Source organism: Antedon mediterranea, chromosome 3 (assembly GCF_964355755.1).
Source record: "Antedon mediterranea chromosome 3, ecAntMedi1.1, whole genome shotgun sequence".
Classification (NCBI taxonomy): domain Eukaryota; kingdom Metazoa; phylum Echinodermata; class Crinoidea; order Comatulida; family Antedonidae; genus Antedon; species Antedon mediterranea.
Genome location: NC_092672.1, coordinates 26871972 through 26944060, shown reverse-complemented (window position 1 = coordinate 26944060; position 72089 = coordinate 26871972). Strand labels below are relative to the sequence as shown.

Sequence of the window (72089 nt, the reverse complement as noted above, 5' to 3'; positions counted from 1 at the left end):
ATCGGATTCCAAACTCACATGAGCTTTTTTCTGTCCATCAGGTCTGATGAGTGTATTGACCTTTGACAGTTTAATTTCGTAGAGTTTCTTTACAGCAGCCTTGATCTGGAACTTGTTAGCTTTGAGGGCAACAATAAAGACAAGTGTGTTGTTATCTTCAAATTTCTTCAAAGCACTCTCTGTGGTCAAAGGAAACTTAAAGATGATGTAGTCATCCAACTTGTTCCTTCTGGCAATGGTCCTTCTGGGATATTATGGATTACGTTTCAGCGACAGTGTCTTTGGTCTTCTAAATGTCACCATGGTATTACCGGGTATGAATCTTCTTTTTCTGAAATGAAATAGACTGTCAGATTGCAGCCTATCACAAGGTGACTTGCCCTTTCCCTTCAGTGGGACTGTAGAAACATGGATTACAAACAAGAAGACAAAAATTTGCAACATGGTCTTGTCGATTCTGGTTTATATTATACCAATCTTGTTTGAAACGTCTAAAGCATCGTAACCGGATTCAACCTACATAAGATTTTTCCAATCTATCAGGTCTGTTGAGTGTGTTGACCCTTTGACACTTTATGTTGTAGAGTTTCTTTACAACAGCCTTGATCTGGAACTTGTTAGCTTTGAGGACAACAATAAAGACAAATGTGTTGTTTTCTTCAATTTTCTTCCAAGCACTCTCTGTGGTTAAAGGAAACTTGATGATGCTGTAGTCATCTTAAACTTGTTCCTTCTGGCAATAGTCCTCCTGGGATATTTTTTATTACATGTCAGCGAGAGTATCTTTGATCTTCTAAATGTTACCTTGGTATGATTCTTCTGTTGTCTCTTTCGTCACTGCTCATCACATTTAATACAGCGCGTCTCGCTTAAGACAAAAAATAAATTAAATTGCATTTTGTTTGCAATGTCTAAAGCATTGTAATCGGATTCCAACCTTACATAAGCTTTTTTGTACCTATCAGGTCTGTTGAGTGTGTTGACCCTTTGACACTTTATGTTGTAGAGTTTCTTTACAACAGCCTTGATCTGGAACTTGTTAGCTTTGAGGACAACAATAAAGACAAGTGTGTTGTTTTCTTCAATTTTCTTCAAAGCACTCTCTGTGGTTAAAGGAAACTTGATGATGCTGTAGTCATCTTAAACTTGTTCCTTCTGGCAATAGTCCTCCTGGGATATTTTTTATTACATGTCAGCGAGAGCATCTTTGATCTTTAAAATGTTACCTTGGTATGATTCTTCTGTTGTCTCTTTCGTCACTGCTCATTACATTTAATACAGCGCGTCTCGCTTAAGACAAAAAATAAATTAAATTGCATTTTGTTTGCAATGTCTAAAGCATTGTAATCGGATTCCAAACTCACATGAGCTTTTTTCTGTCCATCAGGTCTGATGAGTGTATTGATCTTTGACAGTTTAATTTCGTAGAGTTTCTTTACAGCAGCCTTGATCTGGAACTTGTTAGCTTTGAGGGAAACAATAAAGACAAGTGTGTTGTTATCTTCAAATTTCTTCAAAGCACTCTCTGTGGTCAAAGGAAACTTAAAGATGATGTAGTCATCCAACTTGTTCCTTCTGGCAATGAATAAATGAATAATTTAAATGTGATCAACAATAACAAAAGAGACAAAATTCCTATATTTTTTATTTGAGTAGCCATATGATGATGTAAAAAACATCGGAGAGATAACAATTTTACATGAATTCATATCTACACCTTATCTGCTTGCAATAGAAGATTTAAAAAATTGGAGGTCACCATCGATCCCGAGGAGCTATAATATATTCAAAATTTGCATGATTTTGACAATAATTTGTAATTTAGATAAATTTTCCAAATAATCATTTTTTTTGTAAATTATCATTATTTCTTGTGAATATACTGTAGTATAATTAAAACAAATATTTCTTCTTAACTGACATTGTAAAGTAAGGGTAAGTTAAAAAAAATATTGCCTAAATCATTAAAATTTAAGAAAATACCTTTACTTAGGATAAAAAATAACAATATAGCAATTTTTATAATGGCAATTTGTAAGAACATTACATTTTAGAATTTAATTCAAAATGTATCTTTAATTATCGTACATAGTTTATACATATTATAATATGCTAAGAAACAATTTTAAATTAGTTTATAGCTTTTAAATGCAATAATTAAAGAAATGGTTATTCAATTATAAAGTTTAATAATAAATTTCCATTTCAGCAATATTAAGATATTATTTGTTTCCTTTTTATTTGAAGTTACTAACCTTTTTCTTTTATCATTACATTCTGAATGGAATGTAATGTTCATTTGTTGTGCTAATTATTTCACTGTTCTTCTCCAGTTTTTGTAGAACATCTAAGAGGGCGCTTTCTGTGACGTTACTAAACCTTTTGTTTTGTTGAAGGTTCTTTAACAATTGAAGATAGTGACATCCTCTCAAATCTAAAATACAATTGAATTAAAGAACCACCATGCTATAAAAGAGAACTGAAATTTTACTTCCACCAGTAACGCCAATATCATGCTGTAAACTTACGTCAACTTTCTTTAAAAACTCTCAGTTACAAACAAGCATATTCAATATCTGGGGTTATAGTCAGAGTTGCAAAATTGCACAAATAACAAAAATTATAAATTATCAGAAGAAAAAAAAATGGAAAATTCAGACCAGACACCTGGTCAGTCTCATGTCTAACTACAGTAGTTAAAGATATTTAAAGTAGGAAGATTGATTAAAAGTTGAAGAAGAGTTGCCAAGTTTGCTAAAAATCACATTCCTTGATCCAAAAATCATTTTAATACTTATAATTGTTAACTTGTAAATTATAGCAATAACAATCACCTGCATAATATCCACTAATAATTAGCCCTCAATGCATTCAGCTGAAACCTACTTTTTTTTAAAGCTTTATGGTACAGAATATTTACTAATTTAGTTGCGTTAGATATTACTATTTCTTGACAAATTTTCGTTGAACCAGTTGTCAAAAATATGAGCGTTTTGTGAATGTGGTATGCACTGTCTGCAGAATACCCACACACAATAATACAAGGATATTTTTCGTAATTAGGCACACAGAAGTGTACCTTGTATGATTTCATTTGTGCAGTTTCAAAGCCTTCAGTTAACCAAGTACATGAGAACCGTAAATTATGAGTTATAAGATAACTCTTTATAACTTACTCTTTGTTTTTGAACACAAATCTTTCAACAGTTTTATAACTTTTGCGTCTACGGACTTGCGGTCATGTACAACCTGAAATACAAAATCAGTCAAATTCAACTTTAGAAAGACATTGCATTTAAATAAAAGTGTAATCAAATTTTTGTTATAAGTAGAGAAGACATGCCAAACGTTACTTTTCATACCACGAAAGCGCAAATCACCAGGAAATATAATCAAAGCACACTGACTGACATATTTCAATATTTCATTGTTTTACCACACTGACGCAGGTATAAACCCATACTCGGGTATAAGCCCACTCCCGACTTTCACATAATTCGAAGATTTACAGTAGGTGCAGTAAAACAATATTTTGTATTTAGTAAGGGCGAGTATTAATTTTGTGATCCATCTGGGACTTCCATACACCGCATCCACCTACCTTTTATCATAACCAAGCTAGGCTAATTATAAGCTAGGCCATATTAGGCCTAGCAGTCCTGTTTTGTTTACACTCCATCGCTGGCGAAGATCGCTGCACACACTACGCTCGAATCACAAGTCGCCAAAACGGAGAACCCCTATTTGGTATCGGCTGCCATAAAACAAGCTTATTAAATTTCTTTGGTACATTTCTATCTAACGAACATTGTATAAATTCTTGTTCAATTGACGTTTAAAATATTAGATTCTACGATAAATGACACAAACTAAAAGTTTAATTTTCCGACACTCTACACCTCGTGTATAGGCAACATACACGTTGCAACACATCGTGAGGGCGCTCATGTGGTGGTTTCAAAGGAGGGATGTCCATGATAAAATACACAGTACATGTGCTGTTTTTGACGATCTGCATTTTTGGATCCTCGGGTATAAGCCCACTCCCCAAACTTGACGTGATTTCATGTTCAAGGAGGGTGGGCTTATACCAGCGTCAGTACGGTATTTAAGAAAATACTTACATAGAAAAGATCTTTCTCAGATTCTGCCTTGTAAACAAGACCTCTGTGCTCTAGGTGATGCACTGCTTCCTTTAACAGTTTATGAATGGCATGAGTGGATGATGTGACAGAACTCTGGTCTTTTTCACCAGATGGCTTTTGATTTGAAAAAATGTGGGGAACTGATTGGGAAGTCTTAGAAGAACAATCATTAGGATTGGTTGTGATGACAGATTGATTACGAGTAGTAGATCTAGTTGTACATCTTTGGTTGGAGGATAAAGTAGAAGCGTCCATAATAGGATTACCTGTGGGGTTCTTAAAGATAGAAATCATGTTTGGTTGGAAGTTGCAAAGTTGCATTCAATCAGCTTTAATATCTGTTTACATTAGTATATCAATTTATAATATAAACTACAACACATCATTCTTGAAAGGTGAAACTATGCCAATTAAATTGCGCAGAATTATGAATTGGTGGAGACTTGCCAGCAAAGAACCACTTCAAAGAGAAGCTTTAAAGACAATTTTGATGATCTAGAAAAATACATTGATTATAAAGTTACCTTGCATAAACTCGTCGCAATATCCACTAACTGCCCCACTGTTCCTAACTCCTCAATATAGAAACTATTGGTGGAGCTATTCTGAAGAAAATCGACCACAGCATCAATAAGACTGTCTGGTACTGAAGCCTAAATAAGAAGTCATTGGTAAATGGATTAAATAATGAATAAAATGTAAATTAAAGCCTACCGTCAAAAAATGTCAAGCCTTGTTTATTTACAAATGTATAACTAAATCCTTCTAATTATATTCCTTATAATATTAGGCGACAGTACCTGTAATTTCATTTTTTCCGCTTCCCTCCAATTGAATTGTTTGTCATAAACATCACGGTAGAGCTTTGGAAGTTCCAACATTCTTGCAATTTCTCTTTCACATCGAGGATCATCTACCTTTTCTGTATTAATTCAAATTAATTGTTGGACAACAATAAAGTTTTGTCCTCCTGTTGTTATTTAGTAGCCTGTCTTAACTAGGCAATTCATGCATGTCGATTTAAAGCTCAGGTACAGGCATGAATTTTAAATATAATATTTGGTTAATTGTACATAAATCAAATATTTGTAACAGAAATCAAGACGAAAAAACATGAATTTCCCTTAATATGGTCAAATACAAAGGTTGGCAAAATTCTTCCATAAAAACCAGAAAGACTTTTTTTCAGTAGTTAGGTAGTTTCTAATGTAATAACATGTCTGGTGACTCCCTAGAAGGTGAAAAAAGATGGTGGATATACAGTGGATAATTTTTGCTATATCATGAAAATAAAAATATGAAGTTGAATAAAAATACCAGAAATGTAATATTCAAGTTATATTACCTATATTTAGTCATCTGATAACATTTTTTACCACACTGTTTATTTTTCATAGCTTTTTAAAATGCCTCTCTATTTACAAAATTTGTGTACAAAAGAATAGAGATTTTACTGTGTAATTTGAACTATCCCCCCCACTGATAAGAAAGTGCTTATTTTCAACAAGCTCGTGTAACACAAATAAAATCCCAAAATTATGAAACATAGGGGAAACTATAGATCGATAATTATTGAAATGTATGATCAATAGAAATTTTTTTCCCGCAAAAATGGCCTTTAAAAGCTTTCAAATTTTTTCACAAAAAAAAGGAAAACTAGCAGTTTCTACTTTTTGTTAAGCAAAAAAGTGAGCAACCAATCAGAGGTCAGGCAATGAGTTATAGCATGTTCAGGACTCATACAAATCGAGCAGCTCAGCAGACACGTATAAAACTGAATATTGTCATGTAGAAAACAATAAATTTCTATCAATATATTTTTCTCTGGAGAAACAGGCAATACAAGAGAGGTGTAAACATGATTTGTTAAATTGAAAAAATAACCATACCAAAGAAATCAGCAGACACTTGAATGTCACCCCTGTATCGTTTAACTCTACCTCTGACATGAATAGAATCTCCTAGATCTAATGGTAACATCATTTGTACTAAGCTGTCAGAGATTGTTAAGTTTAGAAATTCCTCAATTGGTAAACTTTCAACATCACCTGAACATAAAGGGTAAAACTGTTTTAATCATAATCATAATAAGATTAAGAACAAAAATACAATTTTGAAACTTATTTAATTAATTTACCCTTTGGGAAGAATGGTTGTGGTTCTGGATTTGGTTTCCAGCAGCAACAGTTGATAACTCCAGTGCCATCATCAACTGCAAAAGAAGCATCAACTATCAACTCCAACATGAATGGTTGAACATGCATACTGTGGAAAACTTATTCTAGTGTAAATCTTTATGATAAATAAATTTGAATTTTAAACTCTTACCCCCATAAATAAAAAACTTGTGTTTTTCTGTCACTTTTACAACTATTCCAAAGATATCTACTTTGCATATTTGATGACCATTGTATTGTAATATTTCTGTTTAGAAAAAAAAAAAATGAAGATTTTAATAATATATTATATAGCATATAAATCATAAATAAGAAGTTTAATTGTTTGTTTGACTTTGATGAGTTCACGTTTTTAAATTAGCTACTGAAAAAAATTGGTAAAAAATTGTTTTCTGGTCGAGTTTGTCACTTATATAGTTAAAGTCTGTGGCTAAACCATACTCTCACTTTTAGTTGCACATAACACAACAAACACTTTCAATTAGTTTATCCCAATTAGTAATTATTACTACACAAATTGCTTCTTGGGAATTTTCTCTTTGTCCTACTATTTGACACTTTCCTTCTTTCTGAGCAAACAGGTCCTTTTCTTTCCCACTGTAAATGTCCAAGTGGGCTATCTCGTCGCCATTATGCTTCTACATCTTCCATCCAAATAGTTGGCATCGTCGAATCCGGAAGGGAGACTTCTATCCCAAGGTATGTGAAGTGTATATTGGCGTATGGCCAGTATTTCTAGTTAAAGTGGAGCATATCACTATGTTAACCAAAGTGTGGTTGAATCTCTTGGTCATCCATCCATCTGAGGACTAAATGAGATAACTCCTTTGATCGATATGGAGTTAAGGAACCCAGAACCACTTAATTGTCTACAAAACATCTCATCCAAAATGTTCACATCGACCCTTTCCATCTGGGTTCCCTATGGGTTCCCTATGGGTTCCATATGGGTCGTTGTTGAAGATGCTTCATTTCTTGACTGTGTCTTCCATTGAGCAAAAAAACTGCCCTACATACTCATGTCAAAATTGTTGATGCCATCCACATCCACTCGTCTTCACTAAATAGAGCTCTTTGAGAGCCATATTTTTAAATTCTTCTGGGAGCACAAGTCGCTCACCATGTTTTATCTCTTTTCCATTGTCAAATTTCCACCAGCGATACAACACACTGTTCCTCACATCCAGGTTCCAATTCTTCCAGTAACTATTGTAGTTACTGTAGCTTACAATCCAGTTCTCTTTGAATGTGTGGGTCTAGGTTCCACTCTCTCTCAATTTCAATTACCCATCAAATGGCCGAGAGCCCGTTGGATATGCTGATTGCCCATACTGTCCCTACATCAATGTGGTGATCCATTTAATTTATCCCACCTTCCCTGCTCTGAATCTCATTCCAAGAATATGTCTTGAATCCATCTGTGGATCTAAAATATGTTACTTTGGCTTAATTAAAGGTCCACCAGATGTTCCAAGAAAAGAATAGCTATTTGAACTCGGGAACTACATGTATCTGCAGACACTGAGAATAACTTTCCAACTTTGGTTCCAGAACAAAATAATTATTTTGTTCTGGATTGTTTTGTATTCACTAGCTTCCTTTCCTTGTCTGACACAGCTAGTTTTCCTTCATGATCTGACTCTAGTAAACTGAAGTGTATTGTTTGGAAAAAACATGACAGTAGGTTAAAATTGTCTCATCAAATCTCATCAGCTGCCATTTGCTTGTTGGCATTCTCAACCATCCTGTTTGAGCTCTGGTACGTCTGCGTTATTTCGGCACCTCATCATAGTAGTTGAGATGACAGGACTATATTCTTTCATCCTGTTCATCATTGGCTCTATCTAGAGACCTTTGTTAGGGTGGTCAGATCTGGTACACTAATTACTTTGTCCCTCCAGGTTGGCTCACTGAGTACTTGTTGTTTGTGAGAAGGAGCGGTTCTTTTTCCTATTTGGTTCTCTGGACCTTTGGCTTCTTTCACCCCCAAGTCAGTTGATCCTCCATTTCTGCTGATTCTTCATTGATCTTTTTTGACCAAGTCTAATGAATGGCCCCTTTGTTGACAGTTGATACACATCCATGTTTCTTATCTGGTTTCCTCTGTGATGCCTGCTGCCCTGCCTGAGGTTTGGGACAGGAAGCGAGCCTCCAGCTGTCTGTGCGTAATGTCATCAATCTTCCAAACTAAGTTCGTTTGTGATCGGTCAATGTATTTCTTGGCTATTATTGAATTGCTCCTCCAGCTTGTTGTTAGTGGCGCTCATCAATCAATCAATCAAAGAAACATTTATTTCTCTTCTTGTCATTCACAGAAAATAAAAATTAACAGTAAATACTGATTTAAATAAGTGGGGCACCATTCATAAAAAGCGAAGCTTGTATTAAAGGAAGCTTGTATTTATAATTATAGTAGTTAGCTGCCCTTCAAAATTTCTGATCTCCCCATCACCTCTAGCTACAGTAGTAGTAGTAGTAGGGGATCAACCTGAGTTTTCGGCATGTATTGAATATAGGACTATTCCATTATTATTTATAGGGGTGTTAGTCAATATGTTGGGTTGGATGCCAGGCTTGTTGAGGCTTCTATTGTTCCGTGTCATTGTGCCAATTGTTTTGTATTTCACTGTGTTTGATAAAACAAACAAAAAACTGCTGCTGTAGTTAGCCTATGTGTCTGTAAATTATATCGTATTTTACACTATATAACCAATATACTCCTCCTGCTTACATTGATTTATGGCTAGTTAGTCTACCAGACAGAGCTTGGGCCAGGGTTAGGCCAGCGGGTAGCTGGCCTACAAAGTATGGATGCAACTAGGCCTAAGGGTAGTAGAGGATTCCAAGGACCGCCCAAGGACCAAGGCCCGGGCTAGCTAGCCTAGGCCTAGGCGTATAGGTGGTCTTCTATTTGAAATTAACTTGGCCTACCTGCGCCTTTTAACGCTAATATATCTTTAATATACAGCTTAGCAAAAGCCTTGCTAATAGGATTATTTTTATCCATGACAAACAGTAATATACACAGTAGACTTTTATCAAAATTTAAAGCTGGCGCGATCAAAATAAAAATCGTCTATAAAAATAAAATGTAAACTAAAACACCTATGGAACGTCATGTGAGCCTTTGATAATTATTGAAGATGGTAATGCGTAAATTTCATCATAAATTGTCTTAAAATTATATATTAATGCAAATAAGACCACCAAAATTTAGTCAGCGACCGTTTATTGCAGCCTTGTTTGTAAATTATAGGTCGTACCCACAGATGGTTCTCGAATTACATAATAATTTCAGCGTTAAAAAACTGGCGATTTCAATGTAGGGCCTACGTACCGCAGGACAATAATCCATGTCGTTTACAGGAACGAATAAATAGACACTGTGATTTATTTACTCAACTAAAATTAGCACCCTGGGAATTACTTCCGAAAGAGAAACTTGTCACAAAATGAGACCAATTGTTTAAGTAAAATTTAAACAAACTTAATTTGTGTTTTGTATGTAACATTAGTGTTGAGGGATGAGGAAGAGGATGGGTACAAAGAGGAACAATTTTTAAATAGGCCTATATTCTTTATCCATTTAGTAACAAAATATTAATTGTTTTTCATGTTTTACAAATAATATACCACTACACACAGTAAAACATTGCGATTTAATACTTTGTTGAAACTATCACCGTCATAGTCGATTGAAATAGTACAGTACATGTAGGCCTAACGATACATCACTGCGACGTGTATATGTTTATATAATATGATGCACTGATGAAAGGCTAGTGTTGCCCGAAAGCTCTGCTAACTTTTCTGGCTGTTTACTTTATCGTTTTGATTTAGCTTTTCGATTTTTATTTTTGTATCTCCATTGAGATCCAGCCACTGATACCCACAGCATTGTCATTTTTCTCAGTAATTTGCCTTTGGATTTGTTTATATAATATAAAACAATTTGTAAAAACCACCTCTATTCGGGGAAAATCATAAATTCGATATAATCGTCAATAAATATTAAATTATCTAACTCAACTTAATTAGTAGGCCTAATGGTTTTCAATTGTTTCTTAGAGCCAATTCATACTTAAGTTGGTTCCTACCCTACCCACCAAAGTTGTTCTGCGTTTAGGGCATGTGATGTACCGTAGGCCCATCCTCTACTGGTTTTACAACGCTACTCATGCCAGTGAGGGAAGGGTGGTGATGTGGGTGGTTTGACTGCAATAATAAAGATGTGTACATAATATACGGCGAGTGAAAACGCTAGCTCATTATCCGTTAAAAAAAATTTTATATCCAACCTCTGCAGCACAGATTGAAATGGTTGGGTTGGTTGAAAAAAAAAATGGATCGAATTTTTGTTATGAGTATACAGTACTTGCCTTTACGACGCCTGAGGGAATAGACACTTGTGGAACAGAGATTGGAATGTTTCATTCATCGCAAATCAATACATTTGTATAAACGTATATTAAATCTATCAAAATAGTATTTTTTAAAGAAAATCGGCCTGTCTTCAATATTATGATGCTGTACTCGAGCTGTTCAACCGGTTTTCAGCCATTAAAAACAATTATCTTAGGAGGAGATAGGAAAATGCGAAGCATCCTCGTATTATTGTCTGTCTCCATTAGACAGTGTATACCATGATCGGAAAACACCCCTATTTGGGGCAAATCGTTGAACCTAAATTCGTTTTAATCGTCAATAAATAATTATCTAACTTAATTTAATTAGTAAACAGGCTTACATCAGGTGGTTAAAATCAGTACCGAAAGTACAAACCAACTGTATATACCATCGAGTAAACATTCTAGAAGTAAGGTGCGATTTACCGAATTTTGCCCTTACGTAAATTTATATATAGATAAAAATTAATAAATATCGATATGCACTTTGAGCGTCCCATAATGAAAAAACAATGGAATCGAGAAAGTGAGTCTCTTTGTTTGTTGAGAATAATTTTGTCTTTAACATCAACTAAACTGATGGAAACTTAGTATTGATGGTCATGGTAAGAATATCTGAATCTTTCTGAAATATAATAGGCTAGTTAGACCTTGTATAGGCCTAGCCTAGGCCTAAGCTAGTAGGCTAGTATTTAGTAACGCCACACGATAGCATCATTAGGTCTAGGCCTAGCCTAGGCCTAGCCCTATTCTCCTTGCTTTGCTAGCTAGGACTAGCCTAGCCAGACTTTAGAGGCCTAGGCTACTACGAGCTACTTAGCTAGGCCTAGGCTAGCTAGGCTTGTACGGTTGATAACGGAAAACGATTCGGCCCTGATTTATTGCGACTGCAATAAAACGTGACCGACTTCAAATGTGACCGATGTCATTAATAGGGTGTCTGATCATTTCGGCCGCCAGTCATTTCGGCCGCCAGTCATTTCGGCCGCCGGTTATGGAATTGCCAAATTCATGATTTTTTTTTTTGTATGTCGTGTTTTTCATGTATTTTATATTTGGCAATAAAAGAATAAGAATAAGAATGAATCGCCAAAAAAGACAAAATATGTATTGTTCATTTCGGCCGCCAGAATTGTAATTATTCTTGAATATGTATGACACGCCATGTGTGTTAAAATTTAATTTTTACTAAACACTGTATTATTAAGCCGACTCGGCGGTCTTCAATTCCAGAAACAGCAGCGATATTTATGCCATAATTTATGGCGTGCACTTTGCCATCACTACAGTGAATATTAATGATATTTTTTTAATAAGAAGAAGAAGGTGTTTTTTTTATGTGCCAGTCAAAAACACAGTCGTATGTTTCACATTTATTATATTCATAAATAAACACATTTTTACAAAGCAAGACCTGTAAAATAAAAATATAAATAAACATTTAATAAATATTTATTTTGTCAAAAATATTCAGATGGTAAAATACCGTAATATAACTTTAAATCTACGGCAAAAAAAATGTATTTAGCCCATTACACAACTGATCTCTGGTTTAAATGACCATAGTTCTCTGTGGCGTTCCATACCATAGACTTGGTTATTTTTTTATTTTTTTCACTGTAGTACTGTACAGTTATTTCTGGCTATTTCAATTTGGTGCGCCATACCTGGCGGCCGAAATGATCATGCTATATTTTGTCCTTTTTGGAGTTTCATGAATTTGATCGTTCCATAACCGTGACAAAAATTAGGTCGCGACCGATATTGTAAATCGATTACACTATTTATTTTGTATCTTTCATTTCAGGCTGTTGAAAGAAAAGTCAAAGTTTGTCTGTGCTGACCTGCAGCTGAGGATACATACCATTTTCCGTGAATGTATAAATTTGAAAAGCTATTATTCATTAAATTAAAAGGCTAATCTACACTTTTTTGTTTTACAGATATTATGTCTTTGACAAACTGTATATATCTTTCCAGTGATATCGATAAGGTTTCTTTTCAAATTCCTTATCATTATTAATGAAAAGAGTTGTACAGTTCTATCTTTCTGACCACAAATATAAAATAGAAACGATTACATTTTTAAATAATATTTAATTATTTTGGTCGGGTTTAAATTTTAAAATCGACGATATGGAAGAGACTAGTGTAGAGAATTGTAGTGATATGATGGACAGTTCACCTGCACCGCCACCGCCATTGGAAGACCGTGCCATACCTCCGCTCCCACCTCCACTACCTGGTGCATCAAACGTGGGTAGTGACTGTGGCAGCGAGGACTCTGTCATACCAACTTTAACAGTTAGCATTTCTAAGAATGTTAAACGTCGAAACGTAACATTTCTACAATCGGAGTCTTCTCCAGAACCGGATGTAAAACGCCAGAAACTGAACACTTCAGATAACGAGTCTGCTGCCTCCGATATCAAAATTACGTTGCAGCGCTCTGAGAAAGGAGCAATGCGTAGAACTCATGTGACTCTTGATGGAGAGTCTGAGGACACGCAACTTAAAAATGATACATTAAAAGATAAACTTGAAGAAATGCCTGATGATATGGTCATACTTGAAGACGACGACGACGATGATGATGCTGATAGTTGGGGAAGTGGTATTGATGTTGATGCCATGTTGGAGGAAGACTATAATCAACGTGTGAAGGAGGAGAAGGAATCCATGGAACCATCACTGGATAATCCACAAGGCATCGTGGCTATACGTCACAAAATTGTTCTTAAAGGTAATATTGTAATTTAATTTTGAATAAATTTCAGTTATCGTTATTATTCAGTTAACATTCATACCCACTATACCCCTTTCACATTAAACTCCGGAGAAACACCAGAGTGCTACACTGGTACTATTCACATCGACTAAAAAAAACCCAGAAAGAGTGGCATGGTTGGTGTTGATTGAAATACATATTTGTGAATGGGATCTCTGCAGATTATCTTGTCCGAGATGTTTCTCTGGTGTTTAATGTGAAGGGTATTTAAACCGAAATGCCTTCTATCCACTTTTTATTTTACAATTTTTTTAGAAAAAGGTCATGAACCAATTGAAGGTCTTCCAGACGACTGGGTTCAAATTGCTCATGATTCTGGCATGCATCTTTACCTACATAGATCAACTAGAGTGTGTGTATGGTCCAGGCCATATCTACTAGGCAGTGGCAGTGCGAGGGTAAGTCAACAATTGTCTATGTACATACTACTCTAGAACCATCTTTTATCATCATGTGTAAATAAAACGCAATCTTAAATATTTCTTTGCAGCGACACAAAGTGCCAGTAACTAGTATACCTTGCCTTCATTATAAACGTGAGCTAAAGAGAGAAATGGGAGAGCTGCAGAAAAATGATGCAGATGCTCTGGAACAAAACCAGGATAGGGAAGAAGCACAGGAGTCAAAGCTGGAAACTGGAAACCTTACAAACAGTACTAACGAAGAACTTCCTGATGCCAATGGTTGCCCTTTCAGGAATTCAAATACTAAAGAAAAAACTTGCCATCCTGAGGGAAATTCCAACCCATTGGGAGATTCCAATTCTGATGGAAATTCCCACATTGTTAGAGATACCAGCATAAGTACACAGGTAGATGTTACACGTGATGATGGCCTTCCTGGAAATCCAGATCTTCAAGATGAAAAATCAATTGATGAACACAAAGAAAAATCAACAGACAAAAACCAGGAAGAGTCAGGTTCGATACACTTTTATAGTAGTTATTACAATAGGCATCTCTATTAAGAAGACACTTCTAAAAAGATGACATCCTATTAACCTGGGGGAAACTGTATAAACAGGACATTTTTCCTTTAAATGGTTAACATGTGGAATGTTTAAACGCCAGCTCCTATTCAGAGAACATCCCTATTAAGTTGACAGTAATTTGGCCCTGAAGTAGTTCCTTTAAGTGTCGTTTCTACTTTAGTTAAATTCTTTATTTTAGATATCATTTAATTGCCAAATGGGCACCATTATCCACAGGTGCTTCGTTGGCATAGGTTTGTGGCCAACACGCTCCATGGTAGTAGAACTTGTCTTTTGTCCAGTGTACAAATGGCATGTATGTATTGAAAAAACACCTAGATTTTTACATTAATATTGGCACTGTCGTCTCAGATCTTTTTGTAGTTATTACCTATCTCTCTGGATGCACATCATTCCAAATGAAAATTAATTAATATTAGCACGTTTTTATATACTGTAACTATTTAGAAAAAAACAATAATTTTTTTTGTTTACAGGAGCTACTAAATCAGAATTAAGCAATGGTGTGACAACACAGAATGCTCCTGATAAAATACATGTTTGCAAAGATGAGTCTGTGGGTATGTAATGAATGATGAGAAAAAAGAACCCCTCCTTTGGGACACCCTTATTCAAGGGACACTAATATTAAAGAGACACTTTCCCACAAAACGAGGGGTAATATATGTTTGAACACTATAGCCAACTCAGGAGACATCCCTATTACGGGGTCAGGGACACTTTTGAGTTGCAAAATGGGGTTTATAATGACCAACTATAATTAAACCAATCTCCTTTTCCTGACCAATTGTGAGTAAAAGTTGCCCCTTAATTGTTTTCCTCCTAATAGTTGTACTTGAAATACCTTCTTTTTTCTAATTTTATTACTAATATTTTTGTCCACAGATTCAGTTGAGCTGCATAATTACCTTGTTAACTTATTTGAATTTGAAACATTAACAGTTAAAAAATTCAAGTAAGTTCGCTGTTTTGCTATTTTTCTAGATTAAAATTACTAATGTTATTTTTTTGTACACATATTTTGTATTTTGGTTTGCCATTATTAATACTTTTGATTGCAGAGAAACCTTTGCAGTGTTAATTCTTTTAAGTACCAACTTTGATTAAGTTTCCACTTTTACTGAATTGGAAACTTTTACTGAATTTGAAAATTGGTCAGATGTTTTGCCATATTGTCATAATTTGATTTTATACATTTTTTATTGGCTGTTTTACTTTATAGTTTTGGTTTTGCTTTTTGCTTATTCTTATTATTGAGATTTTTTAGTAACTTGCCTTTGGACACATGTATAAAGTCAAATTATGACAACATGCAAAAGTACATATGAGTACATTAAATGTGCATGAGTACATATGAGTGGGAAACCTACAACCTTAAGAGACACTATACTAGCCTTGCGTTCATACCTCTATACCACAATGTTGCATTGATGGCTTTTAGCCAAACAATACAGGGATCCTCATACTAAATGTCCCAACGTCTCCACAATTATAATGGCGTAACTAGGTTCTTGGTTATCACAAATTGAAAGCTCTAAATTATTTTTTTATTTTGTTTAGAACGTATGCAGATAAAAGAAGACACAACAAGCAGTTAAAAGAAAGCCTTGATCGTCCACAGCTTGTAAGTCAACTTGAATAAAATGGTTAATATTTAGTATTTCTTATATTTATACATTTTCTTAATTTCAAATTTAAAACAAACCTACCCGCATAAAAGCCCTATAATAATAATAATAAGATTTATATAGCGCACATATCCACAAAAATGTTCAAGGCGCTTGTGAAAAACCATGAAAAAAACATAGTCCTTGAAACCTAAATACTACTGATAATTTTGACAAAAATCGAAATAAAACAAAACCAATCGAACCCACATCGCTGCTTCCGTTTACCAGCAATTTAAGGTGCATAGACCAGTCAGTACATACCTCGCAGGTGTTATCAGTGATGTGGGTATCTAGCTAAACAAATTAAATTGAAACCCAACACAAAAAGCTGGCCAATAACAAGGCAGAGCAACCATCACTGAGAAAGGCTAACAAAAGGCAGTGAGAAATGTAAACTAAGGACTTATAAATAAATTTATTTCCATTTTTCAGCCTGGGAAATCAAGTCTAATAACTTGTCAGATTCCTGGGTCAGAGAAATCAGGAAAGGGCAAAAAAGGTAAATAGAAATAAATCTGAAGTTTTCCATGTTGAATATTGATCATTTACTTCTGTTGTTTTACATTATTGTTCATTACAAATGTGTTATCTCTCTTGCCTCAGGAGAGCATAGACACTATGTCATCGTTACATCATCATGTAATGTGAAAACGTTTTGACTAAACTTTAGGACAGTAGGCAATTTGATTTTCATAATGTATATAGCGAATTTGGTCAATCCAATCATCACCTTTTACAAGTCAGTGCCAAAAGCCTATTTTAGAATTGATAATGTTGTTATGAAAGTTATTTTAAACAATATACTGTATTGTAGGAATGTTACAAGGTGAAGATAAGAAACTCTAAATTTAGTTAATTCCCTATAAATACCTCACTAAAACTTTTGTTTTATGATAGATTTTGTAATAAATTCAAAAGACAAAACACCTGTATGTATATTGCATGAATATGCTCAAAGAGTGATGAAAGTGCAGCCAAAGTATATATACAATGAATGTGGTGAGTCAATAAATTTACTTCTACAGAAAATGTTAGATTTGCCTGAATAAAATTGCCTAGAAAGAAACAGGCTTAACAAGTCGCCTTCAGCAACGAGTTTTATTGCATATTGGTTTTATCCAGGGCGCTGCGAATAACACCCATCAAAAGCAGTGTTGACTTAGAATGTTTGTAACCAGCATGTATATGTCATAGTACATCACAATTTCACAGGATACGGCTGAACAGATGCACCTAGACGATAATGTGAATATAACTTCCGATAGTTGTGTTTTTTGTAAAAAGTATTAATTATTTGTTTTGACATATGTGATAGAACCTTTAAAAAGATCCGCCAGCCAAGGTATTAAACTGGGAACATTTGCATTTTCCCCCACAGAAAACATGAGCACACCGTTTGAGGCCATTGCTGAGATTGATGGAACACAGTATGGCAAAGGAGCAGCAATTAGTAAGAAACAAGCCAAGAATGAAGCAGGTGAGTTCAACAACGTATAGGTATTTATGCGACATGCCAGCACATTTCGAAAGATGAATGTCGGCCCTGTGTATATCCCAGATTGTATCCGTTTTCTATATTGTGTACATAATTTGTCTTGTATCAGTAATAACTATTTTCTTTGCATTTCAGCCCGAGCAACTCTAGAAATTTTAATTCCAAATTTGTGTCTGGGAGAGAAAAAAGCTAGCGATACTGATGACTTGGAGGTAATTCTGTCATAAAACAATTATGATAAAATATTTTTGTCTACTTGATTGTATTGTATAACATACAACCAACTGATTTCATTCTTTCAGTATTTTAACAATATTTTAATAGAAGACACAAGAGTATATGAATTGTGTACCAAGGCTGGTCAGCTGACCCCTTGGATGATGTTACAAGAATACAAACAAAGGTTAGAGGTCATAACTTTAAATCAGCTGCCTTTAATATGCCATTTGAAGAAAGTAGTCTTATACCGTAAAACCTAAAAAAGAAATCCATCTCGAATTGAAGCCCCCCACCCCCTCGAAAATCAAGCGCAGTGGGCTTCTTTTCAAGATAGACTATTTGAATATGAAATGATCAAGTTTATATTATCATTTTAAAAGTTTAATTCCATTAAAAATCCATATTATTGCAATTCACAAAATTTACAGCATTCATTTCGAAAAGAAATCCCATTCTTTAGTTTGCAAAACTAATCTCGCAAAGAAACTCATCTAAAAAAGAAGCCTGTTTTCTCCTGTTACAGACATCATGGTCTAGATGATATGGATCTAGACTTTACTGTACAAGTTAGTAAACACCAACGAAGCACATACACTTTGACCTTTGGCCAACACGTTGTCACTGTAAGTAATTTCTAACATTTATACTTTTACTCTAGTCACATGTCTCAATGTTAAAAATAGTTTCCTAGAAGACAAAAGGCCTGTTTACTATCTCTTATAAAACTGGTTAATTATGTTTCTCCAGCATATTCCACTAGATCAGATGTGTGCATGTAGTGAAGCTGTAGATTGGTGGGTCACATTCTTGCCTTCCAATCCCAAGGTTTAATCCTGACTTTGTGTCAGGGTTGTAATTCACGATTCATTCATCCTGTAATTGGCAATCTCTCACTGTTGACTGCATATAAAATAAACAAAATATATTTATATTGTAAATTCAGTACTACTAAAAATGCCTTATTTAAAAGAAATAGGATATTAAAGCACTTTTTAATCTTTAATTTTTTATTTTTTCAGGGTCAATGTAAGAATAAGAAGGTTGGTAAACAACATGGTGCCCAAAAGATTCTGAAATTACTCCACCCACATCTAAAGTACTGGGGTTCACTTATTAAGATATATAAGAAAGGAGCGTCTATTAGGAACAAAGAGAAAAAGGTATGACTTGAATGAGTGATGATTTTTGATTTGGAACACCTCAATTAAGGGACACTTTCCTGTGAAATTAACAAGAGGGAATATAACAGTTAACCAATATTCAGGGAAACCCTATTAAGGGACACTTTCCTGTGAAATTAACAAGAGGGAATATAACAGTTAACCAATATTCAGGGGAAACCCTATTAAGGGACACTTTCCTGTGAAATAAGGAAATATTATATATATATTTTAACACTACCGTCAACCCATATTCAAGGGGAACCCTATTAAAGATGTATTGTCCCCCAATAACATGAAAAAATATGATTAAGATTAATTAAATCAGACTTTTAAAATTAAATGACAAATAATCGTCAAATTTAACCAAAAACCCATTGGCTGACAGCCAATTCAACTATTTTTTGCTTTAAACTACAGTTATTTTCAGGTAAATACATTTTTCCGATTCAATTTTTGTTTTCACTATTTTGTGACATTAAAATGGCATATTCAACAAAAAAATATTTTTTTTTGGGAGACAATACATCTTTAAGGGGACACTTGCCTGTAAAAGAGAAAATATATGTTTTAGCGTTACAGTGGACAAAGAAATCCCCTATAAAGCGGACACTTTCTATGGTCCAGAAAGCGTTCTGTTAAAAGGCGTTTACTGTATGGGAATCTATTAAGATATTTGAGAACATACATTGAATTAGGAAATGTGTGATTTGAGCATTTAAATCGGATTTGAGCTGGGCAAGTAAGTGTTCATTTTAAATTTACAATTGAAAAATAATATTTTAATCCTGTACAAGCGGCTATAAGTATGCTATACTTATCTCAATGGTTACAAAGTGTAACAGGGGTTTCGATCCAAGTCGGCCCTAAACCGTCTCGGCCAAAGTCAAGTCGGCCCCAAGTCAAGTCGGCCTCAAGTCAACTCGGCCGCAAGTCAACTCGGCCTCAAGTCAACTCGGCCTCACGTCAACTCGGCCAAAAAATAATCGGTCAACTCGGCCCATTAAAGTATGGAACGCAAAAAGTGCAAATGAAGGGGATTGATAAAATAATATTTCTTCACAATTTTTTAACTATGAATAATTCTGACTTTTAATGAATATTATTATTTAGACAATAATATATTTAGCAAAAAAAATAGGAATGATTTCACCAACTTTCCTTTATTTACGTTTAATAAAATTTCGTAGCTGAGCCTCCCTGTGCGTTTGCCAGCTTTTTCGATATCTACAACTGCTATGTGTTTTCGCTGACCGGGGGATTCCCCTTTTTTAAAAACGCAAATCATGCACGATCATTTTTTCTATGGCCAAATGGTGGAACGTAGGCCTCCGTCTTCGATTTCCTAAAATACGGTACCTGCACGTGTTTTTTGTAACACGCGGGTACTTCTATTCATTTCGGCAATGAGTTCATTTTTTTATATGATATTATATTTTTTATTTCTTCATTTTTTTTTAAACGTGGATAGTAAGAATTGTAATAATATTAAGCACTTTTTGCGTTCCATACTTTATTGTGGCCGAGTTGACCGATTAGTTTTTGGCCGAGTTGACGTGAGGCCGAGTTGACTTGAGGCCGAGTTGACTTGGGGCCGACTTGACGTGGGGCCGACTTGACTTTGGCCGAGACGGTTTGGGGCCGACTTGACCTGCACCCGTAACAGGGACACACATAAAGTCTTTCGAATTGTACTTTTATAACACTCTGTGGTCACCACTTATTAGGTGACAGTTTCTTAGGTCCTGTAATTGTTGGGTTTTGCTATACTGGGATTCTCTTAATATTAAGATCTATAAAGAAAAGTTTGTATACTACAAACATGATGAAATAACTATGTATGTATATGTATGTAATGAGAATTTTATGTACGCAATTCTCTGACAATGCAAAGACAACGTGTGACGGTAGTAACATGTCAAAAGTCTTTCAACCAAAAATGGTTCTTGTGATTTAAAAAGCCAAGGTTCTCCAGTTTTAACAAATCAGTTGTATGCTGCGTGTTTAAAATGGTTTAGGGCTTGAACTTTCAACCCACTTACAGTCTGTGTTTGAATATAATTTGTATCCACATTTAATGTTCAAAAACCACTTCTGTTTATTTATTAGGAAGCAGAGCAGAGTATAATAGAGTTACAAGCAAAGACGAAGAACAAACCAAATGAAAAGATTCTAAACAAGCTGAAAGTAGAGATGCTAAAAATGTATGGTGATAAATTTAACATGAAAGAAGTTGAAAGTAAGGAAAAGTTGCCAGAAACAAGGAAAAATGTAGAAAAAGGAAAATGTACATCTCATGAACATGAAGAAAATGATAGCGATGATTAAAAACAGTTTATGAAATAATTTCAATTATAATTATATAAAAATAATTATTTTTTGCCAATTCTTATTTATCATTTCTGTCAGGAATTCCCTCAGGAATGAGTTTACCCAAAAAATCTCAATTTATTCCTTTTATAAAGATGAAATTGGTCAAATGTTTTGTCCTACTCTAACGTAATCTGTACTTTATACTAAACTACATTGAGAAAAATTTGCAATCAATTTTTATTATTTTTTATTATCAACTGGAATGATTAATTTTTTAATTAAATTAATTTTTGTATTTAATATTATAAAATAAAAATATGTATTTATTTGTTCATAAAAGTGTGTGTCCAGTTTTTGGAACACAAAATACAAAAGTACTTTGATTAACAAAAAAACAATTGCAATACTAATTATTTAAACCAGTTGACAGTAGGCTTGCCCTGTACTTATTTATACTTGATAACAGCATTTATTTGGCAAAATCAGTATCGGCAAAAGCAAATTAAAGATATAAGCCAAAACAGATAAGTTGCTCTTATTTACATTCAGCATTTTTTACCATTTATTTAACAAATGGAACAAAATAATAACAATTTGACATAATAATGCATGAGGATAGGATTGGCCATATTCTATTGACTTGGATCATAATTCAAAGTTCAAAGAAATTGTCTCAAAATTACCCGGGGATAGATACAATATAATATGAGTAATTTAAAGTTACAAAGTTTTACGTTAATGCAGAAAGAAACACATATTTTGCATATAAACAATAAGAGATAGTAATTATAATTAGATAAAAGATAATGTTTAACATATTTATTTAAAAGTAAAATGTTTTGATATGCACATAAATTAGCCTTAAGCACATTCCATAATTTAGGACCAGCAATACTAAATGAACAATTGAATCTTAGTATTGTAAATGGAAAAAAGAAGTTATATTCAAAATATTATATCAGAATGAATTAAATTCATTTATTCACATTGACTTAGTCACCGTTTATAATTTTACAATTACAATATACAATTGAAGGCAAGGATCTTCTATAAACAAATTTACAATTCTGTTTTTGAAGGACCATTTTACATAAAAACTAAAAATAAAACATAAATAAAATAAACTTTAAAAAGAAACATCATTTCTATATACATTTTAGTGTTGTTCATAAAGCGATAATTAGTGTTTTTTAACGTGTTTATTTACAAATTTATTATTTATTTCCAAAATATTCAGTTTATTACCGCCAGTACATGTGAATTCTTTCCACAACTTTGGTCTATGCATGTGTATAAATTGTTGACTGCAAATCAATTCATACAGATAGAAAAGTTACTACACTACAAGTATTTTTAGTGAATAAGCTAGACGAGATTTGACTGATGTGATAGTCTAAAAGTTTTTTTATGTCATATATTATATTGCGCTTAGTACTGCAAAAAATACATTCACTGGCATTGTCAACAATTTGAAATTTGTATTTATTTTTAAATATATCTAACAATAATTATAAGAAATCATTTATTAATTACTGAAGGATTAAAGCTGAATCTGTTGTCTTCTCCAAGAAATGTTTATAGTTAAAATGCCATTTATTGTATGCTTGAGGCCTATTTTTAATAATGAATTTGATTTTTATGAGGGGGAACTTTTTTTTTCACAAAAGAGCACATTCTTCGCACAAAAGGGCAAAATCAACATTAACTAGGCTAGTTAAACATGTGTATAACCTTTTCTGCTAGGACTTGCACATTAGGGAAAAAAAGTGGTTTTGTTCAAACCTTCTAAGCCCCGAGCTATGTTTGCAATCAATATGTTATGTGAAATGTTATTAATTAAAAATTTAGTTAAAAAATAATACCAACATTGTTTCATAGAACTGGCTATTATTTGAGTTTATTGCCAAATAATTTTTATAGTATTAGTTTTTTATTTTGTATGGTTATTTATATAAATATTTATGTTGTTTACTATTTGAGTTATAAAAGGTGTTCTTGTTATATTATGTTTAATTAATTAACTTGCTGGCATAATGTGAGATATTTAATTCAATTGTTATTGTACTTTCTTGAGTGTGCTGGTTTTTATGTTGTTTAATGTAAGTGGTAACTTAAAAAGGAACTGGTATAAAATACTTTTTACTTAGAATATTTTTCTTTACTATATTTATTTGTAAAGGATCTTTATGTTTGATTTTCCATACGTTAAGTTCAGCTATTTGGTTTGTTGAGTGCATTTGGTAAGAATTTCTGTAAAAACTTGTTTGTGTATTATTTATCTGAATGTAAATGTAAGGTTGGTAGGTCACGTATGATATATTAAATATATCATACGTTTGTACACAATGCTGTAGTTGAACAGGTTGTGGCTTCAAATCCTCCACAACTTGTTGTGTTTCTTAATTTTGTATGAGAGTTGAGGTGTTAAGAGAGTTTGACTCATGTTTCAAAACATGGATTGGTTCTTTAATGAGTGGACTCTGAACTCAACTGATTTGTGAAACAAAGAAAATAACAATTCTTAACTGGGTATTTTCTCATTTATTGTTAATATATGATAGATCATTCTCATTTATATTTGTTGCTACCATAATAAAAATGATTGTAATGTATTAATATCATAGAGGTATTGGTACAGTAATGCAACTAGAGGGTCATCTTTAACACAATCACGGCTCAAAAAGATACCATGTATGCTTTTCTTCATAATATGTTTTAATCAGTATTATACAGAAACAGCAACAGATAAGGTAGTTATTGTGAGGAGTCTCTGTTTGCATCATTTCATTAGCATCTAGTTGTTGACTTTGTAGTTGTAAAAACCTCTATGATTATTTCAAGTTCTACAACTCATTTATATATTGTTACTGTACATAATACCTCAATGAATTAAGTGTGCATGTATAACTGTGTCCTCTCCGTTTATGTCGTTCGTCCTGGTGGGGAATTGACCAGGGGGAGATAGCTCAGCCGTTTATGTCGTTCGTCCTGGTGGGGAATTGACCAGGGGGAGATAGCTCAGAGTAAAAATTAGCATACAGTATCTCTCTCCTATCTAAGAATCTTTACGGTGTGATCCGCTCGCAAAATAGCAATCATTATCAAGTGGAAAGTGAACACTTTTTACCTATCAACAGAGTCGCTGAAAACACTAATTGCTTTGAAACACTCTGAGTAACTTTGATTACGTGTATCTCTGAGCTATAAACTATTTTTTTAGTACAAAATGGAGGATTGTTGTTGTTCATAAACGCCACTCATTTATATGATATTGCCAAAAGAAAACGATCTGTAACAAATGCAATTTTGCTACTGTATTGGTATAGTATTAGTGTATTTTTGGTAGACATTTGCTCATTTACACTGCACAGTGGAACCCCTATTAATATTATATAAGGGCACCCAACAATAGGCCTATGTCTACACTATTAAACTTTAGTTCGTTTTATATTATATGTATTTATACTTTAGCTTATTTTTTTTTTTTCCCCAACTTTTCTTTGTGATATATTTGTTTTTTCTAAAGGGTCCTACGACTACAGACAATTACTAAAATCCCTGTAATGTAAAATTTATGTTGCTAAATAAATGTGAATTGAATTATGTGACAAAAAAAGTGTACCATTATATGGACATATATGGGCACATCACACATTTGTTGTAAAACTGTCTTGATAGTATAGACAGTGAGGTTTTCAGGGTGTCCCATTAATAGGAGTTGGTCGTATGGAGTATTTCCATTCGATCATTAAACAAAAAAGTGTCAAAAATGAAGGGTTCTGTTTAAAAATCAAAGGTTCATGGTTCAGACATTTTTCTCATTTAGGAATGTACTATTTTGTACATAAATTGATCAGTGTAGTCCTCACGTGACAGAGTTGCTCATTTATGCTATTGTACTATTAAAATAGACTTCAGAAGAACAAATACTTATTCTGATTCATTTATGCTGTTTGTAAATCAAAATACAAAATGAATGTTTATGAGTTGAATGTTGAGAATATTTCATGAGTTGATGACTGCTCTATTTAATGAGATGGCGCTAAGTTGAATAGAGCAGTTAATCCTTTATCGAATGAAATACTATCTCCAACCACAGAGGAATAACCAAGATACATAGAGGAAAATATAGTGATAAAAGCTTGTGTGGCAAACATTCTTAACTAATATACAGGAGCCCCCTTTAATAGAATTAAAGAAACATTATTGCAGTAACAAAAATATAAAAAATAACTGTACAATCCATAAACAGTTTTAATGCATCATTCCAAGGTCTGTATCATGTACATATGCATTGTATGTTCACAGGATCAACATCTGTATGTCCCACATGAAGGATGAGGCAATGGCAGTATGTATCAGACCCATGTCATCCACATGTTTATCAAAACACCTTTTATGTACCATTACACTCCATTATCTTTGTTACTACTCACTGTTACATGATCTATGACCTAGCAAATGTATGTATTGGATACTAAAATAAAATAAACACAGAAATATAATTTTGATTTTCATAATTTTAATCATATATATTAAAGTCATGTAAGGTTACTTCAGTAAATCGTGATTAACTTCTTCAGCCTTTTCTGAATAGTTAAAAAATGTACTGCACTGTACTTTATGTACTGATTTTTCCCACCTAATAAAAACCATTACAGTATACACCTTTATTTCTTAGTTTAATTGCATTTTTAAAATTCAGAATCTTACTTATACTCTTACTTACTAAGATAATTTGTTAAAATTCAAAATAGAAAATATATATTAATCTTATATTTTAGTTAAAATAAGTTCAATGGCTATTGAAATATGCATAACATATGGCTTAACCTACACCTTATAAAACTATAAGTAATTCAATTAATGCCCGTCAATATAAAGACTCGGAGGAACCAAATTGTTTCCTTAGATGAACCAGACTGATCTTCCATATGAACCAGACTGATCTCCCAGAAGAACCAGACTGATCTCCCTGATGAACCAAACTGATCTCCCAGATGAACCAGACTGATCTCCCAGATGAACCAGACTGATCTCCCAGATGAACCAGACTGATCTCCCAGAAGAACCAGATTGATCTCCCAGAAGAACCAGACTGATCTCCCAGACGAACCAGACTGATCTCTCAGACGAACCAGACTGATCTCTCAGATGAACCAGACTGATCTCCCAGATGAACCAGACTGATCTCTCAGATGAACAGACTAATCTCTCAGATGAAACAGACTGATCTCTCAGATGAACCAGACTGATCTCCCAGATGAACCAGACTGATCTCCCAGATGAACCAGACTGATCTCCCAGATGAACCAGACTGATCTCCCAGATGAACCAGACTGATCTCCCAGATGGACCAGACTGATCCTCAAAAGGAACAATTACACAACTCAACACACCATAATATACAGAAAATTTAAAAATTTCACACACAAATTCAAATCAACTTTAAAATGTCAGCATTTTAACTTTTCCTACCTTTGAAAGCGTTACTATTTTATTTTATTTCATTAGTTTCCCAAGTTTCCCAACAGTTTTCCTAGATTATTATTATTATTATTAAGGCAAAAGATACATTTTACAAAATATAATACAAATCAACAAATTTAACAAACACGATGCAAGAAGAAAATATAAAATCATAGTCACTAGCTACCAGGAAAGCAGAAAAGCAGCCTAAGCCACTGTCACCAATTAGGTGTGTACCTCCAACCAGTGACTAATTATTACAAACAATATAGATGATGATTTCCTGTTATTTTAAAAATAAAAGACAACTTGTATGTACAGTATGTTGCATTTTCACATGATCTTTACAATCTAGAACTTATTTTGTTTGCGATATCCTGTTTCATCAATGCCACCACATCTTTGGCACACCCCCAAGAAAGAGTTAGTCCAGCCCCGCCATGTCCATAGTTATGTATTACCTGTAGAAAAACAAAGAATTTTATCCCATTTTATAACACACCTAAGTAGATTTATTTGATAGAATTGTGGGTCACGTTACACTAAATAAATGTACTGCAGCCCTCTTAATTACGTCCTCATGAGTGTGGTGTCTTTATATACAATCGGGTACTGCAATTTCGTTTTGGGCAGGCACAGAATAAATTCTAAAATTTCCGGTTCAGAGATCCTGCTTCGTGAATTGACATAGTGAAAGGGAGTATCAATTTGATCTCGGTTGGTAATGTGTACAATAAACTGTGCTCTTCACGCTGAAGGTGTTCTCGCTATCCATTCAAATTTGAACAATACCATCAAAGCCCCAGTGGTCTAATTGTTGGAACGACTGTATATCAAGTAGAAGGTTCTGTGTTCAAATCTCAGGTGGATCTGTCTTTTCTCATTCTCATAGATATTTAAAGATGGTTGAAGTAAATAAATACCCTCATCTTTATCATTCTGATTTTATTTGTTTTTCATTTTGTTTGTATACTATTAATATTTCTGACCAGATATAGCCATATACTATTATCGTTTGTGCAGTTAAGGAGGAGATAGAGGAAAAGGGTTTGGGGTAGTGCTATTTGATGATACAGTGTAAAACAAAAAATACTCACTGAAATTCTTTTCCCATTAAAATGCATTGTTTCTTTCTCAAGTCTTACAGACCTTCTTCCGGGACGTAAACCAACCCAGTCTCGTATATATGTACAATTCTAAATGATAATATTTGATTTAAGATCGACTATTATTTTAATAGACTATAGTTTAATAGTTTCTGAAGGCTTTATGGGTGAAAATCAGTGTTTTTTGTAAGGATTCTACCAAAAATTATTGGTCCATACAAACCAAAAAGGTGCACAAAAACATAAAATATGAAGATTAATAAAATAGACCATTTTGTTGTGTACAAGTTAATCACTTCCATGGAAAGAAAAACCGAAAAAAATAATGTTTTCAATTATAAAATGACAAAATAAATGTTTAAATGCAACCAAAGCCATATTAGCTGGCAGTCAAAATTTGACTATTTTTTGCTTGAAATCATACTTCGATCACACTTTTGGGCTTCAGGCTTGATAAATCATGTGTTTATCCCATTCGGAAAAGTGGTCTCTTATTTATTTATTCACTCATTTTATCAGTTATTATTTAAGTCTTAAATTGGAGGAAGATTTGTATTTAGATCTTATTACTTTCAAATTTGGAATCATCCGACAGGCACCATCCATAATCCGTTTCTTATCTGAAAAATCAACGTCCACGTTATAATTTCCTTTTTGAGCAGTTCCACCGACTGTTACAGTCTCAGATCTGTAAAGATATTCATTATTAACGTTAGCAAGGTTGTTCCTTTTTTACCTAGCTACATAGGACAGGCCAAATTGTCTATAGCCCTATTTTCTAGCACTTTCGCTATTAGCTGAAATTTAGTTTGAAAAGCAGTAACCTTATAAAAGGAATTCCTTGGTAGTCTACAGAATATTAAGTGTTATAAATATGGTATTTTAAAAATATGGTATTTAGCATCAGAAATACACTACAATATATAAAACACCATATGCCAGCCTCAAAATATACTATAAGTGCCTATACATGGCTGTGTTTTTAAAGTCCACAAGCTCAATTTTAGTCCAGCGATACCGAAAGGCATGTTTGTTAAATACTAAGTGGTTTAGTAACGTTATATTTACTTACGTAGGAATTATATACGACATAGTTAAGTCATTCCTCTGGTCAATAAAGAAGTGTTTTATAAAGGGAGCTTTAACCTATTGGTTTAGAATAAAACATATATTACACCAAAAAACAACAAAAAAACAACATACACAACATCATCATCTATTGAGTAACTTTGAGGGAGCATAATTGTACTAAATATCTTTTTATACCAATTTACAAAAAAATGAACAAGTAATTTTTGGATGAAACTCAAACACTGACCTCCAGATAGTAGCCTGCAAGTTTTTGCTGGTGGCTAGGATGAGATTTAAGGTTAAAAAAAACAGCAAGTTTAATGCACCAACATGAAAGTGCTCTACACATAGAGAGTATTTGGTACAATTTCAACAAATAGGTCTATTCTCACAGCAGAAGTAAAATTATGATAAAATTATATGTAAATTTACCTTTATAACTTGACCTCGTACAGGGAACACTTCATTATCTGGCACCAACTCTTTGGCACCCATACCGGTGCAGTTAACAATTACATCATACTTACTAGAAAGCTTCAATAAATAGTACAAAAAATCATAGTGATTTTGAAGAACTGGCAAAATACAATTTTTTTAGTCAAATTGAGTGGGTTTAAAGCAAAAATATTAAAATGTGTAGTTTGATAAAACCAGCAATGATATTTAAAAACAAATATTGTAAAAGTCTCCTTAGATAACATTATTGTGCAAGATTATTTTGTTCAAATCAATTTTTAAGATTTAATTACAGTACAACAAGGACACCCTCATGAACAAACCAAGTGGCCACGTTAATAGGGGGGTCTCCTGAAATACAAGTCGGCCTTGATGTTAAAACTATTTCACATGAAAATGTCCTCTCAAAAAGATATCTCCTTCAATAGCATCATCATCAACAAGATCAATACAATTAACTAATTGTGACATTTCAGACTAACCTCACTAAGTGAATGAATTTTGACTTGTTGTACATTACCGCCATATCTCCTAAACCTGCAAAAGTAATAAATTCAAATAATAAGTAATGAGTTTTCATGAGTTAAAAAATTTTTAACAATGGACTGTAAATCACATAATAGTGCATGGAAATATAGTTTGGTACTTAGCAATAGTGGTACCATACTTTATTAACTAATAGTGGTACCGTACCTTGGTACCTAATAGTGGTACTGTACAGTACATGGTACCTAATTTGTGGTACCATACCTTGGCACCTAATACTAATAGTGGTACGTCTGTACCTCAGTACCTGATAGTGGTACCATACCTTGGTATCTAATAGAGCCACTGTACTTCTGTATCTAGTAGTAGTGCTGTAACTTGGTACCTAATATTGGTACCATACCTCAGTACCTAATAGTGATATTGTACCTCGGTACATAACAGTGATATACCGTACCTTGGTACCTAATAGTGGTACCATACCTTGGTACCTAATAGAGGTATTGCACCTTGGTAGTTTGGTAGTGTAGCACTATTTCTTAGTTTAATATTGTGTTTAAACTAAACAAGCACAATTAACTGCAAGATAATCTATACCGAGTCTCACAACTGAATACTGGTAACTTACCTTTTTTTGAGCCATGCTAGAAATGGTTCTCCTTCCATAACATATGTGGTTGCAAAAGCAGCTTTGCTGTGATTTAATGAAAGAAAAGTGTTATGATCATCATACTGTACACTAGTACTTCCACACAAATTGCTAATTGGGAGGGCTTATACTACCTCAGAATAAGTATAATACCTCTGAGTGACCGTACGTCAAGATGGGCTTTTAAATCACAGTGGGCTTATAAACTCAGAGTGGGGTTATAACCTATGAATGTAATAATACTTCCCGGTGAGCTTACTTGTGGATGAGATATCACTAGGAACTTCACATGATGGCCTTAATGTGATGGTGATCTTATTATAATAGTATACATAAATTCCTTGTTGATTGCTGTTTACGTTATTCTTTACTCGGAGAACCAGATGACTGAAGAGTGATTTTTAACACATTCATTAAAACAGTCTGGAGGTGTGGAAATACAATGTTGAAATTCATCAAAGTCATTAATTTATTCATCTAAATGTAATCTTATATCTTTTTCTCACCTGTTTATTGACGGCATTATAACTTTCATATTTTCTGCACTTATAACATCGAAAGTAAGAAGTATGTCTTTATATTGCAAAGCATTCTATAAATATTAAACAAAATAAATAAAATACTTTAAAAGTAATTCTTTAAAATTGTTATAGCCTATATGATATTAATGGGTAAAGAAAATATATTTTTAAAGACAAAAAATAATATGTAAAAAAATTGAAGAAAAATAGCTATTACCAGGCTAAGTGTCTTTTGAAAATTATAGGTGTGCTACAAATTGCACTCCTCTATACATTCAGGGGTGCTGTAGGTATGCTGTTTGTATTTTGGTGTGTAGAAGTTAACCACATTTAAGCATGTTGTAAATCGCACTCCTCAAGGGCATTTTAGGAGTATGTTAGGTGAGTGATCACACTCGCTTGCCTTAAAAGACAAGTCATGTATTACATGCTGTAAATTTTACAGACTCGACTCTACAAAAAACTTTTGTATGTGGAAACTTCAAAATACTATGAGCTCAAACTGTGATTAGATTTAAAGAATATAAAATTATGTAGAGTTTAATGTGTGCCCCAAAGAAAACCAATCAGTAGTTTTGACGAAACAAATGGAAGAAGGCCATTTGTTTGTGATTTTTGGCTGTTGCGCAGCCACAAAAAATATGTTTGTAATGTTAAAATCTATTGCATTCAAGAGATTTCAGAACTAAGCAGTTTGCTTGACATTGTGACAAAAATGTTTAACTCACATCATCATCATCTACAACATAGAATCCCGATTGTGGAAAAATTCCTGCTTCAGCTGCGTCACCTGTCAATGACAATTGATTGCAGAATGCAATCGTCTCCTTAACCCATTTTCTAAAATAAAAGTAAAATTAATCAGGAATGCAATATATATATATATATATATATATATATATATATATATATCCATATATCCAATCTGCAGACAGTACTGTTTCGATCTTATTAGATCTCGTCAGTGCAGCTCAGGTTTCGAAATGAAATGTACCGCAGAACTGGCACAATATATAGGCTGAGCTAGGTATGCGGGACATGGTACACTAATTATGAACACAAAGAGTGCACAAACACTCACTGTAACCCTGTCATTTTTTCAGTAATTTGCCTTTAGAATAAAAATAAACAAATGTATTTTTCGACAGAAATATCACATTTTCTAACAGATAACTTTGGAAAAGAAACGGAGTACTTACAAAACTGATTCCATCTTAGTTTCATTAATTGCAAATGGAAATATCAAGCCTGCAGCATTGTCTCCGGTTGTATTTGGTGGAAGCACTTCGGCTAAGATTGTAACTTCAGTATTTGGTATTGATTGAAGGATGTTTACCCCGCAACTAAAGCCATTTATCCCCCCACCTACAATTGCAACCTTAGCTGTAGGCCTAGACATACTGAAACACTGTAGAGTAAAAAAAAATGCTAAACTTTATTATGCTATTGCCAGACTTACATACTGTTGTTAATATGATATAAGAACTTTCGGCTACTTTGGTTCTGGTGATAAGAAAAGGTTCTTGAAAATGTCTGTGCTAAAAATAAAGACTGATTGGATTGTAATAAAATGCCTTGTTTTTGTTATATTTTTGTTAAGTGCTGTACCAGTAGGCACATTAGGTGACAGATGGTATTTGGTTGCAATAAAAAAATCTATGAAGTGCTAGTAGATACAGTTTTGACTATATTATTATTCATTTTTTTGTATTTTTGTATTGGGCAGTATTGTAATAAAAATGCCTTGTTAATGTTATATTTATGTTAAGTGCTGTAACAGTAGGCAGATCAGGTGACAGATGGTCGCATTTGTAATCATTTGCACTTTTTATTATATTGGTTGCAATAAAAGAACTATGAAGTGCTGGTAGATACACTTTTGATCTTACTATGTATCTCCATTTGCACTTAGTAATCTATTTTATTGGGAAGTATAAATATTCTTTGAGTGGCAGGTAACTTGACGGCAATAGATATGATCAAATGCAAATGGATAACTAATGGCTCTTCATATAAAAAACCAAGAAGCTTAATGTCATTGTCAATCAAAAATAAAAAACTATTTATAATCAATCAACATAATAAATGAGATCAATTTCAAACACAACCGATAACATTGTAAAGGGCACAGCTGCTATTATACTGCAATTATTTTTAATTGCAGTTGACATGCAGGCAAAAGAATATAATAGAATACAAATACTGTACACAAACAATGTATATAAATGAGCGAAACTCAAGAGCAAGACATTTTTGTTGTGAACAATTTTATAGAAGGGATTTATCTTCTTTTTTTTTACCAAAGAGGGGCCAAAGAGACTATAAAAGGAGATATTAATTATAGAATAAGCCCAGCCTACCTATAGTGATGTAGCCTAGGTATACTACTACCATGGAATGGTGTCTGATCATTTCGGCCGCCAGTCATTTCGGCCGCCAGTCATTTCGGCCGCCAGTCATTTCGGCCGCCGGTTATGAAATTGCCAAATTCATGAAACGCCAAAAAGGACAAAATATGTATTGTTAATTTCGGCCGCCGAAATTTCTTGAATATGTATGACACGCCATGTGTGTTAAAATGTTGATATTTTACTAAATACTGTATTAAGCCGAATCGGCGGTCTTCAATTCCAGAAACAGCAGCGATATTTACAGTATAGCGTGCACATTAAACATTAAACGCAAAAATAAACATTGACCAAAATATTCAGACGGTAAAATACGGTAACTAATATAACTTTAAATAACTTCAAAAACAAAATGTATTTAGCCCATTGCACAACTGATCTCTAGTTTAAATGACCATAGTTCTCTGCGGCGTTCCATAGACTTGATAAAGTTACTTTTTTTTCACTGTAATACTGTACAGTTATTTCTGGATATTTCAATTTGGCGCGCCATACCTGGCGGCCGAAATGATCATGCCATATTTTGTCCTTTTTGGAGTTTCATGAATTTGGTCGTTCCATAACCGGCGGCCGAAATGATTGGCGGCCGAAATGATTGGCGGCCGAAATGCACTGTGACCCATGGAATTGTGTTACAACTGCCTGCTACTACCTATACCTCCTAGGTTAGGCCCAGTAGGCCTGCTTAGGCGCTAATGCAGTTTCGTACCCACCCCTTAAAATTACTCAAAATCTTCATCCAACCTACTCACGAGTTGTCTACAACATTCTGCAATCATAAAAGTGTAAAAAATCGATAATTTTTTATTTAAAACTATTTTTAATCAATTAATACTGAGCACCCTTCGGAAATACATCGCCAGCTTAGCTTCGCGAAAATCATCGCTAGGCCTGCCCATAAAAGTACGGAGGCCTCACAGGACATTAACTCTATAGAGTAAACAGTTGCGTTCTATAGAGGGCGTAGTTACTAACGTTTAAAGCACGCAACAAATAATTATAATTTTCATTATTTCCGACATGCGTTTCGTATTTTTAATAAAGAAAAGAAATACTATACAATTGCTGTATTCATCATTGTGGGTATCATCATAATTATGTTATGTTTTTAATTTGTTCTTTCATTTTACTAGTAGAATTTCACACAGAAAAGAAGATAAATATGGAACTGCTGACTCTTGAAGATATAAGTACTGACCAATTTTCCTCTGTTTTAGTTTATTTTACATTATGGTTTAGGTCAAATAAATAAATGAAATGAATAAAAAGAATTACAGTACTTCATTCCTGAGTTACATTGTTAATGTTATAACACAATAATCAAGCTATTACGAATTAATTGTTTTAGTATTTGTTATCACTAGCTATACTAGAAACGCTAATGGGTTTCCCTGTTTTAAGATTTTATAGAAGTATATTATTATTAATTAACATTTTTTATTCACCTATGAAAGACCTCTTCAAATACATGGAAATAGGAAATGCAACAAAAACAGAAAGATATAATTTATTGAAATGTAATGTACAGTAATACAATAATAATTATAATAAAAATGTTTTCCATCAATTACTAGAATTTATTTTACTTCTGCTGACACTGAATACATCATTTCATGTCTATTCATTAATTTATTTCAACAATATTTTATGAGGGTGGTCCATCCAGCCGAAGCTGATCATTAGGGACCCTTACAAAAAATATAATTTGACAAGACAATAACACACAACATTCAAAATAAATAGAATTCAACATAATTAAACACAAAATATTTCTTTATGAAAAAAACTTAAAATCCGTTTCACGAGGAACATGTAAAAAATATTTTATTATCGCCATAATATGATCATATAACAGCGTCCTCTATAGATCGATGCCCTATGAGGCCTCCGTACTTTCATCGGCAGGCCTAGCGATGATTTTCGCGAAGCTAAGCTGGCGATGGATTTCTGAAGGGTGCTCAATTATTAATTGATTAAAAATAGTTATAAATAAGAAATTATCGATATTTTACCATTTTATGCTTGCTGAATGCTGTAGACAACTCGTGAGTAGGCTAGATGAAGTATTGAAATCATTTTGAGTAATTTTAAGGGGTGGGTACGAAACTGCATTAGCGCCGCCTGCTTATAGGGACCTAATTTGTGGTATAGGCTAGGCAAGCAAGTTCCAAACTAAGTCTAGCCATGGAGTTGCAACTCCCTGTTCTAGCTCTTAGCCTACTAAACTATGCTAGAGGGCTAGGCTAGTTAGTAGTAGGATAGGAGAGAGGTAAAGAAAGGTAGGGCCTACTATCTATTAGGCCTAGGCCTAGGCCTCCTAGAGGCCTATTATAAATGCCTACTTCCATATTATGGCTAAACCGTCCTATTTATTAGAGTAGTAAATCAGTATTTGAACAAAAACGTTACCTGAGTTTTGAGACTTTTTAACTTGATACACTGTGACTACCAGTACACATTTCTTTTTACTGACCTCGAATTTCATTTAGGGGAATCACCGAAATAATGCAGCGTCATATCGATATATCAGATGATTGGCTGAACATGGCGACGCCTACATTTTGATGTGGATCTGGACCTGTGGATCATTATACTCCAATAAAGCAGGAATACTACATCACACTACTGTAGACAATGATTTCATTGTCCATTATCTGCAGAAGTGTTTTTTAAGAGAAATGTTAACAAAGTCCAATATGTTGTGTGGTAATTCATTCCAATGTTTACAAGCCCTAGGGTATACGTAAGTACGTACTATACTATTAACACGTACGTACATATTAAACGTGTTAATATTAACGCACGTGTTGATTAATACGTACGTACGTAATATTTATTTAATATGTACGTACGTGTTCATAGTAATATTAGTTATCTACCTCTCAACGCAGAGGAGTTATTTTATATCTATAATATGTATTAATTATCTTTTAATGTCAAAAGGAGACAAAGATCCAACAGAAATAAATTGGAACGAATAAAAAAGTGTTCTTTGATTGGAAAAGTATTAATAATTGATATTTGTAGTAGATATCAACCGCACAAATACGCCAGCCAATATATATGGGGCGTTTCGAGTTTTTATTCAAAGTGAGGCGTTTATTTTCTAAAAAAGATGACCATCTATCAATAAAGGATCACAATAGTACAGGGAACCAGTATTTTATTCCACAATTTTACAATTGCACAGTTATTCACAGAAATTTTATTATAAGATGTAATTAAAATTAAGGATATTTATTCCATATTGCCTATTTTAAATGTAAAAAGTATTCATAATATTAACTTCATCATTTGGCATAAAAAAGTTTATTACATACATTAAAATAACATGATTTTGTTCCTATACCATTGTATTATATAATTAATTAATTTTTCACAACAATGATCGATTAGTCTACCATAATGCATTATATAATTGGTAAGAAGAAAATGGTAAAAAATGCGATAAATATAGTATTTAAAGTATAACATATTGATAATTATAATATTATGTCCAAGTTATTGGTGAGAAATTGCTATTAATTTAACAATTATAATCATTTGGTTGTAACTATTAGTGTTTAAATACTTAGTTATTTTGAAACAATTACATACAAAGGAATTATATTTGTATGTTATATTTATACATAATTTAATGTGTACACAAATATATTACCATTAGACAGATATAATTATGTTTGTGTAAGAAGAAAGTGAAATATATGCTAAAAACATAATGTTTAGAGTATAACATATTGTCATAATTTATGTATAAGAAAAAGTTATATACACCTGTATAAATATTTGGAAAGTAGAGAAATGAATATGGGTGAAATCTCTACAAAACAAAAAAAAAATTAGTAAAATGATCGGTGTCACATCACATTACCTGTTCGCTTATGAACTAGTCAAACTTGTCCGATAGATCGTAAAATTGGATATGTATGATTCATATAGCATAGATGTATTGTCCCCCTGAAAATAATTTTTACAATTTTTGTTGTTGAATATGCCATTTTAATGTCACATAAAAGTTATTGACTTTGATCAAAAATTGGATCAAAAAAAAAATTTATTTTCCTGAAAAAACTGGAATTTAAAGCAAAAAATGATCAAATTGGCTGCCAGCCAATGGATTTTTGGTTGAATTTAACCATTTATCATGTTATTTTATAAGTAAAAACATTATTTTTTTCCGTTTTTTTTTTCTGCGGAAGTGATTCACTTTATTAAAACTACAAAATAACCTATTCAAAGTTTGATTTAATTAATCTTCATTTTTCATGTTTTTGGGGGACAATACATCTTTAACAAATAGTGTATAAATTAATAATTGCATTATATTAAATTGTCTCTATTTTAAAAAGCGTATAAATATCATTTTTAAATAGTACTGCACTGTCAATCAAGGTTATTTCAAACATTTCTTATAAACAATATACACGTATGTGTGAAATAATGCCAATAGTTCATACCATTTTATAGGGTTATTATTATTTCAATTCAATAATTAAGATTTCTGAGATGTAGACATCATTACATACCCATCCATCTTACTGATTAGTGGTAGGATACTTGCCCTGTAAGCGAGAAGTTGCGGTTTCGAATCCCGCCAGAGACATTTTTTCATACAACTGAAAAATATGGATCTTTCGCCAATGAGCTATGCTCGACACAATTATGAGATCATGTTCCGAATATGAGCACTGTTTCTATAATTTACAGTACGATTTATATATAATTTACACAGTGCTACGCAACACAATTGATTTACACCTAGACAATGCATGTATAATAATCACCCTCATAAATACCCTATTATGAATACACTATTATGAAATGGTATGATCTAAATAAACTATTGCATACATTATTCACTGTAGCATTATTTTGGATTTCCTAGTTGCCTGTGAAATAGGCAAAATAATTATCTCTCACACTCTTAGAACGAAGTTTACTACGTACAACTTAATTACAAAAATTCAATATCACAAAACAAAATTAGTACTTATATTACCCCTTGGGTACCGGTATGTAAAAAGTACTGGGAAGGTAAATCAGACTTGTTTGTGCAGGAGGAGTGGCGTACCCCCCACAAACATTTTAGTGGAGTCTGGCACAAACGCTAAGGAAATGGAGATGGGCACCACGGCCGTTAGCATTAGCTTAGGTTTTGACTTTACCTTACCCCTTCTATTGCTGGTGAAAATATTGGTATTCATAATAGATTCATTCATGATTCATATTTATAACAAGCTACACACAATTATCTCAAAGAGCAGTGGATTATGTCACATAAAACAACTTTCATATCCTATCCTGGGACACTCGTGTTGAGATACCATCGATGATAGGTTCTTTAAAGTGCACATGAGCCAGATGTGTACACTGGACCTAAAGTTTTAAGTCCTTATCCGAGGAGACTTCTAGCACAAAAAAAAAATATGGTTGAAGAGTACGTGTCTTGGATCTCTGCCATTTTATGGCTGTGGTTTGTGGCACCCCTGGCATAAACCACTCGGCCACGCAACATTCTTACATAAATTTTTAACACTTTTTGATAAGGTAAACAAAGCATAGTGTCATAGGAAAATCAGTTGAATTATTATCTGAGCCTAAAATTTTGAAAACATAATATCCCTTTTTGGGTAGATGGAGCAGAAACGTTATTTTCCCCTTCGTTGACTGGCCATACGTAGACGCGGTAAGGTCACTACAATCCAAGGTTTCTGAATAGTGATGAAGTACATGTTTTGCAAAAACAGGTTGACTTACACCAAGATCAATACGAAGTGTATCACCAGATTGTACGATGACAAAAGGATCTGGATGGCTGACAGAAGACAACCCTAGATTACCAAATGCTCTTGTTTCTCCCCAGTGTACATCGGTATCGGGTATTGGTAAAACGTCAGTTTGTTTGCCTGAATTGGCAACTACAAGATAACTACAAAGGTGAATCTTCTGTTGCTGGGGATCATTGGGATATATGATGTAGATGTTCACACCAAAACGAGACGAATGTGGTGGCGTTATCGTGAACAAGACATTACCGTTAAATTTACGATGCATGATGTAAGAGTGTAGCACATTTGATTTCTCCTCTTGGCAAGTTAGTTCATGCTGGAAAAACAGATGCTGAGAGAATTTAAATCCGATAGTTACTGACTGACCATTGGATACAATGACAGCAGTTCTATGAGTGAATGGTTCAAGCCCTGCGTTTCCTACACCAATCGGTCCCCAGTGATCAACAGGTGAGCGGGGTAACGGGTATCGATCAACACTAGGGACTTCGCAGATCACTTGATATCGGCATATTTCCGTCTCCGTTTCTATATTGACTTGACCATCAACGTATTGTTTCTTTGCATAAATAACTAGGTAGTATTTACCAATCTCAGGGAAGCGAATGTAAATACTCATCTGATTTTCTTCAACTTGATGAACAAACACAAACTGGTCAAAGTTCACTCCTTTCGATGTTGTGTTTTTTCCTTTATCTACTGATGTAACCTTGCATGAAAGAATAAATCCTGAAGGATGACCTACATGTAAATCCAAGTCACCAGTTTTTAAGGGAATCACAGCCTGGTGAAAATTTAGCAACCCAAAGTTATATTTGAAAAAATCTGGCTTTAAAACAACACCAGCATTATACTGTTGTAATGTCAAAGGTTGAGGTACTAGCTGCCAAGCAACTTCACTTGGGAAATGAGTAGCAATTATAACCTCTGGGTCAGCCAGAAAGTAATGCTCATCATATTCAAATCTGAAAGGGTCAAAGGTTACGGAGTCAGCGATGTGTGACACACCCCAATTGCAGTCAACAAAGTGCCAGTGACCATCAATTCTGATAGCATTCCAAGTGTGTTGAAAGTCTTGGTCTAAAGAAGAGATATACATGCCTGGTTTGTAACCTTTGAACTTTGCACAACCATTGATTTCAACACACCTCAGCCCAATAAACCTGAAAAAATAAAATTTAAAACAAATTAAAATTGTTAATAAATAATAATCTTCATAAATATATCACTTTAAAGCTGTGGCAGCCATGAACACTCCTACATTACAGCATGTTTGAGCTTATCAATGCAAGCACATTCTACAAACAATCCTTCTATGTAAATTGGCAATTGACATTTTTTTCAAAACTTCAAACTTCATAGTTGAAAGCTACTGCTCCACTGGTTATAGCTGTTGAAATTTGTATAAAGTGTGTGGTGCATACAAAAAAAAAAGGTATAAAATGTATGTACAATCCTTTTATTGTCATAAGTTAATTGAGTCCCTACTCTGTTCACATCTCTGGTACCCAGTTGACTCTTTAGTAGTTTAAATATCTATTATAAAAACCCCCAACAAATACAACAAATGTGTGAGAAGCAAAAAATTACTGTATCATACCTACACATCCTCATGAACAATGTAGAGAAGGTGATCTTGTGGAAGTAGATCCCTTTAAGAACACCAAGAGGAGTATCATCCACAACCTCACTCAAATCCATCTCATCACAATTCTGTGCTGTAATCCATCGGAATGCAAGTCGTGCCTTCTCAAGCTCACTCGTACCAATTCGCATTAGTTCATTAACTAAAGCAGAAAATGTCGGGTACATCACAAGGCTACCAGTTTGAGCAAGCTACATTATAAAAGAAATTATATATTTTATTCGTAAACTAAACTTTTGAAACATTAACAGTATGGATGATGGTGCGCTGATGCTGTATTCAATCTAACATCCCTTTCAAAATTCAACTACTTGCATGTAAATTTATCTAATCTCTAAACATTGGGTAATGTTGTGTGGATGCTATTGATGACTTGGACTCGCTTGTATAAGTATAAGTTTTTTATTGAGACATAATAATTCTTGTTCTACATACTACATTACAATATATATATTGAAGGTGTGGCTGGCTATCATAATTTGGCTAAAAGTGGTTTTGGTCCACTAGAAATATTTTAGTAGCATATATGTCATTAATACATAATTTCTGCACCTGATTCTTGGTACTGTATCTAGATTTCTCCAGTATAATAGGAAATTTGTGTGATACAGCACTCAAGAATCAAGTGGTTTGTGAGCTTAGCCATTGGTCCTAAATTGTCTTGGTACCTTTTAAAGGGTTGTCCCAATCTTACCTTAATTGCATGTGTATCTATATCTCTAAAGATTGAAGGATCGGTATAGAGTTCTTTCTTTTTCCTTACTGGATATTCTTCTGGCAAAGGAACCACAACAAGTGCTTTAGACTGTACAGGAGTTGTCCACAGCTGAGTTTTCGTTGCGAGTACACTCACATCAACTGAACTCTCTAACACAGCAAACTGTCAAGAAACAACAATTATTCATTGTTTTAAGATCTCTATGATTAGGAATGTAATGGAGCCTGGGATGGGAGTTAAGGATGGATGAGAAACAGCAGAGATTAACAGAGGTTTCTTGGCCTTAAAACCTCTAGGCTCAGTTGAAGAGTTTAAAGATGGAGTTTCCCTGCCCATCTTCAAACCAGTACAATTATATGACACTTTACATGATTTGGTTATCACCTAGTGTACTGTAGGTCTCATATTTAGTTAAAAAGGAATTGAGAAAAACAGAATGTTGTTTTACAAGCATATCAATAATCAATCTCTCTCTCATTTTTATGTATAGACATTTTCCTTCAACTGAAGACAACCAAAAGCAAATGCTTGAATAAAGCATTTTTACCAGATCATTTTAGACCTGGCCTACATAATTAATATTATACATTATTGTCTACCTCTTCCATCTGTTCCTCATCATCTTGTAACTCTGACTGGATCACAGACCTCGCTGCTATTCTAGCTGCTAACTTATCTCCCATGCGTTTCTTCTGTTCGTCTAGTTTGGCTTGGAATTCTTCCATGTCTTTCTGATGTTTGGCAAGCAGTGTCTTGTACTCTTCCTCTGAAACTGTTGTTTCCTTTTCATCTAGTTGTTCTTGTGCAGCTATTTCATAATCTTCAATGTCGTCAATTACTTGCTCAATTTCTTCTAAAGTGATGTTATCTCTTTCCTAATGTAAGAAATGAAATGATGTTTAAAGAGTGACCTTTGATTCAAGGACAATTTATTTATGTGAATCTGGTCTTTTCTTTATTTTTTCAAATGGTTTTATCTTCAAGCTAAGTTTGATGGTTTATGTTCTTACACATTTTAATTTGACAATCTTCTTCTTCCACAAATTCTCAATATTTTTGCTTCAGAAACTTTTTCTAATAATATTTGAAGCAAATGCAATGCACACAGCATCGTCCATGTAATATTATCATTTAGGATTTAAGATTTAGTTTAAAAATATACCAGCAGTAAAAGTAATCTTCGTTTTTCTGTTTCTTCAGCAGTAAGCATTGCTTTTTTCCGTCTTCTAGCTTCTAACTTGTCCATCATGTTAAGTTTCTGTCTGTCTAAAGATGAATCCAGCAAACCTTGTAATCTGGGGGTAAAAACAAGACTTTATCATAATAATTTAGATAAAATGGAAACAAGGGAGAATGAGGGAAAGGAGAAAGAGAGTAGAAGCTTCAATTTTCATTTACAAATCCAAAGTAATTCCAGTAATACAAGTCCCATAAGATTCGACTACTGCCTGTCTACTGTATTATCATAATTACCATGCACCAGTATATATTAACATTTATATACATGATCAGTTTTTTTCTGTGTACTTTTTCTTTTTTAAAAGGCAGATGCCTTAATGACCCACTCACAAATAATTCTCTGTGGTAAATCATATTTTTCTCAACCTATGGACCATATAGTATGTTTGATGATAAAAAAATATAATATAAAAATGTTGAATGCTAAAAAAGAAATAAAAATAAAAATCTGACAAATGTACTGTAGTACTAATTACCTCGTCATCTCTTCATCATGTTGTTTTAACAGTTGTTGATATTCTTCTTCAGTCATGTCTGTTTTTCTATGTTTCTCAAAATTAGCACGTTCAGTTTCAATTTGAGTTTTGATATAAGTAGCATTCTAAAAAATGTTGTAATGATAATCAAATTATTTTGATTTTCAATGTCATCTATTAGTAGTGGCATCCAAGACCATTTATCAGGAGTTTGAAATGACGCACTATTTTTGCAAGCATGACATATAGACAAAAACCTTGCTAGTTAGTCAACTCTCCCAATTCTCAACACTTTTGAACTGGGCTAAATATAAAATTCTAGTACTCTAAATGTGTTTTTATAAGTAAAGAGGAAGATTTGGGAGTCCAGTATTGGAAGAGTCAACTTTACAACAACTTACTTGATACTCTGAATGCTTAGTTCTTGTGTAGCGCTTTTGCAGCTTCTCTCTAAAAGAAGCATTCATTTTTTCTCTTTCTCTATCCAGATGATCCTGCAGGAGTCGCTGTTCTGCCACATGATTATCTAGAAGACTCTGGTATTCTGCAGATGTGAGAGCTGATCTTGTCTCTTTGACGTTCTCCTGAAAGACAGTGTTACGCTCATCCAATGCAACCTGTGCCTGTTTGATTTCTTCTTGTGTTAGGCTTTCATCTTCATTGGACTAAAACAAAACAATGAAACATAGATATCAAATCAGAATCAAAGTCTTTTCTTGTGTGTAACTTTGATTTATACAATGATATTATGCTGTATACAACTGTTATGGTCTATTATAACAATAATAAACATTTTTATTTTCCTTTAACTCTTGAAATATGTGGGTTTTTTTGAAAGAGAGAGAAAATTTACAAAAGTGAGCTTTTTGTAAATGTATTATTGAGAGGTTCTAAAGGACAAACAAAACATTTTTGTGTTAGACTATGATGTAAAGGCATAAAGGACATTCTAAAAAGAACACAGCTCCTGGCAAAGCAGGTTTATGATAAAAAAAAAAAATTAAACTATATTACCAAGCCTTTTCTTTGCCTTGCTGTTACTTTTTCCAAAAGCTTCTCCTTCATCTTTTCTCGCTCAACATCCAGCTGTCGTTGGAAGTTGTTCATATCTTCTTTATGTTGATTAATATATTTTTGTATTTCTTCTTTCGATGTGTGATCTTTGATGACCTTTAGTTCAGCTTTAAACGACACATCTTTACCAGCAATTGCTAACTGCATTTCTTTCACCTCGTCAGCAGTCATCGCCATTGCATTCTGGAAATAAAATATACTGTTAAGATCCAAGTTTTAAAAAACATGTAACACATATTTACCTGATAGAGTTATTGCCATGATCGCAAAAAAGATTTTTTTTTTTATCTAAAACCATAATAATAAATATATGTTGTATTCCACCAATGGTGCTATGGTTCTCAGGGGGAAAACCACACATATATTAATAAGACATAAAAAGTAAATCTAAACTTCAAATTAACATGCCAATAAAGTGTTGCCGACTCTCTCATTGTTATGTTCCAAAAGAACATCGTCGTCTTCACTATCCCTTTCACTATCATCTGATGAAGACAGCACAACAGCCTTTCTTTTTTTAGATAATGGCTCGAATTGATACGGCTTAATTTCTAAATCAGGTATTTCTTGATCGCTATCTATCGGCGAGTCCATCGTGTGTTAATACTACACTATTATTGTATTATGTGCGTGGGCTTTGACAGCGTTGTTGAAAAGCGTGTCGCTAGCGTGACGTCACAGGCACAAAGGTTAATGAGATGGAAAGGTCAACTCATTGGCTAGCGATACGGTCGCGATGCAGTATACAATAAAGTCATTTTCTGGCATTTGTGAAGCTAAATAAAAATCACAACTTCAGGGTTTGTTATAATGTTTATAGTATTCGTTTTTTCCTTTATCAAAGCTCATATTTCTATTGTCCTTTAAGAATATCAACATCTTTGATGCATGGTTCTCACTGGGATGCAAAATAAAGGGCTTACACAAAACACAAGTAATTTGAAGAATCATAAAGTAACAGTTCATATGATACACTGCTTATGATTAATAATAATAATAAACAGTATTTATATAGCGCCTAATGGATCAATGACCCCTCTAGGTGCTTTACATTAGACCTTAATTACTTGTGTACATTGTCTTTGTAATACATCCTAGTGAAAAACAAGCTTTCTTCTACCTTGGAATTGCAAATTAATTGCAGACATGTCTGCTTGACACAAAATATTTAATTTAAATCACAAACCTTATCTTTTCTTGCTCTTCTCTCTGCCAACTTATCAAGTAAATGCTGACGTTGCGCATCTCTTTGTCGGCTTAGCCTCTTCTCCAGACGTTCAACTTCCTCTTGGTGTTGCTTCATCAATGCATCATACTCATCTTTTGACATGATTGACTTCTTTTCCTTTTTGTCTTTTTCCCAAACATCTTTGCAATGTTGAAGCTCCACTTCCAGTTCTTGAACATCTTGGCTTGTTGCTGCACCAATAACATTTTCCCACTAATAAATGAAAATAAAATTAGTTTCAAAATATACAGTAATACTTAAATTGAATGAGGCTGATTTGGTGAGTCAGTTCTTAACTTAAGTAATTCAACATATTATTAGACTATTGTACTGTTTAATGTAACCCTGAAATTGCTGTATCACATGTGTTTCAACTAAAGAGATACCAAAATTCAAAATGTCTTTCTAATGTAGATTCCATAATGTTGGTCTCATGGGAGAATGCAAGTTTTATGGGACAATGTTAGTCTCATGTGAAAATGTTGTTCTTATGAGGCCATGCTGGTCTCATAAGACAATGCAGGTCTCAGGGGACAATGTACTGTATGTCTTATGGGACAAAGTTAGTCTCAATGGATAATGCAGGTTTCATTTTTGCCGCGAGACAGGGAGGGAGAGAGGAAAAACTGCTAGTCGTCGCCATCTTCGCGCAAGGGTGCTAAGTAATAAAGTTGACTGTTTATGTTACGCTCTAGCAAACACAGAATTTTCCTCATCCTCCTCTAACCGTCCTGTTTCATAAAGTCCCTATTGTACGTGTAGAGCAACAATATGAATTTTACAGTACAGTAAGTACTACTACTACTACTGTACCTCAATCATAGAATTTGCAGACTTCATTTTATACTTTTTTGCAATTATCCTTCTCTTCAGCAACTCATTCGTCTTTATCTTTTCGATCTCTAGCTGCTTTTGATACGCTTCGTTCTCATTTCTCTGTTTTGTCAATAGTTGATTGAATTCATCATTTGTCAAATTTTTCTTCTGTTTTTTAATGTCATCGTTTGCAGTTTGAGACATGGCATCAATGCATAGTTGTAGCTGTTTTAGGTCTTCCATTGAAAAAATACTGCTTCCTTCGATCTAATAGAGAAAAAACAATATTGCCAGAGTATTGTATTGCGAAGAATGACTAATGACTGACAATATGGTAGATCAAATTATCAAACAGTAAAATAGATCATGATTTCATATGTGTAATTTTCAGTTAAAAACAAAGTACAAGTACAAAATAATTGAAAATGTAATAAATAACTAAATCACTACAGAAAAGTCTGTGCAAAGTCAGCTATAATGATATTTAGAAGTTACGACCTAGACGTACTATTACATTGATAAGGTTCGAACCATGTATGTAACAAGACTCAAAACTCAGCAGACAATAACTATTTAAAGATAGCACACTTTACTGTGTATATACCCTCGTCTCCGCTGCTATTGTCTCTAGTCTAAACGGGCACTTCAGCAAAAAGGGGTTTGGCCAAACCCTGGAACACAGATAATGACAAGGTTAACTATGGTTATCTATATAAAGGTATTAATTACCACATCATTATTCATTCGTAGATTAAGCCTATCCATCAGGTCATTCTGCATGTTGCTTCTTTCTTTTTCCAACTGATGTTGATACTGTTGCATTTCTTGTTTATGTTCCTTGATCATTTGTTCAGCTGCTTCACTTGTCATGGTTGACTTGGTCCGTGTTAACTGCTTTCTAAACTCTACATCTTTGGTATTCAAAGCCAGTTGAAGTTCTTTCACTTCTTCAGACTTTAGAGGTTGCTCATTCTAGTGTCAAAATGAAAACAATTCTATCTTTTTAATTAGTCGATTTTAGATTTTAAATCAATCAGATCAAATAGTAGCAGTATAATCTGACATGAAACGTACAATGTCTTGTAAATAGATATTTAGATTGTTCAAGCAAAGTATACCTGGCTATATAAGCAAAAATATATTTTTTAAAGCATTTAGTCATATTTATTGAAGGATGCAAAAAATTATCTGATGCATGCTAATATTGTTTAGGATTGTGAAATATTTGCACTAATTTTTTTTTTATTTTAAGACAAAATAAAAAGAACTAAAAGTTAACTTTTAAGTGTAAGGAACTAACAATTCTATCTTTCTATCTCTTACACCAGCAGCTTCCAGAATAACAACAAACATACAGAAGATATTTTTTAAACCTGTTAAAAAAAGCAAATCCATAAAAATAAATTGAACACAGCTGCCTTCTTACCTCTTTTTCTGCGGATAACTTTCTCTTTGATCTTCGAGCCAACTTTTCCATTAAATGTATACGTTGGTTATCTCTACCAATCTCCAGTTTTCTTGATTGAGCACTGACCTGTGCCTTATGCTGCAACAGTAGTTTGCGATACTCCTTCTCAGAAATCAGAGGCCGTACATTTTGCATGTGTTCTTCAAACTCTTTATTACGCTGGTTTATTTCTGCTTCTAACTCAATATTTGATTGTGTTAGGACATGTAGCTTTAGATTGTCCATCTCTGACTGCTGAGCATTGTTGGTAGGTGTCTGTGACTGCTCATTCTCTGTAGTTGCGTTCTGACAAAAAAAAATACATTTACTTGGTAATTGGAAATATGTGGTTAGTTGGATTCGATGGTCAATTTTACTGGTGGATGCAAATAAATTTGAAGAATTAAAAATATTTTCAAGTATAAAGTGCAATCCTCACCTCATACAAGAATTGAGAGATTCAGAGGCAAATCCAGCTTCTAGGAAATTCTGTTCTAGAGGTGGACACTCGCAGACTATCTGTTCATCTCCCAATCAACAGACCCAAACAACATTTTTGTTAAGTGTTAAGCTCTGTCTACACTATCAAACTTCATGTGACAAAAAAATGTGATGTACCAATATGAACAAGATGACATCATATCACTACATTATTTTGGCACATCACACTTTTTTTATCGAACTAGTTTGATACTGTAGAGATCCTTAATATCGACATTTTGTTGTCAAAATGTGCCACTTGACTACACTGCTGAGTCAGGAAATCATTCTGTGCGTTCTCAAAAACAATTGAGTATGCATTGTTTGGCGTGTCGTCAACAAAAAAAGACAACATGTTTACTTACCTCTGATAAAAGTTGTTTTTGCATTTTTTCTTTCTGCCTTTCCATTCGTTTCTTCTTTCTATCTGCAACCTTTGAGGCAAGACTGTTCTTCTGTCTGTCAAGCTCTTTCTGTCGAAGCATTTCCATCAACTGCATCTCTTGTTTGTGATTTGCTATCATTTGTTGATACTCTTGTGGAGTTAAGTTGGCTCGCTTCGCTTGTAGTGCTTTCTTAAGTTCAATCTTTCGTTGTTTGGCTAAAGTGCAGAAATTGAAAACAAAGAAATCATAAATTAGTGACCTGCAAGACCTGTGAAGCCTTATGGTCACCATAAATCTTACACAATTTAATTGAACCTTATGATCTCAACAAGTTAGATCAGAACTAAGTTATTAAACAACTCTACTCATTTAATATTAACTGTAATCCAATGTTATACTATTTATACTATAGGCCCTACTATTCAAATTGTTTATAATAATTTGTAATAATAATAGTAATAAAAATTTGTTCTTGCTCATGGTTTGGTGATGTGACGCTGATGGGCTCACACATTGTGCACTGGATACACTATGAGGTATTAAGCAATTTGCAATACACGTGATAGCAGATGACTGCGTTTATTTGGTGATAGAGTTAGTATTGAGATGGTTAATCATTACAGATTTTTCAAGTTGACACTATTGCATGGGGTGGGATGGCAGATATAAAACCTTTCTACAAAAATTCTGACTTCAAACATAAAACAAATTGCTTTGACTTAAAACCTTCATTGATATCTGCTCCATCAATTTCATCAGATGAACTTTGACTCTCATCAATATTATCAATTAAGTCCGCCCAATCTTCATCATCAGAGTAATTATCTAAATTCTGTCCAAAAAAAAAAAATGAATAAAATATTCGTGGCCAAATTGCATGTAAATAAAAAAAACAATATCGCATAAAATATGTGTATATAAAAAGCTACTATACATATCATATAAAAATCTTATAAAAAGTTATCATGATACAAGCATAAAGAAGTCAAGTCAAAAAAAGAGCAGTCGAAAATCAGTAGGGAGATTATTATGAATTTAATCAATTGATTGTCCTGTCTGTACAGTTCACCTGTCTCTGAAATACCTTGACAAATATTTATTGCATTATCATTCATCTTGGGTCACTCGGTACTCATTTATATCAATCATTAACTTTTCAATTCAAACATTAATTACAAAGTCCAAGTTAACTATACTGATCTACAAGTAAGGCTGATAGAGAAAACAGGTAACCAGTTTTGCTTGTTGGTACAGACATGAAATGCCACAAAATGCCTTTAATCCTTTGGAGTGATATGAAAAGCCAATTGATTTAAGAGTTTAATCAATCATGGAGTGCAATTTTATAATATAATTCATATAATCCTCATTTCAGAATTTATGTCACAGATTACTCCATGATTTGCATAGAAAATACACAGGCACATGGAGAAACATCCAACCCATGACAAGAATGAATGGTACAAAATAATAAAATGCACACTAGGTCCTATGAAGCTACATAGTAATGCATGACAAAAAGATAAAATATTTTCAGTTTTCAACCTTTTAGCCAAGATAGCATTTATTTATGCAAAACAATGAATTTACAAAATTCACAAAAATTCCAAACGTTATTAAAACTATTTTATTGTCTAAGTATTAAATACAAAAAAGTTAATTAAAATAAATATATAAAATATTTAATGTACATAAAACAATAACATTACAAAACAAGACAACAATTTTGCAATACATGCAGTCAAGATCGAGCAACAATCTTGGGTCAAAGCGCATTCTCTAAATTTGTTCTTTGTAAATAAAGTACTGTAGCCATCCACTGAACAATTTAAGAAACGTACTGTATCAAGATACACTTATTTTGTATCAACATTTCTTGTTCCTATTCAAATGCTTTATAATAATACAATAAATTTCTGTAAAACACTTGGTATGATCAAGTCCTACTGTACTTTAAAGAGACTTCTAAACAGACAAGGACCTAGAATGATTTTGAGGGGGCAGGGGTGCTTACAAGCAAACCTAGGCTAGGAGTAATTTAGGTCTTTCAATCAGTTTATGGGCTCATAAATATGGTTAAATTTTAAGAAGAGAACAAAAAATATGATGAAAGGTATGAACAGTAGATTAGGTCTATGGGAAATACACTATCTGACGAATGGCTCCAGTACGATATAACTTCATAAATTTAATAAATAATACGTTAGTACAACCCTGTTAATTATGAACTATTGTATAGAAATATGAATACAAGTTTTAGAAATTAGTTTAGTTTAGCTAGTCTAAAAACTACTTCTTCTATATAGTAAAAAAATAAGCATGCATTGGATGTGATATGCACACAATACACTCGAATAACCTAATACAAATAAGCCTAGATTTATTTTTCCATCTCTTTTTTTTTTCTGCCTTGGACCCCGTAACCTTTATCGGCCACTGCTAAATAATAACCAAAACTTATACAAACAATTAGCCAATAACCTTTCGAGAATCTTAATTAATAATTTTGTTACCTCCTGATCTAGATATGGAATAGTCAAACTTTGTATTTCATTTAAATTTGCATATGCACTATAAATGTCACCTTCCTTAAGAGATATTTTTGCAGTGACATAAAATATGAAAACAATAGGATTAATGGGAATAGTTGCATACCCTCTACTAATATCATACAAGTCCTTATCAATAATTCCCCAAGAGAAAGCGTTAATGTGTGAAAAAAAAACAACAACTTTAATTAGTCTTATCATAACATCCTTGTTTTCTTTAACTTTGTGAAGTACTGGTTCAAACTTGGCAAGCATCTCTTTCAGTTTTTCTTCATCATTCATTAAATAGTAATATTTAATGACATTAATTTGGGTACCTATACCCTGATCACTCCATCCATCAGGATACACAACCTCTGATCCTTTCTCATAAAATTCTAGTGGTTTATTGAGGTAGTCATGTAGGTTTATCCCAGTAGGCCTACTTTGTAAATATCTCAATAATCCTGTATATGCATCTCCTAAACTGCAATATAAACTGTGCTTATAGATTTTCTTGTAGATGTTTGGTACTGTTTTTAGGACATGTAGAATAATATCCTCTAGTTTAAGATTAAGAATTTCAAATGGATCAAAATCTGTACATACATCTGTTTGTATAATATTATGAAATATTATAAAATACATATTTGTAAAAATAGCTTGTTGGAACTGATTAACAATTTCTTCCATAATAGGCCTATGGCTCTCAAGTTTATGTCTGAAACTCGTCATCATCAAATACGTTTTTGGATCCTGCAATTCTTTCCTCACAGGCAAGGGCATATGTTTGTTACTGTGATAACCTGACAATCCAATACTTTTTAAATAATTCATGCAAATATCTTTTTTAACTTCATTCAATGCTACTTTCATTTCTTCACAACATTTCCTTGATAAATGTCCAATCAAATTTTGATGGCTAATAAAATAATGAGGGAGGTACATGTCTTCATAGCATTTTATCAGCCAGTCCAATGTTTTCCTTACCAAGTCCACAGTACTATGACCTGTAGGAGGAAAAGTCTCACACATCCAGAAACAAGCTGTCTTAATAAAGTAAGAACAGAATGGAGTTGGTGAATCAGATTCACTTAATAATAATTTCTTTGCTGCTTTTATCGTCTTAAGAATAAACATACATTCAAAGAATGGTTCACTAAGTTCATAACAGAGTTCTTTTTCAGCTACAGAAAAAGATAACCTCCATTCAATTTCTTTTGATTTGCTTGTTGGGTGTCCAACACCAACTACCAGGCAATCCAGCTTATAAATCTTTCTTAAAATCTCTTGTGTTGGCCAGTTATTTAATCTTTCTCTTGTGAAAAAACTTGTTGAATGTAATGGCCATGACCATGACTGGCACTTCAAACAAGATACAGTATCAAGTAACAATTTATTATTAACATTAATAAGTTCCACAGCAGGACCATGTATGCTTTTGATAGCTTCATTTTCGAAAAGGATCTTTCTATTCAATGCCTTAAAAATATCAGGTATTAAATAACCATTCTGAACAGCAACAGAAACACTTTGCAAAGGCTGGTTTACTTTCAGTGTTAAATAAGCTGGGTCATTTGGTTTCTGCTCAGCTATTACATAACCACCTTTATGAAACTTCTTTTCAGGTTCAAACGACCACAATACAATTGGATGATATGATATGTTATTAAACATTACATCTTCATCTGCTATGCAACACACAGATTCGTTACAACTTCCCACCAGATATGTTTTATTCTGCAACTGCAATTTTCTAGTAGCAACATCTTGTAGTTTCTGTTTAACTTTCAAATTAAGTATCGTAGTAGGCCTATTTCTAAGTATATTGGATCTTTTAAGATCGTCATTTACAAATGCATCAATGTCATCTTGGCTTGGTTTTATTATAACTACCATGACTGGGCTAAAGTTCCAAAGCTAAATACTACCAAAAGTAGGAGGAGGCAAAAAGATGTCAACAGCAATAATCCAAAGCAGGCAAAACAGAATGAAATAAAAGCCAATTAACCATTTATGTACAATTGTAGTACAACTGTACTTGTCACTACCCAATAGAAAGAAAGACAAAATTATGTAAATAGGTTAAAAAAATTAAACGGAGTACAAAGTTCGAATGTTTTTATCTAGTACTAGTTTACTTAATACTCTACTGACGTCCAGTCAAATAAGTTATGATTAATTTACAGGATGGTGTGCCTAATCAGCACACTGATGGCCCTGTAAAGTACAGTATAATTTAAATAGAAGGAATAATTAACTAGTAATTATTATTAAATAGTGAGCCAATGATCTTAACTGTACAAAAGCCTACAACCGAGTTACTATGTTGCTTCATGGTCATAATTAAACTGATATAATTATATAAATATTGATATGCAAATTAGCTTAAATATGCAAATTAGGGTGGAATTACAGGGAAATACCAAATCTCCAAAACTACTAGTCAGAGAGAGATAGATATTTCACTTTGAAATATCTGTAAACAAAAATTGTGCTGTGTGAATATTAAAGACACCTTCCCTACATTTTTTAGATCTATTTTAAGATCACAAACTATATTTAATGTAAAAATAATACTAAATGTTCCTATTGCGATAACTTTTTTCGTCTTTAAATGGTTAAAAATGTGAAAAATAAGTTGATTCTAATAATTATAGCGGCCCGCTATAAATCCCAAAATGCATTGCACGCGGATTGATATTTCTGTTTTTCTTTTGTAATTCACCCACTTTTCGTTCGATCGTGAGGCCAAAATAAATGGAAGACTCCTAACTTTTCAGCGAATAAAGCCGGGTTTTCCCCAATTTATATTAACGGAGTCTGGCAAAAATAGAAAGACAATTAATGCAGCAACTATACAACGTCAGGCTAGATAGCTAGCGCACGATGTTCGTACGTTACCGATGTTTACCAGCTAGGACTACAAAACTAAGCCTAGCTAGGCTAGGCCTAAAGACCGTCCACGAGAGGTCAGTCGCCCCGAGCTACTTGGGTAGTGCATTGTTTCTCACTTTTTATCATAATTTACCATAAAACGTACATTTAAGACAAGGAATGACCTGGTTTAATGTTTTTAAAGTAATATATTATTTTTACAAAACGTCACAAATTGTATGGAAGGTGTCTTTAATCTAGGCCGCGCATCAGAAAGTGACTATGTGCATGAGAAGGACATGCACGTTGAACACTGACAATCAGTCGGCAGTTTAAAACATTTCAATGATAAAATTATAGAATTAAGATGTGAAGTATTGGAATAATGAAACTACAGCTGCTTATGGACTTGAAATCAACACAAAAAAAGTGCATACAGTGGTATTCGAAATTAGATGATGCACGCGGACACAACAAAAATATAAAATACAAAACTATATATTTTGGGTGTTATTAGTGGAAAGCTTTGTTTTTAATTATGCTCAGAAATAGTGATGTGTATGCAATAGTCACATTTACCTATAGATAAAATAAAAAATTGGACAGAAATAAAAAAAAAAACACATCGCTGCGGAAACACGACCTAAACACATTGTTAATTGCTTTCTGTAATTGTGGTGTGGTAAGTTGTTTGGTTTTTAATATTTTGCAATTTTTTTGTGGGAGATTTATCTTTTTTGCTACTTTTGTAATTAAATTGTGGTCTACTGTAGTTTTGATTTTTTGCTTTAAGCGGTGATACTTATTTTACACATTCGCGTATTCAAACTCAAATGTACTAAGCATTGATATCAATGGTCACGGCATTTTACTCACTGAGATAGCCGTGATTTTCAAAAATCATTCAATTCAAAGGATAGGTGTAATTAATTAAATCAGTTGATGCGGTTGGCCGGCTGCCAAGACAAACCACTGTATCAATTTGGCAACTCAACATGGTAGTTTTAGATCTGGCCATTGCGGTACACAACAGAGAAGGTTGCGTAGATGAGATGTCAAATTACTGGTATTTTGTTTGACTTTTTTTAGTGTTTATCCTTAAAATTCAGGAAAGTGATATAGCCTATCGTGTGCGGCTCATCAAGAAACATCAGTGTGCCAAATGTGAGCATGTACCATTCAACGGTTTCGGAGGAGATACTAAAATTACGCGACCAATTTAGCAGCATTAATATATAGATAATATAACATATATACTGTAAATGGAAAATATATACTGTAAGTGGAATATTCTAAAAAAAAAAGTACAAAGAAAATATATTGATAAAACTGACCACCGAAAGAGAGTCATGGAAACGATTAGCGTACGCATTGTCTACCCAAGACGAATAGATTTCGTAACGGATGATGATGATGTATTCAGAATAAAACATGCTATCCAATGATACCAAACACTATTGTCCAGTACTTGGTGAAAGTGCACGTTGACTTGTTTTATTGCTCAAAGAACTACAGTATGTAACTAGATCATGAAATTGATCTCAAGACACAAAAAAACAAAATTGCATGTTAATGCATATAACCAAAGAACTTATAACACAAGAATCTCCTGTTCTTCAATTTGCATTCAAAACACAGTATCGGAAGTACAGGGTTAAAAGGTCAAACTGGGCGACGCCATTTCACAGCATGGAGCAGCGCCCCCTCCAAACTAGGAAGTCAATTACTCTACCCCCCCTAGAGTATTAGCGGATCCCCTCTATGATTTTGACTTTCTAATTTGATGCGGGCACCCTACTCCTCAGTCAATTACTCTATCCCCTCTAGAGCATTAGCAGATCCCCTCTATGATTTTGACTTTCTAATTTGATGCGGGCGCCCTACTCCATGGCTCACAATGGCGCCACCCATAGCTCTATTCTATCCCACAATGCCTTTCGAAATTGTTACGCGCTTCGGACGAACAGGAGATTCTTGTGTTATAAGTTCTTTGATATAACCTAATAAACTTACAGCGGGAGTAAGATTGAAGGAGTAACTGGCACTGAGCATCATGGGATTATGCTCATCTTCATCATCATCTGGAACTGTCTCTATGTTTGTGACTTTAAGTTCTGCAGCATTGGTAAGATAAGTATGGAAGTCACCTTCTGTATTGAACGTCTATAGAGAAAATGAAAAAATAAAGACACAATCATAATGCTATACTATAGAAATATTAAGGAAGGAAATGTTAAAAATTATATAAATATTCAATTGCTTGGATATAGTCAATATCAAATAATATTAAGAACAAACTTTTTTATCATATTTTATATTTCAACTTTCATTCAGTCATGCATCTTGATATTTAAATATTGTTTAGAGTATATTAATTTTTGATATTACTAATTTTAGGCCATACTTAAAATTTACAAGACGAATATTTACCAAATAAAAACCACTGTTTGGCCCACATTTTAAAAACTCAGTTCTTGGTAGAGGTTGTAATCTTTGATTTATATTTTGTTTACATTTCATGGTTTTAAGGTAGCTAATGACTTTATAATCTTGTGTCTTCAATTTTCTTTGTAATATTTATTTGATTACTCATAATATGCAAAAGTAAATACATATTTCTTAATTAATATTGTTTTATTAAAATTATTAAAGCAATTAGAAACAAATTATTAATTTATGAAATAATGGATAGACATTGAAATTTACTGTTGGCTTAGGATAGAAAAAGCAAAATTGGAACTACGAAAATAATAGCAGTTTCTGCCTGATGATTTTATTTTCCTTTTATTTTAACCATGTTGATATGTCACTATCTTTTTTTTTTATCCATTTTATGATATTTTACTACTTGTCAATGCTTTACCCTTCTTGAAATGTTAATATCAGGGTTTCAGTTTCTATATTATGTCAAGCTGTGATTATATTTTACCCCTTTTTATGATATAATATATCATATAATAATATCGTGATTGTGTTATTTTATCATTCCGTTTTTGTTATCTGTGACAAGAAAGACACATTCCACAGTCCCTGTGTTTGACAAAATAAAATAAAATTGTAAATGATGTTTTCATTTCTTTGAGTAAACAAAATATGCAACATTTATGGAATGTGTACATAAGATTACAGATTGTATTTTGATTGAAGCAAAGAATATATATCACAAGAATGAGTAATCCGCGATTTTCCCTGTAACAGTGATATTGTCCATGTGGTAGGGCGCCGCCATAAGTGTGGATGTATCTGGGATGTATACAACTTTTTGTGAAGGTTTCACTAATCAAAGGCTGGACTACCGGAGTATTTTCCGATGATAAAAATGTTATCAACTACATGCCAACATCATGTTAAATACTATTTGGATATTTAATTGTTCGTTTTATGCAATTTATTTAGTAAAAACTGCCGTATAAACAGTTTGCTTTATCAACCGGGCGCTACGATAGCGTGACCGGGCGTGTTGGTGTTTACGCGTTTTCACGAAGGATAGTTTAATAATATTCCTATATTTAACTTGTTTCTGGTAAAACAAATAAATGTTAATGACATTTAACATTTCCTCCTATTAATAACATGTGTTTTATACTAATTTATATCATAAAAACAATACTTAATTTACCGGGCGTAGAGTAGTACACGGCAATGGTAAAGAATAGGCCGTCCTGACTAGTAATATTCGTTGATTTTTGGTGTTGCTGTGTTAGGCCTTTTTTGTGAACTAACTTAGCATGTTAGTAAATAATTGTCTGTAAAAGTGAATAAACACTAGTTTGTTAATAAATATGTATTATAAAATAGTTTACAATTGCAAAAACTATCATCATAATTCTATTTAATGGGACATGTATCATGTCTATTAAATCAAAGTCTTATTTAGTATGTATACATCCGCCCTTATGAGGGCGGGCATCACTCACTGGAGCTCTCTGTTACAAATTTCTCATGCAAAAATCGCGGAATACTCATTCTTGTGATATATATTCTTTGATTGAAGGCATGGAAATGATTGGTAAGTATAATAGAGGATGAGCTACCTATTGCATTTGCACTGACAACAATAGCTCAGAACAAATATTGTATACAAACTTGGGAGGTCTGCATATTAAATCTACCTTTGGACCTCCTACATTTAGTCAATAACATTGTTGATAAAAAGGTTCTCTAGATATATTTGAGTTGCACTTAAGTCTGCAACATTTTTGAAATATGCAAACATTATTAATATTATGATCCACTTGAATAAAATATGGCTTTTTTACCCTCAGTCTAACACATTTCTTATCTTATCATTTAAAAATTAATTACCTTTTGTGGTTATGTTTATAGAGATGAGAAACTATGTTATTTAATAATACTTAGTACACAAGTATTTATCTTTTTGAATTGTTGATTTTGTCTCATGTGACATTGGTAATTTTGATTTAATATTTCTCTTAACGGCCTGGTCGATTTAAAACTTTTGACATGATTGTGTCACAACACACCTACACCTACTTTATAAAGAACACAGAAAACTAAGAAGTGCGCCATCTACAACTGTAGTCAAAAGGCAGTACTGTAGGTGTGATAAAACAAATAATGAAGTTTTTGCATATTGTTGATTAGAAAGAATATTTATTTTCTCATTCAACTTATTTAAATGTATACATTTTCTAACACTACTACTATACTATATTTTTGCCGGTAATAAATGTATTTTTACTTTTTAATTGGATGAACCTGGATTGGCCACTATACTGTAGTAATACTGTTTCTACAATATATTTAAAAATCAGTTGTACAGTATAAACCTATGCACTACTGATAATTATCATGTCAAAAGTTTTACATCGAGCTGGCCGCTAAAGAGAAATATTGAATAAAAATTTACCAATGTCACATGAGACAAAATATTAAATAACATATAGTTTCTCCTCTCTATAATCATAACCAATAAAAGGAAAATAATTTTTAAATGATATGATAAGAAATTTTTTAGACTGGGTGAAAATATCATGTGATTGTGTTATTTTATCATTCCGTTTTTGTTATCTGTGACAAGAAAGACACATTCCACAGTCCCTGTGTTTGACAAAATAAAATAAAATTGTAAATGATGTTTTCATTTCTGTGAGTAAACAAAATATGCAACATTTATGGAATGTGTACATAAGATTACAGATTGTATTTTGATTGAAGGCATGAACATGATTGGCTAAGTATAATAGGGGATGCCTGTCAACTCACTCGATTTTGTTGGGTATCCAATCTCTAGTTCACCTGATTTAATACGATTTTTCTGATTTTACCATAATTTTTCCCTAATAAATACTCCGATTTATGAATAAATTTGATTGATTTTGATTGTTATTATTGTATATAACTGTATTCATATTTTGCTACGCAACAAAAATCAAAAAGCCCCTTTAAATGTCGCCGACAAGTATCCAATAAATATTAGTTAGTTTGTCTTTTGTAATTATGTTTAGTATGTTTTCATCATTATTGGTTATTCTTGAAATCTCATGATTTGTTGACAACTTCTAAAAATTCACCATTTTCTTTTACCAACCAATTTTACTGCATGCGATGTAGTGGCATTACAAGATGATCTTGATCACATTAATACATGGGCTGATAACCAAATGATTTTTAATGCCAGCAAAACTAAAGTTATGCATGTCACTCGAAAACGGGTATTTAATGAAAATATGTATTTTATCAATGGTCTTAAATTAGATGCAAGACGTGAGCATAAGTATCTTGGTGTTATTCTTGACAGTAGACTGTCATGGAGTAATCATGTAGATACGTAGTTTCAAAGGCTAACAGACTTGCTAGGTTAATGTTCAGAGTTGCAGGAGGTGCCCAACCTGTTGTTTTTAATTGCCTTTATAAATCTTTAATTTTACCAATCATTGAATATGGGCTGACTGCATGGATGCCCCAAAAACAAAAAAAAATGCTAATAGACTTGAACATATTCAGAGGTCTGCCACTAGACAATGCTCAAGGTTAAAAAGGGCGAAATACCATACACTGATCGACTTAACTGTTAACTTTGAACTCTCAGAGTGATTACATGCTGATTTCTTTTATTGTTAAATGTCTATACAGTATATGGTATAACTGACTGTTCTTGTATCGTCGAAGGTGTCTTGGTCAATGCAAGGCATTCCGACTCACTTTTGTTTAGACACCAATTCGTCCGCACCACAGCCTTCAGTAATTCTCCTGTCAATTTATTTCCAAATGTTTGGGCTGTTTTCCCTGATAATGTGATAATGTAAGAAATTCAGGAGTTGAGGTCTCTTTAACATGCTTTTTTATCTATAAGTCCGACATTAACTCACTGAAAGAGATTCTGTCTCCGATTAATATTAACCTATTATTTTGTATATGTATGTCCCGATCCCTTATACTAATTTTGAGTATAAATACGATTGTTTTACTTGGTGCAATATTTTTTGTATTTGGATGTTTTTTAGGAGCAACTGACTCTTTGAGTTATAGGTTTTTGCTTTAGTTGCCCCTGAGCATTGTGTTTTGTTTCTGTTCTTTATTATTTTAATGTTTATTAGTCTAATAATAAATAAATGAAATTGAAAATAACCAAGGGTTTGGCAGGTCTGAAATAAAAATAATGATACCAACTTGGGAGGTCTGTATTAAATACCCATTTCCCTACAATTGTTGACGTTTTTGTAAAAATAATGCATTACTTTTAAACATTAAACCAGGTCATTCCTTGTCTTAAATGTACGTTTTATGGTAAATTATGATAAAAATAGAAGCAATGCACTACCTACGTAGCTCAAGGTTAATGTATAAATATAAAAAAATATAAATATAAATATAAATGTCCTTTCGTTGGCCGTCTTTAGCTAGGCTTAGTTTTGTAGGCCTAGCTGGCAAACATTGGTAACGTACAAACATTGTGGTCTAGCCTGACGTTGTATAGTTATTGCATTAATTATCTTTCTGTTTTTGCCAGACTCTGTTGATAAAAATTGGGTGAAACCCAGTATTTTCGCTGAAAAGTTAGGAGTCTACTATTTGTTGGCCTTACTTACGATCGGAAAGTACATAAACATATCATTATCAATCTGCGCGCAATGCATGTTGGGATTTATATTATTAGAATAACCTTATTTTTAACATTCTTAACCATTTAAAGATGAAAATCTCAATAGGACCATAGTATTTATTTTTACATCAAATGTAGTTTGTGACCTTAAATTAGATCTAAAAACGTAGGGAATGGGACTTTAAGTTTTTAAACTTAATAAAATACTATATAGTTGTTATGAAAATATTTTCATAGTATTGTATGTCAGTTACAATTGAGTGATTCTAATGAGTTCCAATTAAAAAGATCTTGAATTTGCATCAATGTAAATAAGTCATGGCATCATCTACAGTATACTAACACAGTAAACTAGTAATACTGTTGTTAGTATGAGCCTGAAACTTCTATTAAAATCTACCTAAAAAGTATTCTTTGTTAGTTTTTGTTGCATAAGGTGTTCATAAATATCTTTTTAGGGTATGTACAGTAATCTAAGTGCAAATAGAGTAAAGAAATGCTAGTGTTGAGTAAACAAGTGTTTTTACACTTGAGTAAACAAAGTAAAATGTACTGTATACATTTCAATCTAAATTCAAATATTTTTAATGATTAGTGTCTAAAAGATAGTAAGTGAAAAAAACAGTTTAGTAGTTACAGTAGAATGAAACATAGTATTAAATTTGTCTCCAAATAGAGATGAGAAAAAAGATAAAATAGTGTGTGAATAAATTAATATTCTTGCCTGTAAAAAATAAGATAAGTGTCAAATAATTGAAATTGCACTAGTTGTGGAATCTTTCTGACATGAAGTTATAGTGAGTACACCGCATTTAACTTTTAGTCACAAGAAAGTGGTGTGGTTTTCTCAAGAAAGGGAAGAATCTCTGTGCAGACAACTGGGTTGTCGAAGACCACTGTGAAAAAGTGGTCAGATTGAAACCTTACCAACCGTATGGTGGCTAAGGCTAATTGTTTAGTGAAATAATATTTTTGTTTGGTTAAAATGGCTGTGTTAAAAGCTGCATTTAAATGCGAGGCCCCTAGCTAGGAAGGCTTATGCTGTATCACCAGAGCCAAGCGATTCAGAAGGGCCCCGCGCCACGAGGCAGGGGAGGGAGAGAGAGAGATACTTCCGGTCATCGTCTTCACGCAAGGGTAAGTAACTAATAAAATGACTATATTGACTGTATATGATTTTACGCTCTAGCAGGATATTCGTCCTCCCCTTACCATCGTGTTTCGTAAAGTCCCTATTCTTTGCAGTAGAAGCCACCCACACAATCAATGTGGTTAGAATTAACTGTAGGCCTACTGTGTTTACAAAGACAAGAATTAGTATTGTAAGAATATTTTTTGCTATAACTTTTTTTTTTACTAATTTTGTTGGAAAACCACCTACCACAACATCTTGGTCATGAACCTGAATACTAAACTTGTTTGGCCCAATCTCCTTGACCTTTGCCCCCGAATGATGACTTCCAATGTCATCACCAGTACGTAAGTTGACTTCACCTTTGACCTTGATTGGTTTTGTCTGACCTGGTACTTGAATTTCTGCAACTACCTTTTGCCGTTTTGGTTTTTTGAACGCTTTTGAACCACCTGTTCCCATTTTTAACTAACTCTGCAAAATATAATAAGCAATGTATGCAGTTATTTTATAGTGATTTAAATCCGTTCAACTTTAAATTTGAACAAAATCCCTTCCAAATTTCTTGCATATTGTACAAGATTTCTTGTCCTTCACTATACCAGCACCCACCATATCATGAACAACATGCATGGTAACAGTGCGTTAAAATAGGTGCGTCGTGGTCACCTAATAAAGGTAAGTCACCTTTTTTATGCTGGGGTGCATCATGGTATTCATAAGGTTATGACATGATGCACCTCTACCGGGGTTATAATTATAGTGGGTCATAAAATTGACAAATGCATAATCGATACACATCGCCGAGCCGGGAATCAGGAGTGAACACATATTAATAATAATAAATTGTAACAAATTGTAAAGTGTTGATTTGTCTGCTATGAATCGTAACTCAGCTGGTTAGTAGTCAAAACACACCAAGTGTACAGTATGTATAGCAAGTATTCAACATCACTGGAATAAAGCATCCATGGCCACGTGATGGTGTAGGCTTATAGCCTTAGTTCTTTTTTTTTCTTTACCTAGTCTGGGTTGCAGACGGAGTTTTGACTTAATATTAGTAAAAAGATAAATATTTTGGCACATATGGCGTTTCATATGTATACTACTTTTCAGGCCCGATTTCACGAAAAGCCTCGAAATAACTACAGACTTGAGGCAAGTCTATTCTTTACCCACCATCGCAGATGCAGTAGAAATGGAATATACACTGTCATACATTACACAGTACAGTAGTCTCACTATTTTGGGCCTCTGTGTAATGTACAAATTGAAAATTATCTACTACTAGCCTACTGCTGCCACTCTGTCTTATTAGGCCTACTATCATTCATCATTAAGAAATTACTATAATTAAACTATAGTATAAGACTTGGATTGTGTATTAAATTGGAGCACAATTAATAGAATGAAATTAAATGAGAAGTGTAAAATTATGAGGGTCTAGGAGTAAGAATACTTTTAAACACAATACCGCATATTGCCTCGGATACCATTGATGAAACTTTTGAATTCAAGTATCGTTGAGTCACCCTGTCATCTAAACTTGATTGGGGATCTCGTGTATTTCGAACTAAACATCGAAGACGATAGATTTCATAATCAATTTCATAAACAGTTGGATGTGGAAATCCTAAACTTATTGTTAAAAATTGTCTCGTCTGTCCAGTTCTGGAATACGAAGTTCCTGTATGGTGTGTTTTTAAACCTTCCATGCAATATGTCAAGGAAAATTAATTATTTTATGAAATTTGTCTTCAGTGTCTTGGTATGATGAGCCTTTCAAATAGATTTTTGTTTTAGGAATTAATTTTATCGCTAAGATTTTATACAAGAAAAATGATATTTTAAAAGAGGGGGTACATACTCAATCTGCGACACCTTAATTCTGTAGTATTTTTCCATAGTATTTCAGGAATGAATTCTGCTCATTATAATATTTTTAATTCATTTCCACGTCTGTTCAATAACTTGCCACCAAATGTTAAAGATAGTCTACAGTAGCTTTTTCCCTGTCATCATTTATTATTTAATTAAGAAAAACCTGCTTCAAATACCTGCCTATAAAATAATTCAATGAAATGTTATTTTAAACTGTTGATATATATTTGTGTTACTTTTTCTGTATTTAAGTTTATTTAATTTGTCTGGGGTCTGAGAGTTTTGTTTCACTTTTTGACAATCCCGTCTACCCCTAAAGTGCTTTCTACTGTACCTTGTGACCTGTTGTTTTTATTATTATAAAAAGACGAAATAAATGAAATGAAAAAAATAGTGCTAGGCACCACCTTGCCTTGCTCGAGTGGGAGGCAATATGGTAAGCAACAAAATAAGTAACTTATAGAGAGAAGCAATGCACTAGCTAAGTACAGTAGTTCGCGGTTAATGTCCTCTTGTTGGCCGTCTTTAGGTTTGAAGGTCTAGCTGGTAAACATCGGTAACGTACGAGCATTGTATGCTAGCTATAGGCCTAGCCTGACGTTGTATAGTTACTGCATTAAATTATCTTTCTGTTTTTGCCAGACTCCATTGATACAAATTGGGGGAAACCCTGTATTTTCGCTGAAAATTAGGAGTCTTCTATTTGTTTTGGCCTTACGATCAATCGAAAAGTAGGTGAATTACAGAAGAAAAGCAAAAATATCAATTTGTGCGCAATGCATGTTGGGATTTATAGCGGGCCGCTAAAATTATTAGAATCACCTTCTTTTTCACATTTTAACTATTTAAAGACTAAAAAGTTATCTCAATAGGACCATATTGTTTATTTTTACATTATGTACAGTAGTTTGTGACCTTAAATTAGATCTAAAAAACGTAGGGAATGTGACTTTAACTTTTTAAACTTAATAAAAATACTATAGAGTTGTTAATTAGCAGTAACCTGTGCTCCGCATTGTCTTTTTCTGCTATAATATACTAATTCGCATGGGATGAGTATCATAATAAGCGCACTCTTCCCTCATAAAAATCCATGGATTTAGTTATACAGTACACCAAGTATTCCTTCACTTTTATTAAGTAACTATGAGCTATAAAATGAAAGCAATACTGGATATGGGATTCTACGAAAATGGAAGTCGCTAAAGAAAAATTGTGCTATGTGAATATTAATCTAGGGTGCGCATCAGAAAGTAACAACGTGCATGTACATGAGAGGTAGATGCAGGTTGAACTCTGATAATCAGTTGGCAGTTGAAAACATTTCAATGATAACATATGAATTAGTAATTTATAGAATTGAGATGGCATAATATAACCACAGCCTCTTATGGACTTGAAATCAACACAAAAAAATGCATGATGTTGAAATAAGATGATGCGCGACACTAACGAAAGTATAAGGCCTATAAAATACCAAACTATATTTTAAGTGTATTCGTTGAGATATTTTGTTTGTCAGAATTTTTCGTTAATATATCCATTTGGATTCGTTTTGTGTTTTTTTTTTTTTACTTTTTTTGTTGTTCATTTACATTTTTTTTATTTCATGGTTTATTATATTTTGCTTTGTGTGTGTGGTTTCGTATCCCTTTTGCTAGTTTTGTAATTAAATTAATTAGATTGAGATCTAGTTTTGATTTTTAGCTTTAAGCATGTCGCGAATTCAAACTCGAATGTACTAAAAATTGATATCAATGCAGGTCACTGCGATTTACTCACTGAGCCATACCGACGTGATTTACAAAAATCATTCTGTTCAAGAAATAGGTGTAATTAACTTCAACGACTCGCTCATTCGATACGGTTGACTAAAGACTGGTGTTTTGGTGGCCTGGCAGCGATTTTTTTTTTCGTACATAAGTTGGGGACCCCTTCATGAAACGTCACAAAATAAACATGAATAATTCATCAGTTAAATTTGTTGTTCCGTGTGCACCCAAGCGTATAGCAACAAGAAGTGATTACACAACTGCGATACCGATACGATACTTTCTACAGTAGGCCTAGGATTATAAGTCAATTCACGGGATTGCCTTCGCGCACTCTTCTTCACACAAAATGTGTCGAGTCGAGGCTAATCGACAGCTAGGCAAGTACGGCAAGACATTAAACTAAGTAGTAATTCATTGGACATAGCCCAAAGAAAGCTTAGACCCACAAGAATAAAGAATGTGTATAATTTGTGTACTGTATTTTTTAAATTTTTATTATCAAACAATAATCAATATGCATGTACTCAAAGGAACTTTAAAAATGCGCGTATATGAACACATGAGATGGGAAGATTTGACCCACGAGAATAAACATGTATTTTTGTGTAATGTTTATTGTTTAATTTTGCTGACTTATTACTCGGATTGTGTCATAAAGATAGTGTAACTATCTTTGGTCATACCTAACACACACACGTCACACACACCCACACAGCTAGCTACTACTAGAATAGACATGGGTTTAGAGACTAATAATTAGGCCTAATAGTATTAATAGAAACTATAGTTTTAACACGTAATTCTTTAGTAAAAAATTATATTAAAAACACCATAAACTAAAGGCTGATTATTTCAACAATCCACACAAAACGCCGCTATTCTTCTATGAAATCGCACGCCGCAACAACAGCGGAGATAGGCCTAGAAACTTGTGTAATCACTTCTTGTTGCTATACGCTTGGGTGCACACGGAACAAGAAAATTTAACTGATGAATTATTCATGTTTATTTTGTGACGTTTCATGAGAGGGTCCCCAACTTATGTACGAAAAAAAAAATCGCGGCCTGGCATGGTATTTGTAGATTCGGCCATGGCGGTACACAAAGAGGTGGTTGCATAGTTTATGCCGTGACGTAACACGGTCGCTGAGACGTCAAATTACTGCTATTTTTTGCCTTTTTTAATGTTTATCCTTAAAATTCAGGAAAGACGTGACATAGCCTATCGTGTGCAGCCCATCAATAAACATCAGTGTGCCAAATGTGGGCACGTATCGTTCAGTGGTTTTGGAGGAGATACGCAAAATAAAAAAAATTTAGTAGCATTTTCATAGTATTTCAGTTACACTTCTTTGATTCTCATGACTTCCAATTAACCATACTGTAGGCCTATAGAGATATCTAATATCTCTATGATTAAACAGTGAATTGCATCATATTTATTAAATGTACCTAGGGCCTAGGCCTATATATTATTATATACAATGTAACAATACAAATGTTTTTTTTTTCTTTTTGTTTAATAATAATAATATGGGTCTTGCCTGAAAAGAAATCTCTTCAAGATGGTCAAGATCCTCTCTATTAATTATTATTAATGGAATTTTTGTATTGACTCATTATAAATTACCACTCTTTTTATTGTATTGCTTTACCATTGATAGAAACTAATAAATGTTGAATTGATTGATTGATGTTTAGAATAGCCTACTATATACTTACCAGCACCGTTTTTCCGTAGTAGGCCTAGGCCTAGGCTCGTCTTGTTTTTCCAAGTCTCAAGACTACCACCACTCTGTTGTAGAGAATAGCGTCGGTAGCAACCATGGTGGCCTGGATGGAGGATGATGAGAGAGGATCAGAAAACAACGACGGTACAAAAACATGTTTGCTGCCACCAATACGACGTATGGTGGTGTTGTGTGGTGGCGCGCTAAAGTATTTCTCCATGTTTCGCCTGACACACGATGGCATCGTCCTTTTCTAGGGCCTAGGCCTATTTTGATAGATTAAGTAGATGTATGTTACCAACATGTTAGAACCATCACAATTTCCTACGCAGTTTGACGTAAAGTATGTTTTGTACCATTAGTAGTACGGTCAATGAACTTAGGCCAGGCAAAAATGAAAAATCAAGAGAGGATGATCAGGCCAACCGAGCAAGTTGGCAAGTGCCAAGGACGATCGGGGCCGGCCATCATAGAGTTAGAGACGATCGATCCCATTTTTTTATATGCCGTGGCCTATATTGTTCTTAACGAAAAAGCGTTGTTACCGTTTTCTACATTTTTATACTTTTTTTGTCCTTATAACTTGTTGTTATCTTCCCGGAATACATATATTCGACATAGGCCTAGCCTAGCCTGGAGGCTAGGGCCAGGCCTATAGACCTAGGCCTACTAGGCCTAGGCCTATATGATTTTTCCATAATTTTTTCAGTGAAATGATCATATACAGTTTTGTTAAAGCCGATTAAACATTTTTGCCGGATGTTTCCTCTACATTAACAGCTACCGGTACATGTTTTTGCTGACCGGGGATTCCATTCAAATAAAATATGCATTAATTATACTATAGCGTGTCATCTGTCAAATGAATGGCGTACAATCGTTTTTTCAAAACGGACGTTGTCTTATAATTTACTAAAATAATATAAACTGAAAGGCTGCACTTGTTTGAGCTACATATTGTCGGAGAGAAAGATGGTTTTTAGAATTATTTATTTCGATTTTAGTCACAACCAAGTTAATACATTAATAATATTATAATTAAAATGAAAACGTAAAACACTAAAGAAGTCAGTGTTGTCGTTGTAATTAAATGTTTAAATTATATTGCATGTGTTCCCGTCCCCTCACTTGTTTCGTGGGAAAGCGTCCCCTGAATATATTATAAAAGGTGTCCCAAAAAAGAGATTCTACTGTCAGTCACCAGGATAATCTTTACGTACATAGTTTATTACAATATTTTGTATCACAAACTCGTGGAAAGAACACATTGAAATTATTTTATGGTGAACATAAATGAAATCCAAATCGTTTTCTTGGACTTGATCATCTAATTATATTGGCCCAAATGTCCACACAGGTGAGCCCGAACGTCCACACGCATTGGTACCCGATCGTTTAAAAAAAATCCCATCATCTGACCCTGATCGTCCTTGGCCCTGATCATCTGTCAATCGAAAAGAGTAGCTAGCCTAGCCACCCTGTGTGTTGCTAGGCCTAACAAAGCTGTGGTGAAATGATGACCTCTCCCGGGGGTCGTATAGTGGGACATACCATTGGCAAGTGTATTAGAGCGCTGTTTGGCTGCTTCATGGAAATATTTATGAAGGTCCATTGAATGACTTACTTGAGAAATTGAGAAAAAAATTCTAAGCTCCTTTATTTTTAAGCAAGATGAAGCTTTCAACAAACGGTGAAGTATCAAGATGATGATGTTTTAATCGATGTTGTATTCTCTTCTGCACGTGGCATGAAACTAATCGTGTCGCAGCCACAGACTAACCCTTTGATCTCCAGAGCTCAGCATACATTGCCTTGCATATGCTCTGCGTAATGAACATGAATGGATTTTGAGTTAATGACAATTATTGGTGTTTTTTTAGGAAACTGGTTGGGAGTGATGATAATATTTGTGTGATTGGTGTTGTTGGCAAAGGAAGTCACGGCTCAAGATCCAAGTCTCTTGTTATCAATACCTTGTTACCACAACCAGTATTTAAGGTGATTCACTTTAGGCTTTACAAAAATGTGTCTTATATTGTTTTTAGAATTTTAGACGATTTTGTGTTAATGATGTAAACATGAATTTATTGGTTAAAAAAACTATAATTGCGCCAAAATCTAAAAAAAAAGTTTCAAAAAAGAAAAACTACCCATGCATGCAATTTCAACTAAACAAACAACATTCATCTAAGTGAGTAGTAGGCCTATACATTATTTAAAGTCCAATTCTATTTTTTATAAATATATTTTCTAAGACCTAACGTTTTAAATGGTGGTAAATCAGGGACAGAACCTAACATAGATGAAAATTAAATTAGGAATGTATTTGTTTACCATAATAAACTACATTATATACTAAAACTAAAACCTGTAAAATAACAATCTATCTACAGTACTATAGGCATCCTGTTAAGCTTAATCACGAACGCACTCTATATGATCCTCGAATACAAAAAATGCTAGATTACCAAGAAATTATTCATTCCATTGCGATTAACAATATTCAGATTTTCAGTCTGGAGTACATCCTCTAGCCTTCAGCTTATAACAGCTCTCTTGTATTAATTAAGAATGATCTTTCTTTTGGTTCTTAAGATATCACAATCAATTTTAGTATACATTCTTAAATTTGCTAAATTCTGTATTTAAACATAAGAAACTTCTCACAATTTGTCACGCCTAGATTGAACGTAAATATATGGCTACAGAAGAACGCAATTAAAAGTACAGTATACAGATGTATAATATTAGCAACTAAATGGCTTTATTTCTTTGTTCGCTATACCAACGTTCACTTCTTCGTGACTTGGTCACTACCAATTACAATCCAATCATACATAAACATTCATGTGTATACTCGCCTTGGTTTACTACAAATGGTGGTCAGACAGTTACGTATTGGTACCAATTTCAGCCCAACGGGCAGAACTACAAACAAACGTTAACGTTTAATTATTACACAGTTATCTACGTTAGCACAGAAATAAATTGTAGCCTATACATTATCGTTATTACAAGTATATGGTATTACAATAAATGAGTATCTTACTTACAACGGTCAATCTGTATTATTGCTGAGGTGTGACACCTCCCTTCTCTATAAGGTTAATTTGAGGTGTACTTAATACATTCCTCTGCAAATCTTGTATACGGTAATACACCTGTATAGTTCTATGCAAATTACCCTTTTCGTTTAACTTTTAATACCAATCACTTAGGACTGTGGCACAATTTTCTCCATTATAAATCATTAAAATTGTGAAACAGTCTATATTATCAAGTTGATTGGTAACTGCAATTTATAATATTATTATTTAATTTTTGTAGAACTTCGGATTTTCTGAGGAATCGGCAGATAAAAGCTGTCATATTGAATATTACTATGACGACAAGGAAAAAATAGTATATCTACATCTTGTATCAGTATTTGATGTGCATCATCTTCATCACCTAGCAACTAATATTCAGAATCAACTATCAAGTAATGTAAGAATGAGCTGAAGGTCTTCTTTTTTATTTGAACTGTAGTGTAGTATTTTGTATTGTATTGTATTTTGTAAGACCAAACATTTCATAATCAGAGTGCAGCGAGTGGTGTTTTTTAAAGGGCGTGGAACTGATCGTATCGTGTCTACATATAAACCTTTTGATCTTCAGAGCTCAGCATCCTCTTGTTAGATTGCCTTGGTTATAAAAAGTAATTTTCGTGTAGCAACTTGCGCCTGTCAAAACTAATTTCATTGACTGTAGAATTATTGACGGATGGTTTTTGAACTTGGCCTAAGTAAATATTCAGCTTTGCTTTGGAAAAATATAGTCCATTGGGAAACATTTATACAGTTATAATTCACCTCTAAGCAGTCAATATTTGTATATTCTCGATCATTAAATCTTTTATATTTTTATCATATCTTCATTCATTATCTTTTTTATTTCTTTGTGTTATTTCAGGAATGGCATCAATTCTTGAAAGAAAATGAAGCATACTTTGCTAGAGCATTGGTCTTCTTGTTTATTACATGCCATCTGGTTGTTGTAAGTTCATACTGTATATAAATAGCAAGATATGGCAATTATTCAAAGGCATGGTTTATTTCATTGTTAAGACGATTCCTACTATAGTTTTAGAAAGATATCAATATAATCCACTGAACTTGTTTAGTAAACAGCGACGCTTACATATCATTAGGCCAAATGATAAAATTGTGGTGTGTGGTCAGTGACCTGTGACGGGGTCAAGGAACTGTTAGTAAAACATTAAGGAATATTGTT

General features: G+C 33.4%; 5 protein-coding genes across 5 annotated transcripts in view; 2 read left to right on the top strand and 3 right to left on the bottom strand.

Annotated features, from left to right (window-relative positions):
- Positions 1-2260: 2260 nt before the first annotated feature.
- LOC140044231 (CST complex subunit STN1-like) lies at positions 2261-6573 on the bottom strand (the record flags this gene model as incomplete). Its single annotated transcript, XM_072088708.1, has 8 exons — positions 2261-2434; positions 3177-3249; positions 4125-4421; positions 4670-4798; positions 4946-5067; positions 6035-6193; positions 6283-6357; positions 6474-6573. Coding segments are annotated over 8 exons (1119 nt in total), but the record flags the coding sequence as incomplete, so codon positions are not given.
- Positions 6574-12818: 6245 nt separating this feature from the next.
- LOC140043777 (microprocessor complex subunit DGCR8-like) lies at positions 12819-21538 on the top strand. Its single transcript, XM_072088250.1, has 14 exons — positions 12819-13471; positions 13772-13914; positions 14007-14436; positions 14984-15067; positions 15393-15462; positions 16068-16131; positions 16610-16676; positions 17075-17176; positions 17556-17654; positions 17808-17884; positions 17975-18075; positions 18415-18514; positions 18911-19051; positions 21161-21538. Exons 1-14 carry the CDS (start codon positions 12865-12867, stop codon positions 21377-21379), a joined length of 2304 nt encoding a protein of 767 aa, XP_071944351.1. The 5' UTR covers positions 12819-12864; the 3' UTR covers positions 21380-21538.
- Positions 21539-26859: 5321 nt separating this feature from the next.
- On the bottom strand, positions 26860-35999 carry LOC140043776 (D-aspartate oxidase-like). The gene is made up of 11 exons (XM_072088249.1): positions 35940-35999; positions 32322-32530; positions 31851-31962; positions 31108-31193; positions 30581-30646; positions 29949-30003; positions 29443-29544; positions 29012-29085; positions 28510-28627; positions 27931-28029; positions 26860-27294 (listed from the first exon to the last, which is right to left on the bottom strand). Exons 2-11 carry the CDS (start codon positions 32519-32521, stop codon positions 27178-27180), a joined length of 1029 nt encoding a protein of 342 aa, XP_071944350.1. The 5' UTR covers positions 32522-32530; positions 35940-35999; the 3' UTR covers positions 26860-27177.
- Positions 36000-37695: 1696 nt separating this feature from the next.
- On the bottom strand, positions 37696-62898 carry LOC140044230 (uncharacterized). The gene is made up of 16 exons (XM_072088707.1): positions 62681-62898; positions 56247-56396; positions 49555-49660; positions 48808-49043; positions 47942-48268; positions 47245-47487; positions 46513-46782; positions 45658-45912; positions 44412-44654; positions 43799-44062; positions 43398-43522; positions 42845-42977; positions 42282-42557; positions 41659-41844; positions 40920-41155; positions 37696-40482 (listed from the first exon to the last, which is right to left on the bottom strand). The coding sequence occupies exons 1-16, from the start codon at positions 62891-62893 to the stop codon at positions 39060-39062; spliced, it is 4686 nt and encodes a 1561-aa protein (XP_071944808.1). The 5' UTR covers positions 62894-62898; the 3' UTR covers positions 37696-39059.
- A 5195-nt stretch (positions 62899-68093) lies between these two features.
- Positions 68094-72089, top strand: part of LOC140045114 (nonsense-mediated mRNA decay factor SMG8-like) — a 23165-nt gene continuing 19169 nt past the window's right edge. The window contains exons 1-4 of the mRNA XM_072089870.1: positions 68094-68160; positions 69698-69815; positions 71145-71303; positions 71769-71852. Coding sequence (XP_071945971.1) covers positions 68105-68160; positions 69698-69815; positions 71145-71303; positions 71769-71852 — 417 coding nt within the window. The 5' untranslated portion in view covers positions 68094-68104. The remainder of the gene's footprint in view (positions 68161-69697; positions 69816-71144; positions 71304-71768; positions 71853-72089) is intronic.

Coding starts and splice junctions, on each gene's coding strand:
- LOC140044230 (XM_072088707.1), bottom strand. CDS start 62,893: ATGGGAACAGGTGGTTCAAAAGCGTTCAAAAAACCAAAACGGCAAAAG. Junction 46,783..47,244: donor TACGAATGAATAATGATGTG/GTAATTAATACC, acceptor TTTCTCTATTAG/ATCGAAGGAAGCAGTATTTT. Junction 40,483..40,919: donor TTGTTCATGAGGATGTGTAG/GTATGATACAGT, acceptor TTATTTTTTCAG/GTTTATTGGGCTGAGGTGTG.
- LOC140043776 (XM_072088249.1), bottom strand. CDS start 32,521: ATGTCTAGGCCTACAGCTAAGGTTGCAATTGTAGGTGGGGGGATAAAT. Junction 31,194..31,850: donor ATGTTGTAGATGATGATGAT/GTGAGTTAAACA, acceptor TAATATTTATAG/AATGCTTTGCAATATAAAGA. Junction 28,030..28,509: donor GGATGATTCCAAATTTGAAA/GTAATAAGATCT, acceptor ATTATCATTTAG/AATTGTACATATATACGAGA.
- LOC140043777 (XM_072088250.1), top strand. CDS start 12,865: ATGGAAGAGACTAGTGTAGAGAATTGTAGTGATATGATGGACAGTTCA. Junction 17,177..17,555: donor GTATATATACAATGAATGTG/GTGAGTCAATAA, acceptor TTTCCCCCACAG/AAAACATGAGCACACCGTTT. Junction 17,885..17,974: donor GCGATACTGATGACTTGGAG/GTAATTCTGTCA, acceptor TCATTCTTTCAG/TATTTTAACAATATTTTAAT.